We start from the raw sequence: 71576 nt of genomic DNA on the forward strand, positions 1-71576 counted from the left end.
ATATGATCCAGTTATGTTATTATTGTTGAGAGAACTTGCACTAGTGAAAGTATGAACCCTAGGCCTTGTTTCCTAGCATTGCAATACCATTTACGCTCACTTTTATCATTAGTTACCTTGCTATTTTTATATTTTCATATTACAAAATCCTTTATCTACCATCCATATTGCACTTGTATCACCATCTCTTCACTGAACTAGTGCACCTATACGATTTACCATTGCATTGGGTGTGTTGGGGACACAGAGACTCTTTGTTATTTGGTTGCAAGGTTGTTTGAGAGAGACCATCTTCATCCTACGCCTCCCACGGATTGATAAGCCTTAGGTCATCCACTTGAGGGAAATTTGCTACTGTCCTACAAACCTCTGCACTTGGAGGCCCAACAACGTCTACAAGAAGAAGGTTGCGTAGTAGACATCAATGGCCTATATTTCTGGCGTCCTCCTTTGATGCTAGCAAAGCAGGGATCATATTGTTCATATCCTCCTTATGGAGTACTAGGTGACGATTACATGCTCGACATCCTAAACCAAAGTGCTACCAGGTCAAGGGTTACATCCTCGACATCCTTCTCATGCCCCAGAATGTCAAGGCCTCTTTCATTGGCATCCTTCTTGCGCAGGAGATCAAGGCTTGATTTCCCATCGCCCTCCCTATTTTGCACCAGAATATTTCAAGCCATAGTAAATCATGGAAACAACTGCGGTATTTCTCCTTACCAAAAAAATTTGATGTTTAGTGGATGACTTGATACCGACTACATTATTGCAGGTTCACAACACTTGAGGCCACCTAGGAGTTCTACTCCTGGTCGTGAGTTGTGTCCCATATTGCACCAAGGTCCAGGAACAATCGCTATGGTTTTGAAAGATCGGAAGGCTTCTCTGGAAAATGAAACATACACTTCTCCCCCTTTCTAGGAGAAAAGTGGTTCATATATTTATGTATGTCCTGGATAGAAGGACATAATAATTGTTCTATAAAAACATGGGTTTTGGAAAGGAACGTCAACAGTTGATACAAACCAAGACTCAATAATTGGTTTTGTTGTATGGGACAAAAAATCAATGCTGAACAGATGCAAGGGAGAAATAAGTATTGACACAATACAAGATACCGGGGGAACTCATATGAAAGCATGAGGAGTGATATAAGGTATGTTTGTATTACGTGTTAGTAAGTCTTATTCTATTGTCTTCGTCCTCTGGTACTTGCTTATCATGGACATCAAACTTATCTTCTTTAGATCAACGATGGTATGTTGTTCATACTCTTTATGCACGACTACACGATGGCCTATAATTTTTGCGTCCTCCACTAGTACTTGTGGAGAAAGCCTTATTACATATCCTCCTCCTAGACTATTAGGTGACAACTTACATGTTCGTCATCCTCAACTGAACTACCAGGTCAAGGCATACAACCTCGACATCCTCCTCATGCCCAGAATACCAAGGCATATCTCTCATCGGCATCCTCCTTTTGCGGGAGACAAAGGCTTCATTTCCCATCATGCTCCCAGTTTTGCGCTAGAATATATTATGCCCTTAATAGATCATGGAAACAACAACGATATATCTCATGACCAACAACATTGGATGTTTAGCGAATGATTTGAGACCGACTATATTATAGCAGCTTCACAACTTGAGAGCTAGCGCTATGTGACGCCCGGATAATTAAGCTACAGTAATCCCTCGTTAACGATGCCACGTCACCCCGTTACTGTTGATAAACTCTCGATGGTTCGGAACCGAAACAAATTCAAAATTTAAATAAAAGCAAACAACAAAAGTTTTCAGATGTTAAAACTAAAATGTTCGGATCGTGACAGATATTGCGTAGGTAGTTATGGTGAAGAAACAACATTTTTATAAAAAGTTTAAATGCACTTAAATGATTAAAACAGTAGGTAAAACTATTAAATAAATGCCTTTGATATTTTATAAAATCATAGACTATTTTATCTGGGGTTAAAGACTTTTTAGGGTAGTGGGTTGTTTTGGAACACTAATTTGGAGCTATTGTCATATTTTACTAAACTAAGAATAAATTGTAACTAAAATAAAACAGAAAAGGAAAAAGAAAACACAAACAAAAAAAAACAACTGCCCCCCCCTGCTGGGCCAAGTGGCCCAGCTGGCCTCAGCCGCCCGAACGGGCCGGCCCACCCCGGTCCACCTCCCCTACTAACCCCCCGCTACCCCGTAACCCTAACCCCCACCAGTCGCCCCCGATCCCCACTCCCTCGTCTCCCTCCTGGCGCCGCTCCCCTCCCACACGCACGCGACACACACACTACACCGCCGCCACCCTGGGCTCTGGAGCCCCCCGCGCTCGAGCCCCGTACCATCCGGCGACCCGGCGGTCGTGGATGAGCCGCCCGCGGCGACGACCTCCCCCCTCCCCGTTCTGGATCTGGCCGCCCTGGTCGCCCTGACGCCGCCGCCACCGGACTGTGCCCGCCTCCCCGATGCCTGACGCCGGCGCGCGTCCCCGGCGCCACCCCGACGCCCCGCCTCTCCATCGCCGGACCGCCCCGTTCCCCGCCTCTGCTTCACCCGGCGCCGCCGGACGTCCACCTCGACCTCATCCCCGACCGGCCTCCTCGAGCCACGCCGCCCCCGCTTCCCTCCATCGCTGGTGAGGCCCACGGCCTCCCCTTTCCCTCTGCTAGCGCCTCGCACCGCCGTGCTGCTACTGCCAGCGACGCGCCCGCGTAGGCTCGCCTCGTCGCCACGCCCATGGCCCCGCCCGACGGCCCCGCAATCGCCGTCCACGCCACGCCCATTGCGCGCTGGCGCTGTCCGGCTCCTCTCGCCCAGGCGCGGTCCCTTCCCCTGCCCTGACCGGTCGTAGCCCGCCCGGAGCCCCACGCCGCACGAACCCTTCGCCCGGAGATGCCCGCGCCCGTGCGCCGCGCGTGGCCGCGCCCCCTGGCTGCGTCTAGCGCTCCGTGCCCGGCGCCCGTCCGCGCGGCCCCACTCCGGCACCACCTCCTGCTGCCGTCACGACCACCCCCTCGCCGTGCCGCCCCGGCGCCATGCCGTCGCCGTTGCCCCTTTGGCAGTTGAGGCGTGCGCCCGAACGAACGGGTGCTGGGCACCCATTGCGCCCATTCGCCCAGTGCCCGCTGCACCCCCCTGAGCCACTGACACGGGGACCCCACCCCAGAACGTAAAAAAAAAGAAAAGAAAAGAAGATAAAAAAAGTATAAAAAAATAAATAATAATAATAATATATTAAAAACAATTAATTAATTAAAGAATTAATTAACCTAATTAATTTTTGATTAATTAAACTAATCTAATAACTAAACTAATTAAACTATTAGTTAATTAATTAATCAGTCAATGACAGCTGGGTCCCGCACATCAGTTTGACCCAGTCAACGCCCTGTTGACTGCTGACGTCATGCTGACGTCATGATGACGTCAGCAGGCACTATTCTGGATAATGTTGAATTAAATAAATTCTAAAATGATTTAAAACTTTGAAAATTCATATCTTTTAAACCGTAACTCGGATGAAAATGTTTTCTATATGAAAGTTGCTCAGAACGACGAGACGAATCCAAATACGCAGTCCGTTCGTCCACCACACCTCCCTAACCTATCGAACTCGCAACTTTCCCCCTCCGGTCCGTCTGTCCGAAAACGCGAAACATCGGGAAGACTTTCCCGGATGTTTCCCCCCTTCACCGGTATCACCTCATACCGCGTTAGAACACGTCTAGCTCTGCCTGTTGTCTTGTTATGCACTTGCTTGCTATGTATTTACTGTTTCTCCCCCCCTCTTCTCTTTGGTAGACCCCGTGACGATGCTGATGCCCCTGTGGTCGACTACGTCACCGATGACCCCTCCTTCTTGTCTGAGCAACCAGGCAAGCCCCCCCCTTGATCACCAGATATCGCCTACTCTACTCTCTACTACTTGCATTATAGTAGTGTAGCCTGTTACTGCTTTCGATTAATCCTATTCTGCTGCATAGCCTGTCATTGTTGTTACAGTTGTTACCCTTACCTGCTATCCTACTGCTTAGTATAGGATGCTAGTGTTCCATCAGTGGCCCTACACTCTTGTCCGTCTGCCATGCTATACTACTGGGCCGTGATCACTTCGGGAGGTGATCACGGGTATATACTATATACATTATATACATGACACTTGTGGTGACTAAAGTCGGGTCGGCTCGTTGAGTACCCGCAAGTGATTCTGATGAGGGGGCCGAAAGGACAGGTGGCTCCACCCCGGTAGAGGTGGGCCTGGGTTCCTGACGGCCCCCGACTGTTACTTTATGGCGGAGCGACAGGGCAGGTTGAGACCGCCTAGGTGAGAGGTGGGCCTGGCCCTGGTCGGCGTTCGCGGATAAACAACACGCGTAACGAGTTCTGGGTATTTGATCTGAGTCTGGCCATTTGGTCTATACGCACTAACCATCTACGTGGGAGTAGTTATGGGTATCCCGACGTCGTGGTATCAGCCGAAGCTCTTTTAACGTCAGCGACTGAGTGGCGCGCGCCGGATTGGACTGGAACGCCACTAGGCTAGGTCTGCTTCCGGCCGCGTACGCAACGTGCAGGTGTGCATAGGGCGATGGGCCCAGACCCCTGCGCGCATAGGGTTTAGACCGGCGTGCTGACCTCTCTGTTGAGCCTAGGTGGGGCTGCGACGTGTTGATCTTACGAGGCCGGGCATGACCCAGAAAGTGTGTCCGGCCAATTGGGATCGAGCGTGTTGGGTTATGTGGTGCACCCCTGCAGGGAAGTTTATCTATTCGAATAGCCGTGTCCCTCGGTAAAAGGACGACCCGGAGTTGTACCTTGAGCTTTTGACAACTAGAACTGGATACTGAATAAAATACACCCTTCCAAGTGCCAAATACAACCCGGTGATCGCTCTCTAACAGGGTGACGAGGAGGGGATCGCCGGGTAGGATTATGCTATGCGATGCTACTTGGAGGACTTCAATCTACTCTCTTCTACATGCTGCAAGATGGAGTGGTCCAGAAGCGTAGTCTTCGACAGGACTAGCTATCCCCCTCTTATTCTGGCATTCTGCAGTTTAGTCCACTTATATGCCCCCTTACACATATACCCATGCATTTGTAGTGTAGCTCCTTGCTTGCGAGTACTTTGGATGAGTACTCACGGTTGCTTTTCTCCCTCTTTTACCCTTTCTATACCGGATTGTCGCAATCAGATATTGGAGTTCAGGAGCCAGACGCCACCGTCGACGACGACACCTACGACACTGGAGGTGCCTACTACTACGTGCAGGCCGCTGACGACGACCAGGAGTAGTTAGGAGGTCCCAGGCAGGAGGCCTTGCCTTTTCGATCGTTGCTACTTTTGTGCTAGCCTTCTTAAGGCAAACTTGTTTAACTTATGTCTGTACTCAGATATTGTTGCTTCCGCTGACTCGTCTATGATCGAGCACTTGTATTCGAGCCCTCGAGGCCCCTGGCTTGTATTATAATGCTTGTATGACTTATTTATGTTGTAGAGTTGTGTTGTGATATCTTCCCGTGAGTCCCTGATCGTGATCGTACACATTTGCGTGCATGATTAGTGTACGGTCAAATCGGGGGCGTCACACGCTACTACTCCTTGTCGTAAGTTGTGTCCCATATCGCACCCAGGGTCAACAATTGGCATGGTTTGGAAAGATCGGAAAGCTTCTCTAGAAAATCAAACATACGGCTTTCTCCCTTTCTAGGAGAAAAATGGATCATATACTTATGTACGTATGTCCCGCATAGAAGGTCATAATAACAGTCCTCGGAAAATATGGCCTTTGGAAAGACACGCTAACAGTTGATACAAACCAAGACCCAATAATCGGTTTCCTTATACGGAACTGAAAATCAACACTAAAAACAAGCAACTAAGAGATAAGTATTGTGACAATGCAAGAAACCGGGGGAAGTCATGTGGAAGAACGAGAAGTGACATATGGTAAGTTTGTATTATCTGTTAGACCACATAATTGTAAGACTTATTCTATCCTTGTCCTATTTGGTACTTGCTTTCTTTTGGAAAGGAACATCACCAATTGATACAAACCAAGAACCAATAATCCTTTTCGTTGTACTGGACCTAAAATCTCCACTAAACACGTGGAAGTGGGAGATAATTATTGTGACAATACAAGAAACCGAGGGAACTCATGTTGAAGCACAAGAAGTGATATATGGTATGTTTGTACTATCTATTAGACCACATAATTGTATGTCTTATTCTATGATTGTCCTCCTTTGGTACTTGCTTACCAATGACATCTTCCTCCTCTTATTTCAGATGAATGATTATACCCTCTTCATCCTCTTCATGCACAGTAGATGATGGCCTATATTTCTGGCATCCTCCTCTGGTACTAGCAGAGCAAGGATCATATTGTTCATATCCTCCTCATGGACTACTAGGTGACGATTACATGCTCGACATCCACAATCAAACTACCAGGTGAAGGGTTACATCCTCGACATCCTTCTCATGCCCCAGAATGTCAAGGCATCTTTCATTGGCATCCTTCTTGCATAGGAGATCAGAGCTTGATTTCCCAACGCCCTCCCAATTTCACACCAGAATATTTCAAGCCCTAATATATCATGGAAACAACCTCGGTATTTCTCCTGACCAACAACATTTGATATTTAGGGAATGACTTGAGACCGACAATATTATTGTAGGTTCACAACACTTGAGGCCACCTAGCGGTTCTACTCCTGGTCATGAGTTGTGTGCCATATTGCAACCAAGGTCCAGGAACAATCGCTATGGTTTTGAAAGATCGGAAGGCTTCTTTGGAAAATGAAACATACACTTCTCCCCCTTTCTAGGAGAAAAGTGGTTCATATATTTATGTATGTCCCGAATAGAAGGACATAATAATAGTCATATAAAAACATGGGTTTTGGAAAGGAACGTCAACAGTTGATACAAACCAAGACTCAATAATCGGTTTCGTTGTATGGGGCAAAAAACCACTGATAAACACATGCAAGGGAGAGATAAGTATTGTCACAATACAAGATACCGGGGGAACTCATGTGAAAGCACAAGAAGTGATATAAGGTAAGTTTGTATTATGTGTTAGTAAGTCTTATTATGTTGTCTTCCTCCTCTGGTACTTGCTTATCATGGACATCAAACTTGTCGTCTTTCAAATCAATGATCATATGATGGCCTATACTTTGAGCGTCCTCCACTAGTACTTGTGGAGAAAGCCTTAGTACATATCCTACTCCTAGACTATTAGGTGACAACTTACATGTTCATCATCCTCAACTGAACAACCAGGCCAAGGGATACATCCTCCTGATGCCCAGAATGTCAAGGCATCTTTCAAATGCGTCCTCCTTGCGCGCGAGATAAAGGCTTCATTTCCCATCGTCCTCCCAGTTTTGCGCTAGAATATTTTATGCCCTTAATAGATCATGGAAGGAGCAATGGTATTTGTCCTCACTAACAACATTGGATGTTTAGCGAATGATTTGAGACCGCCTATATTATAGCAGCTTCACAACACTTGAGTCCACCTAGCGATTCTACTCCTCGTCGTAAGTTGTGTCCCATGTCGCACCTAGGGTTAACAATTGGTATGGTTTTGAAAGATCGGAGGCTTCTCTAGAAAATGAAACATACACATTTCTCCCTTTCTAGGAGAAAAATGGATCATATACTTATGTATGTCCCGGAGAGAAGGACATAATAACAGTCCTCGAAAAATATGGCCTTTGGAAACGCACGCTAACAGTTGATACAAACCAAGACCCAATAATCGATTTCCTTATACGGAACCGAACATCAACACTAAAAACAAGCAAGTGGGAGGTAAGTATTGTGACAATACGAGAAACCGGGGGAAGTCCTATGGAAGCACAAGAAGTGATATATGGTAAGTTTGTATTAACGGTTAGACCACATAATTGTAAGTCTTATTCTATTGTTGTCCTCCTTTCGTACTTGCTTTCTTATGGAAGGGCACATCAACAGTTGATACAAACCAAGACCCAATAATCCTTTTCATTGTACTAGACCAAAAATCACCACCAAACACATGCAAGTGAGAGATAATTATAGTTAGAATACAAGAAACCGGCGCAACTCGTGTTCAAGCACAAGAAGTCAAATATGGTGTGTTTGTATTATCTATTAGACCATATAATTGTAAGTCTTATTCTATCGTTCTCCTCCTTTGGTACTTTCTTATCAATGACCTCCTCCTCTTATTTCGGATCTATGATTATACCCTCTTCATCTTCCAAATGCACGGTAGATGATGGCCTATATTTCTGACATCCTCCTCTGGTACTAGCAGAGCAAGGATCATATTGTTCATATCCTCCTCATGGAGTACTAGGTGACGATAATATGCTCAGCATCCTCAACCAAACTACCAGGTCAAAGGTTACATCCTCGACATCCTTCTCATGCCCAAGAATGTCAAGTCCTCTTTCATTAGCATCCTTCTTGCGCAGGATATCAAGGCTTGATTTCCCATCGTCCTACCAATTTTGCACCAGAATATTTCAAGCCTTATTAAATCATGGAAACAACCACGGTATTTCTCCTGACCAATGACATTTCAGATTTAGAGAACGACATGAGACCGACTATATTATTGCAGGTTCACAACACTTGAGACCACCTAGCGGTTCTACTCCTGGTCATGAGTTGTGTCCCATATTGAACCCAAGGTCCAGGAACAATCGCTATGGTTTTGAAAGATCCGAAGGCTTCTCTGGAAAATCAAACATACACTTCTCCCACTTTCTAGGAGAAAAGTGGTTCATATATTATGTATGTCTCGGATAGAAGGACATAATAATAATCCTACAAAAATATGGGTTTTGGAAAGGAACGTCAACAATCGATACAAACCAAGACTCAATAATCGGTTTCGTTATATGGGACCAAAAAATCGCTGCTAAACACATGCAAAGGGGACATAAGTATTGTGACAATACAAGATACTGGGGGAACTCATGTGAAAGCACAAGAAGTGATATAAGGTAAGTTTGTATTATGTGTTAGTAAGTCTTATTCTATTGTCTTCCTCCTCTGGTACTTGCTTATCATGGACATCAACCTTGTCTTCTTTCAGATCAACGATAATATGTTGTTCATCCTCTTTATGCACGAGTAGACGATGGCCTATACTTTTAGCATGCTCTACTGGTATTTGTGGAGAAAGCCTTAGTACATATTGTCCTCCTAGACAATTAGGTGACAACTTACATGTTCGTTATCCTCAACTGAACAACTAGGTCAAGGATTACATCCTCGACATCCTTCTCATGCCCCAGAATGTAAAGGCGTCTTTCATTGGCATCCTTCTTGCGCAGGAGACAAATGCTTGATTTCCCATCGGCCTCCCAATTTTGCACCAGAATATTTCAAGCCTTAATAAATCATGGAAACTACCACGGTATTTCTCCTGACCAATGACATTTGATGTTTAGCGAATGATTTGAGACTGACTATATTATAGCAGCTTCACAACACTTGAGTCCACCTAGCAGTTCTACTCCTCGTCGTGAGTTGTGTCCCATGTCGCACCTGTTGGAGATAGGCCCTAGAGGCAATCATGTATGATGATATTTCCTATGTGCTTATGAATAAAGATAGTCCTTGGACTTTGTCAATGATGTGTATCAGCAAGTATGTGACTTGTTTGTGGGACTATGCACTGTATGATGATTATCCTAAAAGGTCCCTAGTCGAAAGGGCTATGTGGACGCACAGCCAACTAGACTAGCATATGACATGGTTGATGGCTTGGTCTCACTAGCCATGAAGCATTGGATGCTAACCGGATAATATGGACTCGGAAGGGTCTGGTCGGATTTGACATAGTCGGATCCTATGTCGAATCCGAGTTGAGATAAGGTCTGAGTTGGATAGACCCAACTATGAGACACAGCGATATGCCATCTGTGAGTCTCTAGTACAACATACGTTCTATGTCCTAAGACCTAAGCTAGAGCATGTACTCGGGATGGTGACAGGCCTGCTTTGGGCCGACCAAACGCTACTCCGTGACTGAGTAGTTACAAAGGTAGGTTTCGGACTTGTCCAGACCCATGCTGCGAGACATGGTCGAGCAAGATGGGATTTGCCCCTCCGATCAGGCGAGATATACTCTGGGCCCCTCATGTGATCCGACCAAGATAAGCATGGCCATGCGACAGTGATTATGAGATAATCTGGTTAGTGGTCGGCATCACTTGAACGAGAAAGTGGTCGGGCTAGCACAAGGATGACAGACTCGCCTTGAGCTCGACAACATATATCATGTCGCAAAGGGAACAGAAGTGTGACATGTTGTACAGGTTCACCTAACTAGCTTCATAGTCTACTTGGTGGTTGGCACGCCATGCTAGAGGCCGCTACCAACCATGCAGGTCGGAGGTGATCCGAACTATGACCAAGCTGACTTGAACCTAAGGGGTCGCGCGCTTAAGAGAAAGAACCTACGAGGTCAGATCCGAGGACACTGATCGGAAGTGATCCGGGCTGGACTTGGATCATGGCCGAGTAGACTTGTGGGCTTTAGGATTCATGTGAGGCCCAAGTGTTGAGCCCGCGACGAATGCCTATATATAGTGGGGGTTCGGCACACTCATGCGGTTGATCACTTCGGCGCTGTCACTAGGGTTTGCATGTGTTGCGAATAGCCATCTCCACTTGCCGCCGACTGTGTGATTGCACCTAGCAGTCCGCCGCACGGAGTTCCTCCTGCACGCGCGGATACCGTTAGAGGTGGTGCACTTGCGCCGCTCCAGCGAACTTGTACACGGGATCCACTCTGGCTGCTCGAGCGAGATCGGATGAGGAGGAGACGACTTTGGACGCACTGCCTCAACTCTACTTCCGCTGCATGGCACTGCGTGTCTAGTGGTAAAGATCTGTGATCCATCTCCCGTAGCATGTTCTTGGTTTTTTGCACGTAGGTAAATTTTAATTTGCAGTCGATGCACCCTACCGTAGAATCCAACAGCACTCAAGATCAACCATTTGTATGGTTTGGAAAGATTGGAGGGCTTCTCTGGAAAGTGAAACATACACTTTTCTCCCTTTCTAGGAGAAAATGGACCATATACTTATGTATGTCCCGGAGAGAAGGACATAATAACAGTCCTCGGAAAATATGGTCTTAGGAAAGGCACGCTAACAGTTTGATACAAACCAAGACCCAATAATCGGTTTCCTTTTACGAAACCGAACATCAACACTAAAAACAAGCAAGTGAGAGATAAGTATTGTGACAACACAAGAAACCGGGGGAAGTCATTTGGAAGCACAAGAAGTGATATATGGTAAGTTTGTATTATCTGTTAGACCACATAGTTGTAACTCTTATTCTATCGTTGTCCTCCTTTCGTACTTCTTGCTTTTGGAAAGGCACATCAAGAGTTGATTCAAACCAAGACCCAATAATCCTTTTCATTGTACTGGACCAAAAATCACCACTAAACACATGCAGGTGAGAGATAATTATTGTGACAATACAAGAAACCATGGCAACTCATGTTGAAGCACAAGAAGTGAAATATGGTGTGTTTGTATTATCTATTAGACCACATAATTGTTAGTCTTTCTATCGTTGTCCTCCTTTGGTACTTGCTTCTCAATGACCTCCTCCTCTTGTTTATGATCAATGATTATACCCTCTTCATCCTCTTCATGCATAATAGATGATGGCCTATATTTCTGGCGTCCTCCTCTGGTACTAGCAGAGAAAGGATCATATTGTTCATATCCTCCTCCTGTAGTACTAGGTTACGAGTACATGCTCGACATCCTCAACCAAACTACCAGGTCAAGGATTACATCCTCGACATCCTTCTCATGCCCCAGAATGTCAAGGCCTCTTTCATTGGCATCCTTCTTGCGCAGGATATCAAGACTTGATTTCCCATCGCCCTCCCAATTTTGCACCAGAATACTTTAAGACTTAATAAATCATGGAAACAACCACAGTATTTCTACTGATCAACGACATTTGAGGTTTAGCGAATGACTTCAGACCGACTATATTATTGCAGTTTCACAACACTTGAGGCCACCTAGCGGTTCTACTCCTGGTCATGAGTTGTGTCCCATATTGCACCCAAGGTCCAGGAACAATCACTATGGTTTTGAAAGATTGGAAGGCTTCTCTAGAAAATGAAACATACACTCCTCCCACTTCTAGGAGAAAAGTGGTTCATATATTTATGTATGTCTCGGATAGAAGGACATAATAATAGTCCTATAAAAACATGGGTTTTGGAAAGGAACGTCAACAGTTGATACAAACAAGGACTCAATAATCGGTTTCGTTGTATGGCACAAAAAATCACTCTTAAACACATGGAAGGGAGATATAGGTATTGTGAAAATACAAGATACTGGGGGAACTCTCATGTGAAAGCACATGAAGTGATATAAGGTAAGTTTGTATTATGTGTTAGTAAGTCTTATTCTATTGTCTTCCTCCTCTGGTACCTACTTATCATGGACATTAACCTTATCTTCTTTTAGATCAACGATAATATGATGTTCATCCTCTTTATGCGCGAGTAGATGATGGCCTATACTTTTAGCATCCTACACTAGTAGTTGTGGAGAAAGCCTTAGTACAATCCTCCTCCTAGACTATTAGGTGACAATTTACATGTTCGTCATCCTCAACTGAACTACAAGGTCAAGGGATACATCCTCGACATCCTCCTCGTGCCCAGAATGTCAAGGCATCTCTCATTGGCATCATCCTTGCGCGGGAGATAAAGGCTTCATTTCCCATCATGCTCCCAGTTTTGTGCTAGAATATTTTATGCCCTTAATAGATCATGGAAACAGCAACGGTATTTGTCCTGACCAACAACATTGGATGTTTAGCGAATGACTTGAGACCGACTATATTATAGCAGCTTCACAACACTTGAGTCCAGCTAGTGGTTCTACTCCTTATCGTGAGTTGTGTTTCATGTCTCACCCAGGGTCAACAATTGATATGGTTTTGAAAGATCGGAAGGCTTCTCTGGAAAATAGAACATACACTTTTCCCCCTTTCTAGGAGGAAAATGGGTCATATACTTATGTATGTCCTGGAGAGAAGGACATAATAACAGTCCTCGAAAAATATTCCCTTTGGAAAGGCATGCCAACATTTGACACAAACCAAGACCTAATAATCCACTACACCACAACACTGATGTAAGGACAGAAAAATTGCCGGGAGAAGGCTCTTTAAAGGGCCGACGAACTGTCGGGATAGTGGTTCTCCCGGCAGATAAAACCGCCACGAGAACGGCTGTCGGGGACCAAAAATCACCATTAAACACAAGCAAGTGAGAGATAAGTATGGTGACAAAACAAGAAACCGGGGGAAGTCATGTGGAAGCACAAGAAGTGCTATATATGTGTGTGTGTGTGTGTGTGTGTGTGTGTGTGTGTGTGTGTGTGTGTGTGTGTGTGTGTGTGTGTAAGTTTGTATTATTTGTTAGAGCACATAATCGTAAGTCTTATTCTATGGTTGTCCTCCTTTGGTACTTGCTTGCTTTTGGAAAGGCACATCAATAGTTGATGCAAACCAAGACCGAATAATCGATTTCGTTGTACGGGACCAAAAATCACGACTAAACACATGCACGTGAGAGATAAGTATTGTCACAATACAAGAAAACAAGGGAACTCATGTGGAAGCACAAGAAGGAACATATGGTAAGTTTGTATTATCTGTTAGACCAAGTCGTATTCTATCGTTGTGCTCCTCTGGTACTTGCTTATCATTGACATCATCCTTCTCTTGTTTCAGATCAATCATTATACCCTCTTCATCCTCTTCATGCACAGTAGAGGATGGCCTATATTTCTGGCGTCCTCCTCTGGTACTAGCAGAGCGAGAATCATATTGTTCATATCGTCCTCATGGAGTATTAGGTGACGATTACATGCTCGACATCCTCAACCAAACTACCAGGTCAAGGCTTACATCCTCGACATCCTTCTCATGCACCAGAATGTCATGGCGTCTTTCATTGGCATCCTTCTTGCGCAGGAGAGCAAGGCTTGATTTCCCATAGCCCTCCTAATTTTGCACCAGGATATTTCAGGCCTTTATAAATCATGGAAACAACCACGGTATTTCTCCTGACCAATGACATTTGATGTTTAGCGAAAGGCTTGAGACCGACTATATTATTGCAGGTTCACAACACTTGAGGCCACCTAGCGGTTCTACTCCTGGTCATCGGTTGTGTCCCATATTGCACCCAAGGACGAGGAACAATCGCTATGGTTTTGAAAGAACGGAAGGCTTTCTCTGGAAAATGAAACATACACTTCTCCCCCTTTCTAGGAGGAAAGTGGTTCATATATTTATGTATTTCTCGGATAGAAGGACATAATAATAGTCCTATAAAACATGGGTTTTGGAAAGGAACGTCAACAATCGATACAAACCAAGACTCAATAATCCAATTTGTTGTATGGGACCAAAAATCACTGCTGAACACATGCAAGGGAGAGATAAGTATTGTGACAATACAATATACCGGGGGAACTCATGTGAAAGCAAAAGAAGTGATATAATGTAAGTTTGTATTATCTGTTAGTAAGTCTTATTCTATTGTCTTCCTCCTCTGGCACTTTCTTATCGTGGACATCAACCTTGTCTTCTTTTAGATCAACGATAATATGAAGTTCATCCTCTTTATGCATGAGTAGACGATGGCCTATACTTTTAGCGTCCCCCACTAGTACTTGTGGAGAAAGCCTTAGTACATAACCTCCTCCTAGACAATTAGGTGACAACCTACATGTTTGTCATCCTCAACTAAACTACAAGGTCAAGGGGTACATCCTCGACATTCGCCATGCCCAGAATGTCAAGGCAAATCTCATTGGCATCCTCCTTGCGCGGGAGATAAAGGCTTCATTTTCCATCGTGCTCCCAGTTTTGCGCTAGAATATTTTATGCCCTTAATAGATCATGGAAACAACAGCGGTATTTGTCCTGACCAACAACATTGGATGTTTAGCGAATGACTTGAGACCAACTATATTATAGCAACTTCACAACACTTGAGTCCAGCTAGTGGTTCTACTCCTCATCGTGAGTTGTGTTTCATGTCGCACCCAGGGTCAACAATTGCTATGTTTTTGAAAGATCGGAAGGCTTCTCTGGAAAATAGAGCATACACTTTTCCCCCTTTCTAGGAGAAAAATGGGTCATATACTTATGTATGTCCCAGAGAGAAGGACATAATAACAGTCCTCGAAAAACATTCCCTTTGGAAAGGCACGCCAACAGTTGTACGGAACCAAAAATCACCATTTAACACATGCAAGTGAGAGATAAGTATGGTGACAAAACAAGAAACCGGGGGAAGTCATGTGGAAGCACAAGAAGTGATATATATATATATATATATATACATGTGTGTGTGTGTGTGTTTGTGTGTGTGTGTGTGTGTGGTAAGTTCGTATTATCTGTTAGACCACATAATTGTAAGTCTTATTCTAACATTGTCCTCCTTTGGTACTTGCTTGATTTTGGAAAGGCACATCAATAGTTGATACAAACCAAGACCCAATAATTGGTTTCGTTGTATGGGACCAAAAATCACGACTGAACAAATGTAAGTGAGAGATAAGTATTGTGACAATCCAAGAAACCAAGGGAACTCATGTGGAAGCACAAGAAGGTACATATGGTAAGTTTGTATTATCTGTTAGACCACATAATTGTATGTCTTATTCTATCATTGTCCGCGTCTGGTACTTGCTTATCATTGACATCATCCTTCTCTTGTTTCAGATCATGCATGAGTAAATGATGGCCCATATTTTTTGCATCCTCTTCTGGTACTTGCAGAGCAAGGATCATATTGTTCATCTCCTCCGCATGGACTACTACACGATGATGACATGCTCGACATCATCAACCAAACTACCAGCTCCAGGGTTACATCCTTGACATCCTCCTCAAGCCCCCGAATGTAAATGCGTCTTTCATTGGCATCGTCCTTGCGCAAGAGATTAAACTTCATTTCCCATCGTCCTCCCAATTTTGCACCGGAATATTTCAACACTTCATAGATCATGGAAATAACAATGGTATTTCTCCCGACCAACAACATTTGATGTTTAGAAAATGACTTGAGACTAACAATATTGTTGCAGGTTCTCAACACTTGAGGCCACCTAGCTGTTTCGCCTGGTCGTGTGTGGTATCCCATGTCGCCCCCAAGGTATGGGAACAATCGCTATGGTTTTGACAGACAGAAGTCTTCTCTAGAAAATGTAACATACACTCTGTCCCCTTTCTAGGATAAATATGGTTCATATATTTATGCATGTCCTGGACAGAAGGACACAATAATAGTAATTGACAAATATTCTTTTTGGAAAGGCACGTCAACAGTTGATACAAACCAAGACCCAATAATCGGTTTCGTTGTACGGGACCAAAACTCACAAGTACAGATGCAAGGGAGAGATAAGTATTGAGAAAATACAAGAAACCGGGGGAAGTGATGTGGAAGCACAGGAAGTGATATCTGGTAAGTGTGTATTATCTGTTAGTCCACATACATGTAAGTCTTATTCTATTGTTGTCCTCATGTGGTACTTGCTTATCATGGACATCATCCTTCTAGTCTTTCAGATCTTTGTTCATCCTCATCATGCACGAGTAGATGATGTCCTATATTTTTGGCTTCCCCTCTTGTACTAGCAAAGCAAGGCTCATATTCACCATATCTTCCTCCTCGACTACTAGGTGACAACTTACATGCTTGACATCCTCAACTGAACTACCAGGTCAAGGCATCTTTCGTTGGCATCCTCTTTGCACAAGAGACCAAGGCTTCATTTCCCATCATCCTTCTAGTTTTGCACCGGATTTTTTTAATATTTCAAGCCCTTAATAGATCATGGAAACAACAATGGTAGTTTTCTTGACAAACAACAATCGATGTTTAGCGAATGACTTGAGATCGACTATATTATTACGGGTCCACAACATTTGAGGCCACCTAGCGGTTCTACTCCTGGTCATGTGTGTTGTCCAACGTAGCACCCAAGTTCCGGTAACAATCGCTATGGTTAAAGTTTGAAAGGCTTCTCTGGAAAATGTAACATGCATTTTTTCTTCTTTGTAGGATAGAAAGGTTCATATATTTATATATGTTCCGGACAGAAGGACATAATAATAGTCCTTCAAAAATATGGTTTATGGAAAGGCACGTCGATAGTTGATACAAACAAAGACTCATTAATCGGTTAGAGTTGTACCAGACCAAAAACCACCGGTAAATATATGCAACGGAGAGATAAGTATTATGAAAATACAGGAAACTAGGAGAACTCATGGGGAAGCACAAGAAGTGATATATGGTAAATTTGTATTATATATTAGCCCACACATACATGTATGTCTTATTCTATCGTTGTCCTTCTCTGGTAATTTCTTATCATGGACATCATCCTTCTCTTCTTTCAGACCAAAGATCGTATACCTGTTTATTCTCTTCATGCACGAGTAGACGATGGACTATATTTTTGGCGTACTCCTCTTGTACTAGTAGAGCAAGGCTCATATTGTCCATTACCTCCTCATGGATTACTAGGTGATGATTTACATGCTCCGCAACCTCAACTGAACTACCATGTCAAGTGTTACATCCACGACATCCTCCTCATGCCCCAAAATATCAAGGTACCTTTCATTGGCATCCTACTTGCACTGGACATCAAGGCTTCATTTCCCATCGTCCTAACAGTTTTGCACCAGAATATTTCAGGTCATTAATAGATCTTGAAAACAACAACGGCATTTCTCCTTACCAACAAAATTGGATGCTTAGCGAATGAGTTGACACTGACCATATTATTGCACATTCACAACACCTGAGGCCACCTGGCGGTTCTGCTCCTGGTCGTGTGTGGAGTCTCATGTCGCACCCATGGTCTGGGAACAATCGCTATGGTTTTAAAATATCAGAAGGCTTCTCTGGAAAATGCAACATACACTTTTATCCCCTTTCTAGGAGAAATATGGTTCAAATATTCATGTATGTCCCGAAAAGAAGCACATAATAAGTGTCCTTGAAAAATATGGTTTCCGGAAAGGCACATCAATAGTTGATACAAACAAAGAGTCATTAATCAGTTTGTTGTACCGAACCAAAAATCGCTGGTAAATACATGCAAGGGAGAGATAAGTATTGAGAAAACATATGTGGAAGCCTTATTCCCTCGTTGTCCTCCTTTGGTACTTGCTTATCATGGACATCATCCTCCACTTCTTTCAGATCAATGACATATCATGTTCATCTCATCATGCACCAGTAGATGATGGCCTATATTTTCATCGGCCCCACTGGTATTAGCAGAGCAAGGCTCATATTGTCCATATCGTCCTCGTAGACTACTAGGCCACGACTTACATTCTTGGAAACCTCCGCCTCGACTACCAGGTCAAAGGTTATTTCCTCGACATCTTTCTCACGCCTGAGAATATCAAGGCTTCTTACATTGGCATCCTCCTTGCGCAAGAGATCAAGTCTTCATTTCCCATCGTCCTCCAAATTTTGCACTAGAATATTTCAGGCACTTACAAATTGTGAAACAATAATGGTATTTCTCCATACTAGCAACATTGGATGTTTAGCGAATGGCTTGAGACCTTCTATGTTATTGCAGATTCACAACACTTGAGGCCACCTAGCAATTATACTCCTGGTCATGTGTGTCATCCTATGTTGCACCCAAGGCCTAGGAAAATCTAATCGTTATGGTTTTGAAAGATCAGAAGGCTTCTCTAGCTCTATCTTCACATATTACTCTCGATAAAAAAAATGGCCCCGTAGCATGCCTGCCAATTAAAGAAATTGTAGCCTTGTCCCAAGAAACATTCTGATTGATTTCTCTTAGATTGGTATATTCAGAATTATACAAGGCAAATACCAGGACATGGATATTTGTTTCTATTTCTATTTGGACCAATTACTCCCAATATCCACAGAACGGAATTCCTGATGTCTACAATGATGCATCCGATAGCATGTTTTTCAACACTACTACTCCCTCCGTCCCATAGTAGTAATCGCTCAAACGGATGTATCTAACACTAAAATACATCTACGCATATCCATTTTAGTGACAACTAATATGGGATGAACAGAGTATGTTCCAAGCCGCATTGCTTCATGTATCTTTAAAATTGGTGATTACTATTATGTATCTAGTAAACTATACTACGTAGGTTAGATATGGGATGGAACAAGTCCCTCATCTTCGACTCCAGAGAGCTTTCGTAGGATGCCAGCCGGTTGCCCGGTAAGCTTTCTGTAGCTCATAGCTTTCTGAATGAATTTTTATAGTTTTTATGCTACTGAATTTTTTATAATGCTATAAGCTATCTTTTCAAAGCTATCTTTTAGTGCATCATCATCTGGGTTTGTGAAAAAAATGTTAATATTGCAGCTCTTCTTCACCATTGTCAAGGATGGACATTGGGCAGTTGTTGTTGCGAACTTGATGCGAAAACAATTCAATGTTTTTTGACTCCAGGAGCGACGACCCTGACTACGTCAGCAACCTTGAGCACCCATGTTGCAATCTGGTATGAAAACTACACCCCTTTTTTCATCTTTGTTTGGTCATTTTCATTCTTTTTCTCGTATCAAATTGATGTTGTGCCAATCAAAGAAGATGTCACCGTGCCATATTTTTATATCTTCATTTTTTCTGATATTAAATGTGCAGATAACAAACTTCAAAACTCTGGTCCGAGAACGAAACCCATGGAAGCTTGATCTTGACAAGTTCGATTGTTTCAGCCCAAAGGGGTACCCACAACAATCAACAACGTATTATTCTCTTTTTCATTTTTCTTTTCTTTCATGTGCGCGTCCACAACTTTCTACATTTGTTTCAGGGAGCATTTTTAGGTGTACCTTTTTTTGGCAGGTTTGATTGTGGATTCTTTGTTATTCTATACATGGAGAATCTAATAGCAAGGGTGATGAAGCCATTCAACACGGTATAACCATTTTTGCTATGCAACACTAGTACTCCATTTATATAGGGCCTAATGCGTTTTTCAAGACCGCCTTTGACTATTGACAAGATTAATAGTACATGAGATGTATAATGTGAAAATTATATCATTGAAAGCTCCTTTCACATACGAATTTTGCGGTATGCTTTGTGTAAGTTGCATGTCATATATTATTGCTCTAACATTTGGTCAAAGTTAGCCTCTAAAAACGTATTAGGCCCTATATCGATGGAAGGAGGGAGTAGCTAAATAACATTTTTTGTTTTTCGAAACACTAGTTTTGTGAATATGACTCCTATCAACATCCCCCCCCCCTCCTGTCTTTCTAATGATGTTTTCGTATTTTTGCTTTTTGTATGCTCGGGACACGAGGTCGTTGCTCAATGTCCGAACATTCGTTGTGGCGAAGCTATTCAAACATCCTCAAAACACAGTCAACTCAGCCGAAGAGTTCCAGAAACTGTTGAGAAGCTCGTAGAAGATGCCGTTTCCGAAACAAGATCTTGCTAGTTTAGTTTTTAGGCTTTTGTGGGTCCTTGTGTGCTCTACATTCTTTTATGTAACTGAAACAACAAGTTTCTGTTAACTAGCTAGTTGTCTTTTTGCAGAACTCAAGATGGAGCATGTATCATGCTGGGGCATGTCCCCTTTTCCTCTCTTTTCTTGAAAATGCTGGAGCATCAGCCATGCTTAGCTATCAATGTGAAGTAGAGATGGATGCGGAGTTGGCAATGAAAATGACTGGCTTTTTTGCAGTTTGTTTCCTTGCTTATTGGTATATTTTTTTGCTAAAACAATGAATCATACTGGTATTATTATGTGCTCTGGGAAAACATGTTGTAGCAAGAACGCACAATGAAACCATCATGTATCATCAGTCATCTATAGAATAGCTTTTTTGAGCACTAAAAACATGATGTCACAACATGAAGCAAACGGTACATTCATGTATATGCCAGGTTCATGTATATGCCAAGGAGGACAAAATGTACAGCATGAATCATATAACAAACAGCACATTCCGTGCTGGAGTAGTACTGGAAATATGGCACATACCTCAAAAAATTTCAAAAGACAAAATGTGAGCTATCGTGAATGTCTCAAGTCCAAATGTGAGATATTTTTTCTGTTTTAGTGTAACATACGTTTTCCAAATTGAAATAGAACCTAAATACATCATCAAGGTTGCAACAATGAAAGGAAATTATGAATGTTTTTTGCTCAAGCACAGGGAATGCAAAACATCTTTGACTAGGACCAAGAACTTCCCCTGGCTACTTGTTTCCGGTTTATCGGGCTTTCTAGCGTGCACACACCCAAAGACCCTCTTGATCATTATCGCATCCTCTTGTTTCTGGCCTCTCTTCTGGATGTACTTTGTAGAAGATATATGTGTGCCGAACCCCAACTTGAAGGCATAGTCATTGTAGAATTTCTTGGCATCCTCAATTGTGTCAAACACCATGCCAACATAGGGTGGTAGTGGCTGCGATGAAACATCCCCGTCATCTGAATCATCTTGCATCACGTCATCAACATGAAACAAACCATCTGAATATTCATGATTATCGACAGAAAAGTTCCCTTGGACATAGCTCTCTTCCCCTTCAGTCCCAGCTTCCTGAAACAAGACTCATGCTTTTTTATGTAAATAGAGAGGTGTTGTTTCAGAAATTCAGGTACACAGATACATCAATCAACAGTTTTTCAGCTTCATTTGCACACAAAAATCTTCACTCAATGTGGCCTTTTCTCACATAAGCATACACATTCAAAATTGTATCACAGTGATATATTACTTTCTTCATTAAATAGGTTGATAAATATCAAGTAACAGAGGGGATCATGTTGCAGAGATAGAAGAAGCGGACATGTGTGTGGGGATGTGCTTTGATTCCATTCACGCACATGAAACAAAATTGATTTTCTAGCTACCACACACATGAAACAAATAGGAATTCTATCTATGTTTCTGATACACAGGTTTTTCATGAATTTCAGAGACAGGCAAGTGTTTATGTTTTTCAGAGTCAGGAACTCACCCAGCTACCCTAATGTGATCTGGTGGAAGTTGTTTCAGGAAACACAACCGGAGGGGGTTGTGAACCAGGATGATACTCCAGCTCGCGCAGGAACCCCCTCGGCGGCGGTCGGATCTGAGAACGTTGGCCGCGGCTGTCCTCGAAGCAGCGGCCCCCGGCAAGCTTGATCCGCGTCAGATCCCAGCATCTGCCTCGTGATGTGATGCGCCATGTTGTTGCAGGTTTTTGCGCTGCAGGACTAGCTGGCCCACGCCGGCGGCAGCGATTTTGCGGCTGCTGCCACACTGCGCGCAGCTATGCCTGGACGGCGGACAGGGGATTCTGTTTCTGAAACAGAACGGCTGTTGCAGGAAGTAATGATTTGGTCAGTTGCGCGTGATGGTTGCATCCGACGGCTGTCAGGTGTCTAATCCAACGGCTCTCCGGGCGGCGGATGTTTCTAACACATCCGCCCGGCGGACGCGTAGGGGCGCCCTCTTGTTCAAAATAGCGTTACTATTTTTCACTAGTTTGGTGGTCGTAGACTGGGAAATTGGTGCTGGATATTGAGCGGTTGAGAGGAAAGGCCCAGTGCATCAAGATTCTCGCAGTCGTTCGGACAGCACACGCTGACGTCAGATTTTTATGATTTGAAAAAGAAATGGAGGGGCGGTCCCTACCGACAGGCGGGCCCACGGTAATCCGGAGAATCTTCGCTCCCGTGGCTCGCGGGCCGCGGCGCCGCTGAGCCAACCGAAGCATTTCGCCTCGCGGCCACATTCTGCCCGCCGGACTCCACCACCAGCCGCTGGCACCCCCGCCGATCCAGGCAGCAGCCACCGCCGCCGCCGCCGCCATGTCCGGCTGCCCCTGCTCCACCTCTGCCTCCGCCTCCTCTCCACTCTCCCTCCTGCCCGCTCCCAGTTCCGTCCCCGCCGCCTCCAGGCGCAGCACCGTCGCCTTCCCCTCCTCGCGCGACCCACGGAGCGGCTGGACGCGACGGAGAGGCGTGCGCGCGATAGTCGCGGCGAGCAGCGGCAGCAAGGACGAGAAGGCGGAAGCGGGGGAGGAGGAAGGAGATCCGGCGTTCAACCCGTTCGGGTTCGTGACGGACAACCCGTCCAGCCGCAGCGCCATCCAGCTGCCAGCGTCGCCCGCCCAGGACGGCAATGTCGGCCAGATGCTCTACGTAATGCCGACCTGCCCATTCCTCTTGGTTGAACCTTCTGGCTGTGCGTTTTAGCTGCTGATGACTGATCCTACATACATTGTTGCGTGCAGAGGACGGAGGACAAAGGGAGGGAGTACGGCAAGAGCGTGAGATCTGGGGAGTTTCGATGGTTCGTGAGGCAAACAGGTAATTTGCTTCTTCATCTTCGGGCTGCTGAGATGACTTTCATGCGGTAACATTGTGTTTGACGGGGGTACGTAGTGTGCAACTGTGAATGCCAATTGGTTTGCAAGAATAAAACCACATTTTTTATTTATGAAAAAGTGTGGCAGACCTTTGGGGAACTGAAACTCTCTCGAAACAAGTGTTGACTTTTTTGTTGCAATTTATATATGATGTATCCTCACTTTTGATAATAAACACGAAAACAAAGCTTGTTGCTGCTGCTATAAAATTGATGTTTCAGGTTTTGTGTGTGCTGCGTTCTGTTCTTCAGTATATAAGGATCATCAGAATATTTGTTCCATGTTCTGTAAACACAATCCTCGTGTAATGGTTAGTTTTCATACAATTCGCAATGCGATTGTAGGTTCTCCTGATTCACGGCGTGGGACTATTATGTTTCTTCACGGTGCTCCAACTCAGTCATTTAGTTATCGCACGGTTATGGCTCAGGTTAGCTTCATTGACCACGTATTCCATACCTTAGTATGAAACAACTAGCCCTTCTTATTTTGCCTTGCTTAAAAACAACATTAATAATATTTGAACTGGTCACTTATAAAGATAGCTGCATGTTTTTGGTGCAACCAACCATTCCAGCCTCTAAGCAGCTATTGATCTTACTAGATGGCAGATGCTGGCTACCATTGCTTTGCGCCTGACTGGATAGGATTTGGGTTCAGTGAGATGCCACAGCCTGGATATGGATTCGATTTCAAAGGTGATGAAATGTCTGTGGAATTCCTGGTACAAATATGTCTATAAAACTAACCAAAGACGCATGTATGTTCTACCATTTGTAGAAGAGGAGTTCCACAAGGCATTTGATGAACTTCTTGTTACTCTAAATATCACTGAACCATTCTTCTTAGTTGTCCAGGTACATATTTGGAAGATTTCGGAAAATCCTTGCCATGGAAGTTCTCATATGGACTGTCTGAATCATTTCATTCATTTCTTTGTAGGGATTTCTTGTAGGTTCTTATGGTCTGACATGGGCATTGAAGAACTCGAACAAACTTCTTAAGGTAGCAATCCTTAACAGCCCACTTACTGTTTCTTCCCCAGTGCCTGGAGTCTTTAAGCAGCTCAGGTCAGCTACTTATGCTTCTCTTTGTTCCTTAATTCTAGTTGTTCTATGTTGTAAATTCAACCAGCGTGCTTCGGTAGATTTCAAAACTATGAGTCCAAACATTTAAACAGCTCAAATCGACAACTAAATTGACTTGGAACACACACATATGCTCTATTGCTGCCATATCTTTTTTGTTTTTTAACAGAACTTTTTCATCTATTGGGTCTTATTTTGCGTACAGTGTGATGATATTTATTGCGCCCAGTGGTTTCGCTTTTCAATCCAAAATATATTTTTGGCAAGCTGGTGGTGTTATAGATGTTTATTTCACCTAAATTTTTCTTATTTTTCACTAATATTTTAGTTAATATTCTTTTCTTGCCGGTAAGTTTATACTTATGTATGTGAACTGAGGGAATCTTTTTTAATGCAGGTTTCCACTTGTGGGCGAATTTACCTGCCAAAATGCTATCCTGGCTGAGAGATTCATTGAAGCAGGTAGCCCGTATGTATCCTTGTCGCAGAAACTCTGTTTATTATACCATGCCAGTTTTGTTAGCACTAGCACTCTTTGTTTCCTGCGGAAGTGCATGCTGCCTGAAACAAGAGAACAACTTCCGTTTATTCTCCAAATGATGCTATTTTGTGTTCATACCATCAGTACCTCTGTAGCAGTGTACCATCAGTACCTCCAGGTGAGAAATTTGCATTTGAACCCCATTTTGTTTGACAGGTACGTGCTGAAGTCAGAGAAGGCCGACGTATACAGATTGCCATATCTATCAAGTGGTGCACCTGGATTTGGTTTGTCCTTACTCGCAGTCTGCTGGTTTTATTACGTTCATTTTCTATTGTCTCTAGGCATGAAAAGAAATTTAAATTACCAAACCAGAGAATCTAGTTTTGCTAACAAAAGGAATACAAGTTTTACATGGGATACCACCCATTATTTAACATGCTTTGGTAACTTTAAATGACCTGAACCCATGCATCGTCATAAGTCATAATTATATATACTCATGCCTTCCCCTCGTGAAATTGTCTTCACGATATATCTATGCATATTGACTAACTATCCTGCTATCTGGAAAGCTATCTTATCCAAGGAAAGGTAGTAGTCATACTTTCGCTCTTCGGGACTATCTTATCCAAGTACTTTCCTCTTTGCCTATGCATTTTTGTTTCGCGCAATTGCATATGTGCTTTCATTCATTGGAAAAAAATCAAATAGAACCCCACTCGATGGAAAATGCTACACTGATTATATTATAATGTTTCGGTTGGCTTGCCATTTTTCTTGAATAAAATTGGTTAGACTTCCAAATTACTAGTTCTGACTTGTTTGGCAACCTTAACATCTCACTCTTGTATTTCTTTTGTTTTTGTAGCATTGCTTGAAGCTGCGAGGAAGGCCAATTTTCAAGATGTATTAAGCAGAATTTCGGCTGGATTTTCATCCAACAGGTAGACTTATCCTCAAAACAATTAATTAAAACAGACAGGCTGTGTCTCTACGCAAGGCTTGGTGTAGTAAGCTCTAGTGTCACTCACTAGTCATTCTGAAGTCTTAACACATGCACCCAATATTACTATCAGACAGGCAAATTACTTATCGAACGTTTCTCCTGTGCTGAAACCATCTTCTGGGCAATTTGCTGCAGCTGGGACAAACCAATATTGCTGGCATGGGGGGAGTCGGACAAGTACCTACCGCTCTCAATAGCCGAGGAGTTCAAGAAAAACAATCCATCAGTGGTGAAACTGAAGCCCATCGAAGGAGCTGGTCACATGCCGCAAGAGGACTGGTAATTGCTTCTGTGTGGCAGAGTAAATTCTGTCGATTTGTGTCCTGCTCCTCCACCTGCACCTTATTACAGTATTCATGTACTTCTTTTTCGGAACGGAAACAACAAAACCATCCCGGTGCAAAAGGATGCACCCGCGCCACGAGTATTATTCATGTAGATTATTACCCAGTTTCTGAAAATCACAATACATGGGTACCATACACTGTGTGCTAACATTCAGTCTAGTCTAATCTAGACGCGTTATACTAGATTGTATGGTTGTGCTGATCACTGACGCGGTTCGTGCTATGCAGGCCAGAGAAGGTGGTGGCGGCCCTGAATTCCTTCCTGTATTAGTCTATTCATTGACGGAGGTCATCATACAAGGTTAAAGATGTGGTTGATCAGTTGGTATATACGTACGTCATATATAAAATTGTACAGTTCAGATGCACAATATGTGTGCGAGTAAATGTATGTATACGACGGCATGATCTTCAGTTACCCAGTAGTGCGGTTATTCACTTGAACCGACATTGCCCTCATCTGTGTCAGAAACTGCATTTTGGCATTGGTTGGTTAGCTCGAGCCTCCTGGCGAGGAGTTTTTTTTCTTCTTTTTTTGGACCGGGTATAACCTCTTTCCATTGACTGAATAACGTAAATACAGCAAACTAAGTGTAGCTTGATGGTTAGGTTACTTGTTGTGGAACCAGTCCATCAGAGTTCAAGTCCTAGACTTAGCACCGGTGGTCGCAATCTATGGCATTTTGTGGGGTGCTCATAGAGATAGGGTGTGCCGTGTGTTCATAAGATTGAGTGTATGTGCGTGAAAGAATAACGGAAATACGAATATCCGGATCTCCTGGGCGAGGAGATAGTAGATGTGCTTGTGAGGCCGGCGGCCGGTTGCCCGTGTAGCCACTAGCCAGCGCCGTGAACAGACCCCGGCCGAGGGTCGCTCGTTGAACTTGGCAGGCTAGGTGTCTGGAAGGTGGACCAGGGGGCTGGTGTGAGCAGCTGCCCTCTGCTGCTGTTGCTTACTGTCATGGACATGGACTGACCTTGGTCGTAGCGCCTGCCGCTGGAGCTATCACCAGCTGCTGGCCTAGCACATGGGCGGGCATGGCACGCAAGGAGCCATGGACGAACAGATCGTATCCCTATCGATCGGAACTCTTCTGCCCTTGCCTGCTCCACACAAAAACTACAGATCTGCGCTGCTGTGTGGAGGAGATCCTGACCAAAGGCGACCCTGGCGCCATTGGCGGCATGCATGCATGCATGCGGCCCCGCCGTCTCCCTGTGTCTGCCTTGTTCCCTTCGACGAAGCCATCCCATCGTCACATGAGCTCCCAACGTACGTACGCAGCGCATTCATGGAGAAAATGCCCATACCCCATACGGCAGCATTCGCTGGTTGGCTCACGTACGTACCATCGCCCGGGACGCGGCCATGCATGGACCACCGGCCGGCCAGCCGGAGCTGCCATCGTGCCGTGTCATCCTTGCCAGTCACACATCATGCAATGTCCAAATCTAACACAGCCTCGAACGCAGCATCGTGCAATTTCGAACACACGCATGCACACCGTAAAAGTAAATCAATCGGGAATTGCGGAATCGTGTGTGCATCTCGCTTTACTTTTTCACGGCACACCCGCGATCTGCTGCAATATGGTGGCAATGCTGCCAGTATAAAAATGCACGTAACACACGCGTGGCAACGGCTCCAAATCAAGCTACAGCTAGCTAGCGCGCAAGAATGGCCCGCCTCGGCACCACCCCGTCGGTCCTCGCGCTCCTCCTCGCCGCGGCGACGCTCTCCTCCGCCGCGTTACCCACGGCCGGCGGCGCACCACGTAGGGTGCTGTGGACCAAGGGCGTCCCGGCCGACCCGTTCTGCCCGTGGGAGGCCGTCAAGTTCGACGCGTGCGCGGCGGTGCTCGGCCTCGCTGACGCGCAGGCCGGCGCGCAGCTCGGGAGCGAGTGCTGCCAGCTCGTGGGCGGGCTCGCCGCGGCGGAGGCGGCCGCGTGCCTCTGCGTCGCCGCCAAGGAGGGCGTGCTCGGCCTCGTCTCCGCCGAGTGGTCCGTCGGCGTCGAGCTCCTCGCCAGCGCCTGCAAGACGGACATCCCCGACGGCTTCAAGTGCGTGTGACATTGTTTCGTTTGGTGTAAGCGAGCGCCCATGCATTCATGCAGCGCTGTCTGTGTGTCGAAGCGAAAAGATAGCTCAGTTTCATTGACTTCTACTGTAAACATTTTTTTTTAATTTTTACTGTAAACATTTTGCTTCCTAGTTCCCAGTGTATGCAAATGCAATGACATGTTTTGCATGGACTATACATGAATCAATGCCAAGTTAATTTCTTTGCTTGATACGAAGGAGATACTACAATTTCTTTACTTGACTTTGTTTGAGTAATACTCCCTCCATTCTCAAAAGGAAGACATATAACTTTTGGCTCAAGTCAAACTGTGCAAAATTTGACCAAGTTTGTAGAAAAAACTGCCAACAACTACAATACTAGAGTAGGCTTGCTCTCATTTGAAGACAGTAAAGCTTGCCGGTCGTTTGTGTTGGTACGACCATCTTTTCTTTACCCACCCACCATTGTCACCACAAAATGGGCAGGGGTGTAGTGTCAAAAAACGTATTGCATTATGGGACATACTGAGTATGTTTTTGTCCCTCAAATTCCCTAGAAGTATAGATTTAGTCCTTCAAAAGAATTTCGTAAACACTTGGTCCCTCGAGTCTCAAAACCGGCTAAGCTTCGTCCAAAACCAGACCATCTTTGACCGGGTTTGACCGCCACATAGTTTGTGCTTCATGAACAGTAAATTTAAAATAATCAAAGCACATTTGAAATTTTTTTAGCTTCCAATATGCTCAAGTACGGAAAGGTGCGTACAAATTTTTGTGGCGTTCGGACAATTGAGAAGCTCGTGCCAAAAGTAAAATATAAATCTACTCTAGTTGAACAGTAAATTCAAAAAAAGAAATAGCAAAACATTTTTAAAATTTGGAAATTTTGTGGCAACCAAGATGCTTGGTTGCGCTAGGTGCGTACAAAGTTTTGCAAATTATCTGAGGATCTCTATCAGTATAAAAAACAATTTTTTGCTATTTTTTTGTGAGCCAAATTTGTTTTTTTTTCACGAGCTCCTCGAATGTCCAAACATGAAGAAAATTTGCGTGCACCTTGCGAACCCAATCATCTTGAACGTAAAAGAAGAAACATATTCTTTTAAAAATAATTATCTATTTTTTAATTCATTGTTCACCTAGAGCATATTTACAGTTGTTTTTTATCTTGCCACGAGCTCCTTGAGTGTCCAAACACCACGAAAGTGTGTACGCTCCTTGCGCACCCGGGCATATTGGATGCCAAAAAAGTTTAGATTTTATTTTTGAATTTGTTCACTATTTGTTTTGAATTTACTGTTCATCTGGCACAGGTGACGAGGCGGTCAAACCCGGTCAACATGGTCAAAATCTGGTTTGGACAAAATTTACCTGATTTTGAGATTTGAAAGACCAAATTTTTTCGCCACCATATTCATATACGTAAGTCTCACCCCACCAAATTTTATACAAGAATGATGATGTATATTCCCCCCGTCCCGAAATATATGGCACATTTGATTTTTCACTGTCCCCCTAGTTCATTACTTTGACTACAATTTTTTTACTACAAATCTCACATGTAGAATGCTTACAAAATTGGGATGATACATACGATGAAAAAGTATTTACAAGCTAGGTAGAACCATACCATTTAATTAACTGCCACTTAATTAATGAATTCCCCTTTTTTCCCCGCAAAAAAAAAGAACCATACCATTTGTACATGCTAAACTCGTACACTTTCACAAAGATTAGTGGTCAAATTTGTAAACAATGACGTGCGGTACATTGCGGGACGGATGGAGTACAAAGCTTGCGATCCGTGGTCGTTGCAAGGCATCCGATGAGGGGGAGAAACAGGATGCCCATCACATGCATCAGGTCGTTCGTACCTTGATCCCCATGATCCTGGACCCCGTCGGTCCATCTTTCACCGGTTCGTTTTGATGTGACGGAGCACCGAACTTGCGTACTACTCGAGGCAAATTGGAAGTGTGGGTGTGGCAGGAAACGCCCATGACCGCTGGCCCCGGCGCCTGTGTACATGGTACAGGAGAGCTGTGGCGCCGATTAATCGGAAAGTTTACACGTTATATATGGAACCTGCGAGATACTCCCTCCGTTTCAAAATATAGTGCTTCATTTATTCTCGTGCTTCAACTTTGACCATAAATTTAACTAACGAGACCGACTATGGCGGGAGCAAAAGTTATACCAGTGAATTCGTATTCAAAAGAAGTTTTTATTATATAATTTTTCTCCCGCCGCAGTCGGTCTCGTTGGTTAAATTTATGGTCAAAGTTGAACCTCGGGAAGCGCGGGCGAACTATATTCTGAAATAGAGGGAGTACACGCTAATTAGTGTGGATCGGAGTAACAGTATCAAATTTGGTTGGGGTCTTCTTTCTTTTTCGAGTGCCGGATTCTTCACGTAGACCACACCTCGTGTTATCTCGTTATTCATGCTGCTCTGTACAGTTCCAGTGGGGGCATCGGGCCGGTGGACATGCGTTCAGGCCGAAAGATAATCTTCGTTGGCTTGTAAACGTTGCATTGTGACACTGTTTGGTTACGTGCATGGCCTGGTCAAAGGCTTGTACTTGGTGAGAGTTTTTTTGAGAGAGGGAGTGGGTGGGGGGCACTACCGCAATTTTTATATTTCCCAAGTGCCTGAAAAACTCAGTGAAAGTCGATTCCCACTCGGCAGAGAGTTTGCCGAGTTCAGCTCTCAGCAAACATAAAGAAACACGGCAACGGCCATTTTTTCAGCAGTGGGAACTCATTTCTAGTGGAGCCGCTATGTAGTGGAGTCTCCTCATTGCCAATGCACGTACCTAACATACTTATGAAACAATTAAATATTTAGTACGTGTATAATGAAATTGACGGAAATATGACTTCAACAATTGAGATTTGTGTGCATATTTACAAGTTTTTGAATTATATTGATAATTTCTTAAACAAAAGAAATATTTAGTACGTGCATGAGATGTTTCTGAATTTGATTGAAGTATGATTGACACAATTGAAAATTTTGTGATATCCGTGAAATGATTCTAAAATTGGTTGAAATACAACTAAAATTATTGAAGTTTGTGTTGTTATTTATGAAATACATTTCAAAAAAATGAAACGATTAAATGTCACTGAAACAATTCATAAAAATGAACAAATTGTTTTTCAGTGTCACAAAGATAAATGAAGTTAGCTAAACATGATAGGAACATTATCTTGTAAACATTTCATTTGAAGCAATCAAAATGTTTTGGCACACATATGAAATGTTACCAACATTGATTTAAAATACCGTGATTAAAATGTTACGTGCATGGCCTGGTGAAACTTTCTTAGAGAGATATATATTATTGGGTTTCTAATGGAACCTCTATGCAGTGGAGTCTCCTCATTGCCAACACACGTAACCTAACATATACTTATGAAATAATCAAAATATTTAGTAATGTTTAGTACATGTACAATGAAATTGGCTGAAATACGACTTCAACAATTGAGATTTGTGTGCATATTTATATGCTTCTGAAATATATTGATACTTTTTTTAAACAAAGAAATATTTACCGGGTGCATGAGATGTTTATGAATTTGATTGAAGTGTGACTGACACAATTGAAATTTGTATGATAACTATGAAATGTTTCTTAATTGATTGAAATATGACTAAAATTATTGAAGTTTGTGTGGTTATTTATGAAATACATTTCATACTTTTTTTGAAACAATGAAATGTCACTGAAACAATTCACAAAAATGAACAAATAGTTTTTCGGTGTCACAAAGATAAATGAAATTAGATAAAAATGACAGGAACATTATTTTTGTAAATATTTCATTTGAAACAATTAAATGTTTGGCACACGTACGAAATGTTACCAAGATTGATTTCAAATACGATGATTAAAATTATACTTACAATTTAAACGTGTTAAAAAAATGTATCGGGGTTGGTCTGTTTCTGAATCTCTTGTCGTAAGAATTTCATATGCATAAATATATCAAAATTTTGGCTTCAGTCAGGTCTGGCAAACACATGACCATGGGCGTACGAGGCAGGATGAGTACTTCGGACTAGTTTATGTGTTCCTCATGCAAATGATCATATTTTTCCGTCTGCAATACAGGTAAAAGATATTGTGTTGTTCAGTTGTTTACAGGAAATCCACGGAGTACAAGCAGGTTTCTCTAGGGCTAGGCTGAGACGATGCAGCGTTACGTGCTTCTAGCCTTCGACTCGCCTTCGGTTATCATCTTCCTCCATTTGACGCCCATGTTGCCACCAGCGGCAGGGAAGTCCACGGCTCATCCTTGAGTACGCAGCGCACAGCACATGTTCGATGAAATGCTGTAGCAGCTCAAGCTCACTCCGGCCATGTCCGAACAGCGTGGCCACACCGCCAACGGCGCATTTCCGTCCGGGACGCTCCACGACCTCCTCGCCGTTCCTCCATCCTCTCCTCAACCCGTAGGCCGGTACCTCTGCGGCGCCGTGGCTAGCTGCGACTTGTGTGTGTACGCACGCCGACGCGCAAAACCTGTTCGATGAAATGTCAAGCATGCAGAAATAACCATGGGGTAATTAATCTCTCACACATGTCATATGATTACTCAATCCCATGAAGACAGCTACACGAGATCTCTGCCCGGCCCGTCTCTCTCCGGATACACATGCGACCAAATACCCGCCCATGCCACTCGCCACAAACTTCGCTTGCTGGCTAGCTAGCTAGGGCCGGCCTGGTTGCCGAAACGATGCGTGCGGCCAAACACGGCGGCGGTGTCAGCCAGGCACGTCGATCCTGGCGCCGGTCGATCGGGTGGAAGAGGATGAATCACGAGGCGACCCGCGTACGTCCCATCGCGCTGAACTGGCCTCGCTCGATCCTGTCTGGTGAGCGCGGCCACGTACGTCCCCGTCACATGAGCATGCACGACCTCGATGTCATGTGCTGGCTGGCCTCTGCGCGCCGGTCGGTATGCGTGTGTGGATGTAGGTTAGTAGCATGAGATGAGATGTGTGTGACTAGACTAGACTGCCCGATGGAACATTTTAGCCGGGCTTGGCGAGCAAGATCGATGCAAAAGGTAGGTGTTGTTTGATTGATTGCTCGCTTGCTTCAGGAAGTGTCGACGCTCACATGCATGCAAAATGCAATTGCAATGCTGAACCGATCGATCGAGATCGAGGCATTGGGATCGAGCTCTCTTCCCTTCCCGGCAGATGCTGAGGGGGTCTTCGCTCAGTCAGTATCCGCTAGCTAAGAGGTCGAGATGATTGGAGTACTGGCCGGACACCTCCAAACATGACACTGAAGGGACACAGCTCTCTTACTGTGAAGCAGACATGGACACCCAACTGGCCAGCTCGGCCACTCTGCATGCATGTAAGCAAGGCATCTCAGAATACGTACCTGAAGTCCTGAACTGCCCATAGCTGAAAGTGCAGCTTGTGAAGTTGAAATGAACGAACATATGCTGTGCATGAACTGCTCATAGCTCCTGAATTCCACTGCCACAAAACCAGAAACTTCAATTCCACCCATCGTTTCTGCACTCTTCTTGCTGAGCTCCTGAAAGTGCAGGTTCAAGTGTTCAACTGAACGAAGGTCTGAAACTGAACCCAGCGCGCGAGGAAGACGAACACAGACAGAACACACGACACGGGTACCTATCGATTACACGTACACAACACATATCCAGCCCTAGTTCTAGGCCCAACCATGGAAGCAACTAGGTACGTTACGTAGCTCAGAAGGCGCATCACGCTAGCTCAGCTAGGCCGCAACGCAATCATGCAGCGCGAGGGCGGGCGCGGACAAGCGCGAATCACACGCCGGCCGCGCCTCTTTTGGCCGCTTCGGCAACCCGCCAAGCCGGCCAGCTGCACTGGCGATCACCCACCCCCCACCGCCGCTGCGCCTCCACGTGACCGGTCCGGCAGTCGGCCGGTTGGGTTGGCTCCGCCAGCCATCCGCACTGCATGCCATTGCCACCGCACACCAATGGCATCGCGCGCGCTGCAATAATTCCCGTGCGTGCCCCACGCCCGGCACCCGTCACGCGCGGGCGCCTATAAAAGCATGCTCTAGACCGGAGACACAGGCACAGCAGCACCCCACGTAACACGGACTCGGTCGATCGGAGGTAGCTGCCTGCAATGGAGTCCACGAAGATCTCCGCGCTGCTGGTGCTCGCCATGCTCGCGCTCTCCTCGCCCACCGTCGTGCTCGCGTGCTCCCCCGCCTCCGGGTGCGGCAGCGGCACCCCGTCGAGCGGCACGCCCTCGGCCGGCGGCGTCAGCATACCCCCGGCCATCGGCGGTGTCGTTGGCACCGTCACTCCGATCATCGGCGGCGCCGCCCCGGTCGTCGGCGGTGTCGTCGGCAAAGTCACCCCAGTCGCCGGCGGCGCCGTCCCTACCGTCGGCGGTGTTGTCGGCAAGGTCACCCCGGTCGTCGGCGGCATGGTCCCTACCGTTGGCGGTGTCGTCGGCAAAGTCACGCCGGTCGTAGGCGGCGCCGTCCCTGCCGTCGGTGGCATGGTCTCTCCTATCGTCGGCACCGTAGGCGGCGTGGTTGGCGGCGTCCCCGCCGTCGGGGGAGTTGTCACTCCCGTCATCGGCGTCGTGGCTCCCATCATCGGCGGCTCCCCGTCCCCCAAGAGCCGCCACGGCGGACGCAAGGCGTGCCCTCCCTCGCCCCCGACCCCCACCCCGTCTCCCCCAACCCCGGCGCCGACTCCCCCGACGCCCACGCCGAGCCCCACGCCCTCCTCCGACACGTGCCCGATCGACACGCTGAAGCTGGGCGTGTGCCTGGACCTGCTCGGCAACGAGCTGCACATCGGCGACGCCAGCGTCAAGTGCTGCCCGCTCGTGGAGGGCATCGCCGGGCTCACCGCCGCGGCGTGCCTCTGCACCGCCATCAAGGCCAAGGTGCTCAACCTCGCCCTCTACGTGCCGCTCGCCCTCCAGCTGCTCGTCAACGACTGCGGCTGCGCCGTGCCCCCGGGCTACACCTGCGCCTGATCCGTCCGTCCATTCCACATCCGACGCGTATAATTTAAGCCGCAAGTTTGAAATCAAGGTTGTTGTTCGGTCGATGAAGCCACTCGCTTCTTGTTTGTTCATTTAGTACTACTACATTTATTTTATTATTATTACTATTATTATCATCTTTCCGTTTGATATTCATCTTGTAAGATTTGTATATCCGGTTCCTATGGAAGGTGTAATTGTATTGTGTACCAACCTCGAACTATTTATCCTGGTGATGTAATTCCATTCTCGTCTGCAATGCTCCCTTGAACAAGAACTTCATTTTTCTACTGATTTCAAATTCAAAAAGTGGCGATTTCTACCCATGGTTGCACTATGATTTCAAAAGGTGATTCATTTTGGAGCTTGGGCTCCAAGCCTCCAAACTCCATGGGCTCTAGCCTCCAACCTCCATGGAGCCTGATATTTGAAAAAATCGGAAAGAAATAATCTACATGTACATATGGATGTGCTCCATGTATGTAAATTTTCACTATCATATACTCCCTTCGTTCCTAAATATAAGTCTTTTTTAAAGATTTTATTAATAAAGAACTACATACGAAGCAAAATGAGTGAAAATACACTCTAAAATATGTCTATATACATCCATATATAGTCCCTTATTGGAATCTCTAAAAAGAGATATATTTAAGAATGGAGGGAGTAGGAGTAATTTAAGATGTGAGCTACACAGAAAGAAAAAAAAAAACAAATTCATGGATTTTTAGCACATGCGCTGTTTGCTATTAATATCCACGGATTTGCTATTAACAGAAGACGTGCTACAAAAACGGTTACAACAGAGGACGTGGTGCAGTAAACCTATTGAGCAGCTAGCAGTATTTTAAATGAAAAATATGCGGTGGTATTTATCCCTATAAAACCATCTACGAAGACTTTTCAATATGTAACCAAGATTTACAGAAGAAAAGGAACTCGTAATATAGTGAGACGCGGTCCATAAATTAATTGCTTCGGCACGACGGTAAAAGGTTTCAACGTGTCACGTAGCTCACAAAAGGTAGCACCATATTCATATCATATGTACAGATCGAACCCTACCAAGTAAACCAACTCCCGGGCTGAGGCTATTCTCCTTCCACCTGAAGCTTTTAAGATACCTATATCTCTGCACATCAAGAGCTAGAAGCAGCAGCAGCAGCAGACTCCAGAAGGCTCAGGTACTCCGCGATGGCCTGCCCTTCATTGGCGACGTCGATGTCATAGTCATCCAGGGCATCGCCCGTCAGCTCGTTGGCGAGCTCGTTCTCCATCGCCACGTCCCTGACCGGACCTTGCGCGTGACTCGCGCCCGCTTCTTCCTCGATCAAATCCTCCTCCTCCGCTTCATCGCCCATGTCTTGGTCTTGGTTCACAGCTTCTTCATTGGCCCCAGCTTCTGCATCGTTGGGCAAAGCTTCTGCCTCGTTGTTCGCAGCTTCTTCTTCGTTGTTCGCAAGCTGCTCCTGATTGTCGCCCTCGGCAGCGTTTAGATCTGGGATCTGTGGTGGGGCGTTACCCGCCGCTGCGGCAGCCAAAGGAGCAGCAGCCCCGGCTCCCAATGGTCCTGCACCCAAGACTGGCAAGACGTAGAAGGGGGTGTAAGTCTATTTCATCTGCGACGAGACGATTTATAGAAGAGTAATGACGAATGTGTTAAACCCATACATACCATGAAGTGGTCGTTTCCTCCTTGACTGAATTTTACTCTAGAGTGGAAATGACAGAACAAAAGGAAGTGTTAACAACTGCAGAGCATCTTGATAGGATAGGAGTAAGAAAAAGGAGGCAAATAACACCTACTTGTAGGGCACAGTTCAGTTCAGGATTTGTCAAAAGATCTAATGCTTTCTCAGCATCATTTTCATTTATGCGGAGTGCTTCTGCAGCAAGGTACTTCTCAAACCTGCAAAATTAAAACTGATCGGTTACAAACAGAAACAGGTCAAGTATCAGCATGAAGTTTCCTATAATACACTTTCTCCACAAGACAACTAAAGACACGTCTAAATCATTGTATGGCTGCTAGGAATAGATGTGTGAAATCTAAATAACCTTTAGATCCATCTAAGATTTCGATTCCCAGTTAAAAAAAGATATAAAAAATGGGACCCAAAAAATAAATCCTATATTGCTTCATAAAACATAATCTTCCAATATTGCTTTATATAAACGAAAATGCATCAGTGCATTTGAGCATGCAGCACACACTGGTGAGAATGCCCACTTCCATGTTTTGAGAAGTTCTGACAAAACTTATATACATGTACATTGTTGGATGTAGTTCGAATCTGCAAGTGTTGGTGCAAAAATAAAACTATCTATTTATGTGCTAGACAAAAAAGACAAACTGTTTACATTTATAGTTGTTGTTTACTTCTGTTCTTGTTTCTCATAAAAAGGTTAACCAGCTGAAAATGCTATCTTTTGCTACCTCTATGTGTCTGACTCTCTGTCACGCTATGTGTCTGACTCTCTGTCACGCGCACTCTGTGACACAACTGCCAATATTCGCATTGGCTCTCCTCGTAATAAGGAGGTCCATGCTTTTCCTCTCCACCGTAAAGAATAACCCCTAAAAATGCACACGACGCAGGCACTTTCTGTTAACCTGTCTTTATTTAGGCAAACGCATTACCATATAAGGAGGACCTTGCATGGCGTCCCGTCTAACTTGAGCAACATCGCAAGCGCGCAAACCAAACCTCCCAATGGCATCCTTCTACGCAGCCATAGGTTTCATCCTCCCCTTCCTCCTCGCCATCGCATTGCCCCAATCTACTGGTTCCCCTGCCGTGGCGCCGTCGACCACCGGGTCGTTATCCATCGAGGACGCCTGCAAGCAGACCGCCAAGCTCTACGACCTCTGCATGGCGACGCTCTCCCCGGACCGGTCCTCCTTGACGGCTGATGCTGTGGGCCTGACCAGGGCGGCCATCCTGGCTGTCCAGAAGAACGCGTCCGAGACAGCCACATACCTCACGAACATCGATGAAGATGACAACTTCAATAAAACAGCGCAGCTGCAACAATGCCTCGAGGACTGTGGGGAGCGGTAAGCAGCTAGCTCTGACGTACATGTGCAATCACCAAAGGCAACTTTAACGATGAATCATGGATTGCATGCTCTATCGATCATATATATGCATGCAGGTATGAGGCAGCCGTGGAGCAGCTGGCAGACGCGACAATCGCGCTGGACATGGGGGCATACGACGAGTCGCAGGTGCTGGTATCTGCAGGCCAGGCAGAGGTGAAGCTGTGCCAGAAGGGGTGCCAGGACTCACCAGAACACCAGAGCATCCTCATGGCGCGCAACACCGAGGTCGACCAGCTCTGCAATATCACTCTCGCTATCGCCAAGCTTATCCCCCGGTGACCGGACTCTGCTCGCTCATGGTGGTATATGACTGCCATATTGTCTTTTGAATACATGGTGGCTAGTGAATTAATTTATCTAGCAGATGGGAGCCAGACCTTCTGTGTAAACTAGCTGAATAGCCATATTTTACTATGGCTAGATAACCATGCTGCGCAACATATTATGCTATCGTCGTCATACTCAGTCGGGTCCACACCAAAAGATTAAGTTAGTTCATTTCATTTTCTTCAGTATACAAATTGACAATATGTGTTGCCCAAAATTGGCAGGTTTCACCTGTTCCAACATCGTGCACCAACAATGAAATTCATTTTTTTTCACAACTAAAGTGTCCCTTTTGATTCAACTCAAATCATCAGGTGCATACTCGGTGCATCCAGGTGCAGAAAATCCGCTCTCCATAGAACATTTCACATTGGATACAATGGAACATGAACGACATGGCAAAACTTACGATAACTAAGAAAATCATTCCGCACGAACGAAATGAACGAATTTCATTGCCTTTCATCACTAACATTGTTCCCTAATAAATATTTATTTCAACTGAACAACACGTAGATTTTCAACTACACTTTCTTGACAATCTGGTAAAAAAGTTTTGAGTTTTTAGGGCCTGCTTGGTGCTTGCGATTTTGGTGGCCTACTTAAAACAATCTATTTTGTTATTTTACATAGTACTAACTGACTGAGAGCCTCTTGTTTGGACTTTCAACCCATAACAAGCATAGTTCGCTAGAAGTGGCAAAGAGCCCAGTGACAAGCATTGATGCAAAAGCATGGTGCAATAAAGCCAGATTGGTCGTTAGGCATCTGATCCTCAAACGTAGGACTATGGGGATTTCATGATAAAATCAACATCTATTTCTCAAATACATGTGATTCGTATAATATAAGACCAAAACACTCTTACCCGATAGTAGTCAAGCCTTTCAACTTCTGCATATCAACTGCCTTGTTCATGGGAGTTTTACCATATCTCCTTTGTTCCCTAGGATAACGCCAAACAAAATGTGCATAAGTCAGCAAAAAAGGAAAAGGAGAATGATACATAGAAGGGAAAGTAAGCATCTCAATGTGAAGGTTACATTATCTCTCTCTGTGTCTCGATGTCCTGCTCCCTTCTACGAATTTTCTTTTCACGCTCCTCACATAAGAGATCAACAGAAGATTGAATATCATAGCCAGTCATCTTTAGGGCTCTTTTTGATGCTCGTGCGTCATAGCCCATATCCGTTAACATTGCTATAGCTTCATCTGGTACTTGCAGCTAAGTCAACATGCATTTACTCACTTAGTAGCAGCACTGATATGGTACTAAGGTCAGGGAAGTACAAAATAAGATACTAAAACTGACAACAAACAGAATTTACCTGCATATATTTAGATTGTGCAGAACTGAGAGAGCCACGTGCCTTTTCAGTATTACCATTATAATATGCTACCACTCCTTCCAAGAGCTCCAGCCTTACATAGCTGTTACATAGGCAGCAGTTTTGATACATCAGGAAACAATGTTAGTTAAAGCTAGAATGCTTAACAGGTCTCACTCTTGGGAGAGCCACCACTAATATCCTTCAACTTTTTCTTAACAAAAATCCAACAAAGATCAAATTAGAGGTGTGCATGCAACATCCATAGTGCCACATTGTGGGTACCACTAGTTGATTACACTATGAACGGGTGATCCTCTACTTTTCAGCTCTTCTTTCTTTCTAAATGCATCAATTAGTTATCTACACAATGAAAATACCCACTCTCTCCAAACAACTGTATAGTAAAAAAGAGATAGAAAAATGATAGTAGAAAAAGGATGGTAAGAGTCTTACAGAGCCAGATCTGCATGACGGGCTGCCTGGAGTAATCTGAAGCGCGTGGAATCTTTACCGTGTGAGAGTTCAAATCCTACCCTAGCCTTGTTTAGGCGAGCCCCTGCAACTTCTAAGCGTGATACATCACGAAGCATGAAATAGCACCAGACTATATCCAGTTGAAGCATTGGCACATTATCAACTCTCTGCAGAATATGAATGGAGTGTAAGTAAAATACTTCAGCACTCTATTTGACAGAGGTAACAGATAATTCTTCTCACGATTCAAGTTACCTCAATGAGTTTATTGTCACAAAGAGCGAAGGCTTCCTGGCAACACAACAGATGGGTCAGTCATTATACAGCTATTTAACCGACATGCTCAGTAGGGCAAAAACAATCACGTAAGGCAGTATACCTCGGACATCATCAAAACATCCAGTGCCTCCTTATACATGTTCTTCTTGATAAGAACTTTTGCCTTTTGATGAAGCATTAGAGCCATCTTCAAAGCCCTAGAGATAGCACACACGATGAGCTGAATAGTGCAAACTATATGAGAAAACAACTGAACAGAAGGTTCAATGTATATTACTTCATATCATCTGCAGATCCAAACATCACTTTTTGTCCGCTCTGGTCCTCGAGAGCTATGTTGAAGTTTTCATCAAGGAGAGAGCCATCTGAATGCCTTTGAGATAATGCTTGTGCAGCATCCCTACAAAACATTATGGTAATCTATTACTGAGGAACAAACATTTGCTTCCCACCTATTTTGCGCTACTAACATTTTCTACAATACAAAACATGCAACTAATCATCACCATCACACTTTCAATCAAGGCATGCAATCTATCTGTAATCATGCAGCAGTAGGAGGTCTATCCCACAACTCATTATCTTCAGTTACTGAATTTGTGAGTTTCTGAATCATACAGACTGTCCATTGTGTTCTTCCTACCACTGAGAAAGAAACACTTGATTCCACACTACTTTGTGTTACTAGCATGTTCTACATTACATAACATGACACAGAACTAATTATGGATGTAAATTATGATCGAATTGACAATAATGTGTGCCTCCGCCATGTGGAGACACATCCTGTTGACTAGGGTCCTTGACTTGCCACAAAGAGTCAATGTCCTAATGGCGGAGAGTGCGATCTTATCTTTTGTCCCGGCAGTTAATATAATATACGTACAATAAAACAATGGCATCGGCGCTCATAATTTTAGACTGCCAAGCGAAGATCCCTGCTCGCGGCGACTGCGATTTTTTTCCTCCGAAAACAGAGGGGGGGGGGGGGGGGGCAAAATCCCCCTCGGGATTCGATCAGAGAGGAGCGGAGCGACCCTCACCAGAGCCTGACGAGCTTGTTGGAGTGCTCCTCCTCGGCCGCGGCGGCGGCGGCCTCGGCGGCGAGGGCCTTGCCACGATCGGGGGAGGCGAGGGTGGAGAGCACCTTGGCGTTGCCCTTGAGGCCGGCCTGCTGCAGCGAGACGCCGGCGGGGTCGTCCTTGAGCACGCGGCCGCCGAAGATGAGGCCGACGCGGTCGGGCTCCACGTCCCCGGCCCGCCGCGCCACCTCCGCCCGCAGCATCGGCACCGTCCAGGCGCCCAGCTCCACCTCCAGGGGGCCGGCCCACGCGCCGACCACGCGGATTCGATCCGCCGGCGGGGGCGCCGACGCCGAGGCCTCGCCGGACGCCATCGATCGGGTGGTCGATCGAGGGCTGGGGTTTTGGGCTCGGCGAGTTGTGGGGGATTTTGGTGCGGGTTTGGGGTTTGTTGATGGGGATTGGAACAGAAAACGAGCGAGAGTCGGTTTTTATGTAGGACTCGTTAGACTCCGGGTCTTCGGCGTGAGGATTCAGGGCCGGCCCATAAGAGCAACTCTAGCAGACCCTGCATTCCACCGGCCTGCAAAACGCGTTTACAATTCGTGCAAAATCGCTGAAAGCAACCATGTCTTGAGAATTTCTGAAATTTCTTCACGAGCAGTGCTAGCTCCTGGCTCAGTTCTTCAGGATCACCAAGTCTACTACCAGAATCTTCATCTTCATATTCAGAGACAGCCTTGACCTTCAGGGCACGTGATCTGCCATAGCTCGAACCATAGAGATCTCTCTTCTTAGCAAGCTGGAACTCATGAGTGTTTAGCCTCTCGAGGATATCAGCAGGATCAAGTGACTTGTAATCTCCACGTTCTTATATTATCAGTGCCAGAGTATCAAATGAGGAATCAAGCGATCTCAGCAATTTCTTCACCACCTCATGGTCGGTGATGTCAGTGGCACCAAGTGCTTGAAGCTCATTTGAGATGTCAGTGAGGCGATCGAAGGTTTGCTGAACATTTTCATTGTCGAGTCTTTTGAAGGGGTTGAAGAGATTGCGAAGAACGTCAACTCGAGAGTCACGTTGTGTTGACACTCCTTCGTTGACCTTGGACAGCCTATCCCAGATAAGCTTAGTGGTTTCCAAAGCACTCACTTTTTCATACTACCATTTACTCAGATGGCCACATATGATGTTCTTCGCTTGGGAATCGAGTTGCTTGAATCTCTTCACATCAGCAGCGTTCACAGAAGGTATGACAGAGGGAACACCATTTTCCACAACATACCAGAGATCGTTATCAATTGCCTCAAGATGCATTCGCATCTTATTCTTCCAGTAGGAGTAGTCCATCTCATCGAAGGTAGGACACCCAACAGAGGCCTTGATCATACCTGCGGTCGACATAACTAAAACTCCAGGCGGTTAAACCAAAATCACACAGAACAAGGGAGTACCTTGCTCTGATACCAATTGAAAGTGCGTTATATCGACTAAAGGGGGGTGAATAGGCGGTTTTTATGAATTCTTCACTAAGGAATTTCAGGGTGAGGAAATTCCTAAGCTAAGAACTACTTGCAGTGGAATAAGTACTCAGATGCATACATGACATAGCATAAACATGGACATCATGATGAAATGAAAACAAAAACAGAGTACGGGAAGCGTAAGCACGGGATAACACAGGATGAAGACAAACAGACTGAAGAAATTGAACTGAGGAAATTGAGAAAGTCTCCAGTCAAAGTCTTCAAACAGATATGAACAAGCACACGACACAGATATGAGGAAATGAAAGAGTTGAGGAAATAGAACCAGTAGGCTTGGTGAAGACAATGATTTGGTAGACCAGTTCCAACTGCTGTGACAGTTGTACGTCTGGTTGGAGCGGCTAGGTATTTAAACCTGAGGACACACAGTCCCGGACACACAGTCATCACCGTATTCTCCTTGAGCTGTCACACAGACCTCGCCCAATCACTCGTGGTAAGTCTTCAGGTGACTTCCAAACCTTCACAAACTCGGTCACTCGGCGATCCACAATTTTCTCTTGGATGCTCTAGACCATGACGCCTAATCGTCTGGAAGATGCACAGTCTTCAAAGGTAACAAGCGTCGGATCCACGCAGGATCAATCTCTTCAGTGATGCTCAATCACTTTGGGTTTGTAGGTGTTTGGGTTTGGGTTTTCCTCACTTGATGATTTTCGCTCAAAGTCCTCGGAGGATGGGATGCTCTCAAATGACAAGTGTCAGTTTCTCTCGGAGCAGCCAACCAGCTAGTGGTTGTAGGGGCGGCTATTTATAGCCTAGGGAGCAGCCCGACATGATAAGATATAAATGCCCTTCAATGATATGACCGTTAGGTGGGTAGATATTTTGGGACAGCTGGCGCGTAGCACAGCAACGGTCGGAAAATTGACTATCAAATTCCTCAGGGCTATCATGTTCCTGACTTGTAGGCAATCCGCATTGGCGAATTCCTAACTCCTTAGTCAGAACAAATTCCTCAGAGACCAGAAGAACTTCGTCTCTATCACTGAAGAAATTGACTGAACTGTATGAGATTTTCAATGGCTTCACTCGAAGGGATTGGTAGGTGTAGGATTTTGAGTTGAGCATCACATGGAAATTTTTCCTTAGTATTTCCTCGACCCCTTTTAACAGTACGGTGTTTCCTATGACTCAAGAAAGAGAAAATGAAACTACAAAAACAAAAGTCTTCACGCTTCATGTTCCTCGAATGAATACCAAGTCTTCAAGGCCACACCAATTTCTTCACTTTCAAAGTCTTCAGAAAGTCTTCAGAAATCCAAAGTCTTCAGTCGAAGAACTTCATTTTTAGGGGTCGACTTTCTCTATAAATATCAAACTCCTCATAGACTTATAGACATGTGTACACTCACAAACGCATCAGTCCCTTAACCTATAAGTCTTCAATACACCAAAATCACTAAGGGGCACTAGATGCACTTACAATCTCCCCCTTTTTGGTGATTGATGACAATATAGGTTAAGTTTTCAACGGGGATAAACATATGAAGTGTAAATACTGATATTGAGGAATTTGATTGCAAGATATAGAAGTACTCCCCCTGAAGATGTGCATAGTGAGGAATTTGCTTTTGAAGCAATGCACACCTAAAGAGTAGAATCATGGAGATCTCCCCCTATATCTTGTAATTCATACACGCATTTGACATATAAGATGAAGAATTTGAAATGCATGATGAAATATGGTGACTGATGTAATTCAGCATGCGTGCATTAACATATATGAGAGCATGAAGAAGAACACATCAAAAGTATCAGACCACCATCGGGTTTAAGTTTACAACTCGATCCAACAAAGTCATCAGAAGAACGAGAGTTGTAGCTTAGCAAAAAAACGCCCATATATGTAGACCCGTTTGAAGACTAACTCTCAGATTTCTCCCCCTTTGTCATCGAATGACCAAAAGGATCGAAAATGAGGACTAACGTCCCTGAAGAATATCACGATGATGGAGGAGCGCCAGCGTTGTTGGGGTCGTTTGTTGCTGTAGGGCCTGCCGCAGTGTCGTCCAAGTCTTCATGCTCATCGGTTTCGCGCGATGAAGAATAGGAGCTGGCCACCAAGGAAGGAACCTTGACCTTCTTGAATTTCTTCGGTGGAGGTGCAGACCAGTCAAAATCCTCCTTGAGACCCATTTGCTTCAGATCTTCTTCACCATACAGATGTGATAAAATAGCCCAGGTGCGACCGAAGACTTCATGGAGGTAGAAATGGTTTTTCTTCACTGCATTGTGTGTAGCAGTCATGTTATGAAGAATAGAGCTAAACTGACGCTTAACCCAATTGTGGTTTCGATCCACCTTCTGGTGAAGACTGAGGAGAAGCTCACGGTCAGTCATCACCCTTGGAGCTGTGGCTTGAGGATTTGGCTTTGAAGCTTGTGCGGCAGAGTCATGAGTGGCAGAGTCATCATTGTGGAGTAAGATGTAGCTTTGCGAAACTGGCCATCCAATGGACGAATGCCTTCATCAATAACTGCAGCGGCCTTGCCCTTTTCATCAGCTGAGGAAAATGTCTGCTTGATGACTTCAATGGGGGGCAAGTAGCTGAGGTGATTCTGAAAATCAGCCTTGTAGTTGAGTGAAGACCTTGTTCTGAGGAATCTCATAATCCAAGGAGCATAAGGCTTCAACTCAAACGGAGAGAGTGCAACATTTGTCAGAGTCCTCATGAAGAAATCATGGTAGTTGATAGGAATGCCATGCATGATATTGAAAAGCAGATTCTTCATGATGCCAACGACTTCCTCATCAGTCGAGTCGTGGCCTTTGATAGGACTCAAAGTCTTCGTCAGAATGCGATAGACAGTTCTTGGCACGTACAGCAATTCCTTCACGAGGAATTTGGTCCTTGGGGCTTGACCAGGCTTCAGCGGCTTCATCAGTACTTGCATGTAATGAGCAGTGAGTTCAGGTTCATGGTACAACAACGAGCTCCTTCAAGGGGAGGACTGACAGGCAGGGCATGAAGCAATTTAGAGGCCGGTGCTTTGTAGTGAGTATTTTCGGTCATCCAGTCCAAAACCCAAGAGTTCACATCGTCGGCATCTCCTGTGATGTGCAGCGTTTTATAGAACTGAAGAATTAGCTCTTCATTCCAATCAACAATGTCAGTGCAAAAGTTAAGCAATCCTGCATCATGAAGCACACTAAGGACTGGGGTGAAGCAAGGCAGTGATTCCATGTCAACATGAGGAATATGCTTGTGGTCGAAGACTTTGTCTTTGTTGAAAAGCAGTGAAGAATAGAAATTGGCATGGCTGGCAGTCCAGAAACGCTTCCTTCTAAGACGAGCAGAGTCATATGGGTTGTAGTCGGTGAAGAACACATGCTCGCCGAAGAAGTCATCAGCCTTGAATTTTTGCTTCTTTGAGAAGGGATCCTTTGGCTTGGGTTGAGGAGTATCAGTCAATTGCATCACCACCTCAGGAATCGCAATCTCAGGTTCCACGGGTTAAGGAATTTCGGTTTCTTCTTCAGTGGTAGCCTGGGTCTTCAATTCTTCATTAAAAATTTCTTCAGCACTAGTGGCTGGAATTTCTTCATGGACAGATGGGGTGGCACGAGGTTCGTCAGATCCCATTTGAACTGTAGTCACTGGGGATTGAGGAATTTGTTGCAGAGGTGTGAACAGAGGAGAATTGGGGTGCTGACTTTCCCAAAAGTCATCATTCATCACTGGTGTAGTGTTACCAATGTCCACATCTTCTTCTTCACTCATTTCCTCAACGCCGGCCTCTTCAGCAGTGAACTGAGGCATGGGCGATGAGACTATTGGGGTTGAAGGGATTGCATCCGCTTCAATTTCTTTATCCAACTGCTTTGAAGAAGCAGCAGAAGGAATATCTTCATCTAATCCACTTGGGATCACATATTCTTCATCAAAAGGAACAAGGTCCTTTGATGGCATGGATGAGACAGGAATAGCATCAATCGGATTTTCAAAAGAGCTAGTCAGTGGCTTCATCTTCTTCGGAGCTGAAGAATCTGATGAAGTTGATGCTTTCCTTTTCTTCACAGCTGCACGCTCTGCAGCCTTGGTCTTCTTCACATCTGATGCAGAAGGAAGAATTGGATTTGGGGTAGGTGCAGGAGGAGCAGAGGGAATCTGTTCATTTTCTTCAGGCGCAACTGATGCAGTTGCCCTGGCATTTTCAGTTTCTTCAGGCACAGCCGTTGAAGCTTCAGCTGTCCTGACAGTTTCTTCAGGCGCAACACTAGTGGTTGCCTGGCAGTTTCTTCAGCGGCTGGAATGCAGTCATCAGCCCTGGGACTCTGAGTTTCATCAGCAGCCTGATTTTCATCAGCGGTGCTGGCATGATCTTCAGTAGGCTGAGCAGATGCCTCAGCCTGAGGAATTACTTGTTGCGTTGGGGTTGCAACATTTGTAGTGAACCCTTCAGCCAAGTTCACAAAACGGACCTTGGCTCCCAGCCAATCAGCGCGGTATGCGTCAAATTCATCACTGAGTTTCTTGATCTCAGATTAAATAGTGACAAGTTCTTCAGTTGTCATAGAGACATTTCTTCAGGAGGCGCTCCTTCTTGTACTGCGCTTTCTTCAACTGCCTGGCCTTTTCAAATTTCCATTTTTCTTCCTGAATGAAGGCAGTCAACATATGACTTTGGCCATGAGTCAACTTGAAGTCAGGCATAGGAGTGTTGGGGTCCTTGTGCCGGAGATCAATGTAATCAAGGATCAATTTTGGATCCAAAAGCAGAGGCATATTTGTGCCTTTGGCTCTAGCGGCCCTGAGCTGCCTGTCCCTGATGATTTCAGCAAGTTCTTCATCATCAGCTTCATCTTCATCAGACGACACTTGAAAGGCGACCTGCTTCTTGTGAGGACTTGGTCGAGAGCCGCGTCCAGCAGTGGCCTTTGACTTCAGCAGAGTGGGGCCAGTTGAGGAATTTGGTGGAGCTGAAGAACTTCCAGACGCTCCAGAGGCAATAGAGATGCCAGTTGTCCTTTGGCACGAGGCGAGATGCGCAAGTGCTGAGGATTTGGTCGGAGGAGCTGAGGACATAGGAGGAGCTGGTGCAGCTTGAGGAATTGGCCGTGAGGGTTTTGAAGAAATTGGCCGTGAGGGCATTGCTGAGGAGCTTTGCCGTGAGGGCATTGAGGTTGAAGCACTGGGATTGTGAGCAGGCTTCTTTGGCATGGCCTTCTTCGACTTGCTTGTTGATAACCCACAAGTATAGGGGATCGCAACAGTTTTCGAGGGTAGAGTATTCAACCCAAATTTATTGATTCGACACAAGGGGGGCCAAAGAATATTCTCAAGTATTAGCAGTTGAGTTGTCAATTCAACCACACCTAGATAACTTAATATCTGTAGCAAAGTGTTTAGTAGCAAAGTAGTATGGAAGTAACGGTAACGATAGCAAAAGTAATATTTTTGGGTTTTGTAGTGATTGTAACAGTAGCAACGGAAAAGTAAATAAGCAAAGAACAATATGTGAAAAGCTCGTAGGCATTGGATCGGTGATGGAGAATTATGCCGGATGCGGTTCATCATGTAACAGTCATAACATAGGGTGACACAGAACTAGCTCCAATTCATCAATGTAATGTAGGCATGGGGTCCTAATGGAAACTAAGGGATATTAAGGCCTCCTTTTAATAGAGTACCGGAACAAAGCATTAACACATAGTTAATACATGAACTGCTCAAACTACGGTCATCACCGGGAGTGGTCCCGATTATTGTCACTTCGGGGTTGCCGGATCATAACACATAGTAGGTGACTATAGACTTGCAAGATAGGATCAAGAACTCACATATATTCATGAAAACATAATAGGTTCAGATCTGCAATCATGGCACTCGGGCCCTAGTGACAAGCATTAAGCATAGCAAAGTCATAGCAACATCAATCTCAGAACATAGTGGATACTAGGGTTCAAACCCTAACAAAACTAACTCGATTACATGATAAATCTCATCCAAACCATCACCGTCCAGCAAGCCTACGGTGGAATTACACGCACGGTGGTGAGCATCATGAAATTGGTGATGGAGGATGGTTGATGATGACGACGGCGACGGATTCCCCTCTTCGGAGCCCCGAACGGACTCCAGATCAGCCCTTCCGAGAGGTTTTAGGGCTTGGCGGCGGCTCCGTATCGTAAAACGCGATGAATCCTTCTCTTTGATTTTTTTCTCCCCAAAAGTGAATATATGGAGTTGGAGTTGAGGTCGGTGGAGCGTCAGGGGGCCCACGAGGCAAGGGGCGCGCCTAGGGGGGCAAGCGCGCCCCCCACCCTCGTGGACAGGGTGTGGGCCCCCTGACGTGGATTTTTCTTCAAGTATTTTTAATATTTTCCAAAAATTTGTTCCGTGGAGTTTCAGGTCATTCCGAGAACTTTTGTTTCTGCACATAAATAACACCATGGAAAGTCTGCTGAAAACAGCGTCAGTCTGGGTTAGTTCCATTCAAATCATACAAGTTAGAGTCCAAAACAAGGGCAAAAGCGTTTGGAAAATTAGATACGACGGAGACGTATCAACTCCCCCAAGCATAAACCTTTGCTTGTCCTCAAGCAATTCAGTTGATAAACTGAAAGTGATAAAGAAAAATTTTACAAACTCTGTTTGCTCTTGTTGTAAATATGTAAAGCCAGCATTCAAGTTTTCAGCAAATATTATGACTAACCACATTCACAATAACTCTTAGGTCTCATGTTTACTCATATCAATAGCATAACCAACTAGCGAGCAATAATAATAAATCTCGGATGACAACACTTTCTCAAAACAATCATAATATGATATAACAGGATGGTATCTCGCTAGCCCTTTCTGAGACCGCAAAACATAAATGCAGAGCACCTTTAAAGATCAAGGACTGACTAGACATTGTAATTCATGGTAAAAGAGATCCAGTCATAGTCATACCCAATATAAATTAATAGTAATGGATGCAAATGACAGCAGCGCTCTCCAGCTAGTGCTTTTTAATAAGAGGGTGATGACTCAATAAGAAAGTAAATAGATAGGCCCTTCGCAGAGGGAAGTAGGGATTTGTAGAGATGCCAGAGCTCGGTTTTAAAGCAGAGATAAATAATATTTTGAGCGGCATACTTTCATTGTCAACATAACAACCAAGAGATGGCGATATCTTCCATGCTATACACATTATAGGCGGTTCCCAAACAGAATGGTAAAGTTTATACTCCCCCTCCACCAACAAGCATCAATCCATGGCTTGCTCGAAACAACGAGTGCCTCCAACTAGCAACAGTCCCAGGGGGAGTTTTGTTTGCAATTATTTTGATTTAGTTTGCATAAAGCATGGGACTGGGCATCCCGGTGACCAGCCATTTTCTCGTGAGTGAGGAGCGGAGTCCACTCCTCTTGAGAATAACCCGCCTAGCATGGAAGATACGGACAGCCCTAGTTGATACATGAGCTATTCGAGCATACAAAACAGAATTTCATTTGAAGGTTTAGAGTTTGGCACATACAAATTTACTTGGAACGGTAGGTAGATACCGCATATAGGAAGGTATAGTGGACTCATATGGAATAACTTTGGGGTTTAAGGGATTGGATGCACAAGCAGTATTCCCGCTTAGTACAAGTGAAGGCTAGCAAAAGACTGGGAAGCGACCAACTAGAGAGCGACAACAGTCATGAACATGCATTAAAATTAATAAACATTGAGTACAAGCATGAGTAGGATATAATCCACCATGAACATAAATATCGTGAAGGCTATGTTGATTTGTTTCAACTACATGTGTGAACATGTGCCAAGTCGAGTCACTTAAATCATTCAAAGGAGGATACCACCCCACTATACCACATCACAACCATTTTAATAGCATGTTGACACGCAAGGTAAACCATTATAACTCATAGCTAATCAAGCATGGCATAAGCAACTATAATCTCTAATTGTCATTGCAAACATGTTTATTCATAATAGGCTGAATTAGGAACAATGAACTAATCATATTTACAAAAACAAGAGAGGTCGAGTTTATACCAGCTTCTCTCATCTCAATTAGTCCATCATATATTCTCATGATTGCCTTTCACTTGCACGACCGAACGATGTGAATAATAATAATAAGAGTGCACGTGCATTGGACTAAGCTGGAATCTGCGAGCATTCAATAAACAGAAGAAGACAAGGCAATATGGGCTCTTGGTTAAATCAACAATAATGCATATAAGAGCCACTTCAACAATTTTAATCATGGTCTTCTCCTATCGACCCCCAAAGAAAAGAAAAGAAATAAAACTATTTACACGGGAAAGCTCCCAACAAGCAAAAGAAGAACGGGAAATATTTTTGGGTTTTCTTTTCAATTACTACTACTACTAGCAAGAAAAGTAAACTAACTAAAAGCTACGCTAATTTTTTTTGTTTTTCTTAAGGTTTATTAAACACACAAGAAGAAAACAAGAAAAAGGAAAATAAACTAGCATGGATATTACAATGAAAAAGTATGAGCACCGACATCTAGCAATGAGTGTGTGAACATAAATGTAATGTCGGTGAGAAATACGTACTCCCCCAAGCTTAGGCTTTTGGCCTAAGTTGGTTTATTGCCACGGATGGCCTGGCCGATATCCATAGTTGTAGCCTGGGTCGTACTGTGATGCGGCAGTTATTGCCTCCTGGGCTGCAGCGTGGCGGCGAGCTGCCTCCGCCCTCCTCTCGTACTCATCTGCCTCCTCTCTAGTAATAAAATGTCTTCCTTTCGCCTGATAATCAAAGAAGGCGGGAGCAGGGAGAGTAATACGGACAGCACGACGTCTGTCAAAGATTAAGCAATACCGGAGAGGTGATTCATTCCTCTCGACAAACTGGTGGTGAACCATAGCATTAAAGTCTAAATAAGTAGGAGGCAATTCAATATCATCATTACGTATGGTTACACCAAGAAAATCAGCTAAGCGGGTTGCATAAATTCCGCCAAAGAAATCTCCATTAAATCTATTATGATGCAACCTACGTGCAACAATGGCTCCCAAGTTATAAGATTTATCTCCTAACACAGCACTCCTAAGAATACTGAGGTCAGGGACACACATGTGACATGCCTCATCTTTACCATTTATGCACCTACCTATGAAGAGAGCAAAATAATGTATAGCAGGAAAATGAATGCTCCCTATGGTAGCGTGTGCTATATCTCTAGATTCCCCCACAGTTATACTAGCAAGAAAATCTCTAAATTCAGATTTGCGAGGTTCACTAGCACTACCCCATTGTGGAAGTTTGCAAGCAGTGGTAAAATCCTCTAAGTCCATAGTGTAAGGTTTTTCATAGAGATCAAACAGGACAGTTGGAGAATTGCGTGAAGATGAAAATTCAAACCTCCTCACAAATGAACTAGTGAGATAGTGGTACTGGCTGCACTTTTCTCCCTCGAAGTTCACAAGATCAGCGTTACGCAAATACGCGTTAAATTCTTCCTTGATTCCCGCTCGATCCATAAAGTTTTCTGAAGGCCATTCACAAGGCTGCACTGGAGTGTCCCTTGGTGGCTCATCGTCAGCATCACGCATTGCAAGTCTGGGTCCTTGCTTCCTTGAAGAACCACCTTGGTACATTTTCCTAAGCATATTTCTTCCTCTGAATTTTTTTTGAAATTTTTAGTAACTTCAAATAAAAGTGAACCAAGCTCAACAAAAATGATAGCAACTACTCCTACAAGTGCCTGGAGACTATATCATGCATTAGAACTACTTGGAACCATATAAATTTGACATACAAGCTCAAGAACATGGTCACCTAGGCAGCACAAATTTGCAATGAATAAAGCACTAGAACAAAAACTAATTGGACCAATGGAGGAGTCACATACCAAGGAACAATCCCCCCAAGCAGTTTTGTGAGAGGTGCTTTGAGCAAGGAGATCAAAAATCGCAGCAAAATGAGCTAGAACTCGTGCTTGAGCTGGATGGTGATTTTTTGGGAGGAAGAAGAAGTGTGTGGGTGCAGGAATAAGTGGAGGGGAGCCACCATGGGCCCACGAGGCAGGGGCGCGCCCTGGACCCTCGTGGCCAGGTGCTTGCTCCCCCTGCTGTGTTCTTAGTGCCATATATTCTCAAATATTCCAGAAAAAATCATATTCCATTTTCAGGGCATTTGGAGAACTTTTACTTTCGGGGTATTTTTATATTGCACGGATAAATCAGAAAACAGACAGAAAAATACTATTTTTACTTTATTTCAACTAAATAATAGAAAGTAGAGAGAGGGTACAGAGGGTTGTGCTTTCTAACTTCATCCATCTCATGCTCATCAAAAGGAATCCACGAACAAGGTTGATCAGGTCTTGTTAACAAACTCATTCCGACTAACATGGAACCGGAGAAATTTCGAATAACACTATGTTACCTCAACGGGGATATGCACATCCGCAATAATAAGAATATCATATTTCTTCTTGATAGTAGGAAGAGGAAATTCAAAACCTCCAAAAATAATCGATGGAATTTTTCGAATAGAATTGATACTGTGGACTTGAGGTTGTTTCCTCGGAAAGTGTACCGTATGCTCATTACCATTAACATGAAAGGTGACATTGCCTTTGTTGCAATCAATAACAACCCCTGCAGTATTCAAAAAAGGTCTTCCAAGAATAATAGACATACTATCGTCCTCGGGAATATCAAGAATAACAAAGTCCGTTAAAATAGTAACGTTTGCAACCACAACAGACACATCCTCACAAATACCAATAGGTATAGCAGTTGATTTATCGTCCATTTGCAAAGATATTTCAGTAGGTGTCAACTTATTCAAATCAAGTCTACGATATAAAGATAGAGGCATAACACTAACACCGGCTCCAAGATCACATAAAGCAGTTTTAACATAGTTTCTTTTAGTGGAGCATGGTATAGTGGGTACTCCTGGATCTCCAAGTTTCTTAGGTATTCCACCCTTAAAAGTATAATTAGCAAGCATGGTGGAAATTTCAGCTTCCGGTATCTTTCTTTTATTAGTAACAATTTCCTTCATATACTTAGCATAAGGATTCATTTTGAGCATATCAGTTAATCGCATACGCAAAAAGATAGGTCTAATCATTTCAGCAAAGCGCTCAAAATCCTCATCATCCTTTTTCTTGGATGGTTTGGGAGGAAAAGGCATGGGTTTCTGAACCCATGGTTCTCTTTCTTTACCGTGCTTCCTAGCAACAAAGTCTCTCTTATCATAACGTTGATTCTTTGATTGTGGGTTATCAAGATCAACAGCAGGATCAATTTCTACATCATTATCATTGCTAGGTTGAGCATCATAATGAACATCTTCATTAATACTTTCACTTGGTTCATGTTCATTACCAGATTGTGTTTCAGCATCAGAAATAGAAATATCATTTGGATTCTCAGGTGGTCCAGCAATAGGTTCACTAGAAGCACGCAAAGTCCTATCATTTTTATTTTTCTTCTTTTTAGAAGGACCAGGTGCATCTAAATTATTTCTCTGAGAATCTTGCTCAATTCTCTTAGGGTGGCCTTCAGGATACAAAGGTTCCTGAGTCATTTTACCAGTTCTAGTAGCCACTCTAACATCATAACCATTATTCTTACTATTCAATTCATTGAGCAAATCATTTTGAGCTTTAAGTACTTGTTCTACTTGAGTGGTAACCATAGAAGCATGTTTACTAATGAGTTTAAGTTCACCTTTAACTCTAGACATATAATCACCCAAGTGTTCAATCATATAAGCATTTTGTTTTAATTGTCTACCAAAATAAGCATTAAAATCTTCTTGCGTAACCATAAAGTTATCAAACTCATCCAAACATTGGCTAGCAAACTTAGTAGGAGGGATTTCAGCTTTATCATATCTATAGAGAGAATTTACCTTTACTACCTGTGTCGGGTTATCAAGACCATGAGTTTCTTCAATAGGTGGAGGATTAAGATCATATGTTTCTTCAACAGGCGGTAAATTAAGACCATGTATTTCTTCAATAGGAGGTAAATTCTTGACATCTTCAGCTTTAATACCCTTTTCTTTCATAGATTTCTTTGCCTCTTGCATATCTTCAGGACTGAGAAATAGAACACCCCTCTTCTTCGGAGTTGGTTTAGGAATAGGCTCAGGAATTGGCTCAGGAAGTGTCCAATTATTTTCATTTGTCAACATATTATTCAATAGAATTTCAGCTTCATCCGGTGTTCTTTCTCTGAAAACAGAACCAGCACAACTATCCAGGTAATCTCTGGAAGCATCGGTTAGTCCATTATAAAAGATATCAAGTATTCATTTTTCTTAAGATGATGATCAGGCAAAGCATTAAGTAATTGGAGAAGCCTCCCCCAAGCTTGTGGGAGACTCTCTTCTTCAATTTGCACAAAATTATATATATCCCTTAAAGCAGCTAGTTTCTTATGAGCAGGGAAATATTAAGCAGAGAAGTAATAAATCATATCCTGGGGACTACGCACACAACCAGGATCAAGAGAATTAAACCATATCTTAGCATCACCCTTTAATGAGAACGGAAATATTTTAAGGATATAAAGGTAGCGGGTTCTCTCATCATTAGTGAACAGGGTGGCTATATCATTTAATTTAGTAAGATGTGCCACAACAGTTTCAGATTCATAGCCATAAAAAGGATCAGATTCAACCAAAGTAATTATATCAGGATGAATAGAGAATTCATAATCCTTATCAGTAACACAGATAGGTGAAGTAGCAAAAGCAGGGACAGGTTTCATTCTAGCATTAAGAGATCGCTGCTTCCATTTAGCTAATAATTTCTTAAGATCACTTCTATCATTGCAAGCAAGAATTGCTCTAGCAGATTCTTCCTCCAAAACATAACCCTCAGGCACAACAGGCAATTCATATTTATTAGGGGGAGAGTCTTCATCATCACTATCTTCAATATTATCAGTTTCAATAATTTCATTCTCTCTAGCCCTAGCAAGCTGTTCATCAAGAAATTCACCAAGTGGCACAGTAGTATCAAGCATAGAAGTAGTTTCATCATAAGTATCATGCATAGCAGAAGTGGCATCATCAATAACATGCGACATATCAGAATGAATAGCAGAAGCAGGTTTAGGTGTCGCAAGCTTACTCAAAACAGAAGGTGAATCAAGTGCAGAACTAGATGGCAGTTCCTTACCTCCCCTCATAGTTGAGGGATAAATTTTTGTCTTAGCGTCTTTCAAGTTCTTCATAGTGACCAGCAGATATAAATCCCAAGTGACTCAAAGAATAGAGCTATGCTCCCCGGCAACGGTGCCAGAAAATAGTCTTGATAACCCACAAGTATAGGGGATTGCAACAATTTTCGAGGGTAGAGTATTCAACCCAAATTTATTGATTCGACACAAGGGGAGCCAAAGAATATTCTCAAGTATTAGCAGTTGAGTTGTCAATTCAACCACACCTGGATAACTTAGTATCTGCAGCAAAGTGTTTAGTAGCAAAGTAGTATGGAAGTAACGGTAACGGTAGCAAAAGTAATATTTTGGGTTTTGTAGTGATTCTAACAGTAGCAACGGAAAAGTAAATAAGCAAAGAACAATATGTGAAAAGCTCGTAGGCATTGGATCGGTGATGGAGAATTATGCCGGATGCGGTTCATCATGTAACAGTCATAACATAGGGTGACACAGAACTAGCTCCAATTAATCAATGTAATGTAGGCATGTATTCCGAACATAGTCATACGTGCTTATGGAAAAGAACTTGCATGACATCTTTTGTCCTACCCTCCCGTGGCAGCGGGGTCCTAATGGAAACTAAGGGATATTAAGGCCTCCTTTCAATAGAGTACCGGAACAAAGCATTAACACATAGTGAATACATGAACTCCTCAAACTAGGGTCATCACCGGGAGTGGTCCCGATTATTGTCACTTCGGGGTTGCCTGATCATAACACATAGTAGGTGACTATAGACTTGCAAGATAGGATCAAGAACTCACATATATTCATGAAAACATAATAGGTTCAGATCTGAAATCATGGCACTCGGGCCCTAGTGACAAGCATTAAGCATAGCAAAGTCATAGCAACATCAATCTCAGAACATAGTGGATACTAGGGATCAAACCCTAACAAAACTAACTCGATTACATGATAAATCTCATCCAACCCATCACCGTCCAGCAAGCCTACGATGGAATTACTCACGCACGGCGGTGAGCATCATGAAATTGGTGATGGAGGATGGTTGATGATGACGACGGCGACGGATTCCCCTCTCCGGAGCCCCGAACGGACTCCAGATCAGCCCTCCCGAGAGGTTTTAGGGCTTGGCGGCGGCTCCGTATCGTAAAATGCGATGAATCCTTCTCTCTGATTTTTTTCTCCCCGAAAGTGAATATATGGAGTTGGAGTTGAGGTCGGTGGAGGGTCAGGAGGCCCACGAGGCAGGGGCGCGCCGAGGGGGCAGGTGCACCCCCACCCTCGTGGACAGGGTGTGGGCCCCCTGACGTGGATTCTTCTTCCAGTATTTTTAATATTTTCCAAAAATATGTTCCGTGGAGTTTCAGGTCATTCCGAGAACTTTTGTTTCTGCACATAAATAACACCATGGAAAGTCTGCTGAAAACAGCGTCAGTCCGGGTTAGTTCCATTCAAATCATGCAAGTTAGAGTCCAAAACAAGGGCAAAAGTGTTTGGAAAAGTAGATACGACGGAGACGTATCACTTGCAGAGGCCTCAGCAGTGGCAGCAGCAGCAGCAACAGAGTCTTCATTAAATTTCCTCACTGCATCCTTAGCCGTTTTGGCTAGCTTGGCCTAGCGCTTGGCCCATTCATCAGGATAATCCTCACCACGCTTGAGGCTGGTAGGATCAACTTCTTGGCCAGGTGCCAATGGAGGTCTTGGGCATGGAGTGTTAAGAGCGAATTTCTTCATGTACTTAGGAGTGACATATTTGTATTCCTTCCATTCCCGTGCCCATCTCCTTTCTATCCTTTGTATGCGCACCTTGCGTTGATTTTTGTCCTCCTTGCCATGTTTGGCCTCATCAGGAGTGCAATAATACTTGTAAATGTCATCAGGGATTTTGAAAGCAGTGTTGACCTCAGGCCTCTTTCCACCCTTTTGTGGCTTCTTGCCGTCAGCCATTTTCTTCAGCTGGGGAATATGAACAACAGAATTCTCTGAAGAGGTGTGCAACTTTTCTTCGAGGAACGCTGCAAATGAGTTAAGTTGATGAGAACCTAGAGATTCAGCAGCGGACATGTGTACCTGTGAACAGAATATAGTTGCGAGGAATTTGGAGAGGTCATATGCGTTCTCAGAAGTTCTGCAAAAAGAACAAGTTTGAGGAATTTGACCAGATGAGTCTTGAGGAATTTCACTAAGCGTTCTTTGACTTAGGTTCCAGAGTTGTATAGATTGAAAATCCACACAATTTAGGAATTATGAAGAAAAATGTTGCTTAGGGAAACAGATCAAGAACAGATGCTATGTGAGGTGTTTAGTGTGTGAGGATTTGAAGAATAAACATCTTTTGAAGATTTTGTGGAAAACATCAGAATCAACAAGCAGTAAAAGTAACTTTTAATTACCCTTGAGGAAGAACACGATGAACTGTGAAGTGTAGATTTGAAGCTCGTCGGTTCAGATCTTCCACGCCCTAACTTGGTAGAGGAAGACAACTACGGCGGCGGCGGAGTGAGGATTTCCGCGGCCGGCGCGAGTACGACAGCGACGAGGTCGAGGCAGTGAAGCTCTTCCTCACCGGAGACGATGGAAGTAGTAGTGGCGCTAGGGTTTGAGAGCTCAAGCGAGGGTGAGGTCGAGCGGAGTAAAAACGAAGTGAGGAAGGGGAGGGGTATTTATAGCCGAGGTGAAAAACCACTCGTCCGAAGAAATTGGACGAACGTGCCCCTGACCCTTCTCATTCGCTTGACATGTGTCACCCACGTACTGAGAGGTGGCGATCGTGTGAGATCGTGGGTGAATAGATAAGTATTTATCGTGGGATGTGGAACGGTTTGAGCGGCAAAGGCCGAAAATTCAGACAAGATAAGTTTTAAAGTTTCGTTCGCAAATTCTTCAGCTGACAAGGATACAGTGAAGACTTTGAACGAGTTTCAAATAGAACGCACATGAAGAATTTGTGAATAGATTGGATTGAATTTAGCATAGATGGGGAAGGGTCCGATCACATTCACTTTGCAGAAAAGGCAACTTGAAGAAATAACAATAAGTGAATGCTGTAGAGGACATAAACTCATATATATATATATATATATATATACATATATATATATATAGCCAATGAAGAAAAATGACGAAAACGGTGAAGACATTGCAAAGTTGAAGAAAATGAACAACTGAGAAATTTCAAGAAAAACTCAAATTGAAGATTTTCAATTTTTGGTGGTGGCATGACCCACCGTATAAGAATGATGATTTCAGACACCGCGTACAATTGTCGTAGGGTTCTGAGAATCAAATTCTTCGTTAATTTCTTCACACTTAGAGTGTTAATCTTCATTAATTGAAAAAAACGTTTCTTCATGTGTTGCACATCTAAGTCATCAATTTTGCATAAGTGTTAGGATGAGTGTCCTTTTCAAAGAACATTCGAAGATTCTAGGGTATCAGCTCACACCTCAACTTGCTAAATCTCTTCTCATCCAAGGGCTTTGTGAAGATATCGGCTAGTTGTTCTTCAGTCTTCACATGCTCAATAGAAATGTCGCCCTTCAACACATGATGACGAATCTGAATGTGCTTTGTCTTCGAGTGCCGAACTGGGTTATGAGCAATCTTGATTGCACTCTCATTGTCATGGTAAAGAGGCACATTCTTCATGTTGACGCCGTAGTCCTTGAGAGTTTGTTTCATCCATAGCAATTGAGCACAACAAGAACCAGCAGCAATGTACTCGGCTTCAGCAGTAGACAGTGATACGCAGTTCTGTTTCTTCGAGGACCAACAGACCAAAAATCGTCCGAGGAAATGGCATGTGCCTGATGTTGACTTGCGGTCCACACGATCACGAGCATAGTCAGAGTCTGAATATCCAATGAGATCAAAAGTTGAGCCCTTGGGATACCATAATCCAAGTGTTGGTGTGTGAGCTAGATATCGAAGAATATGCTTCACAGCCTTATGGTGTGATTCCTTCGGTGTAGCTTGAAATCGGGCACACATGCAAACACTAAGCATAATGTCTGGCCTAGATGCACATAAATACAATAAAGAACCAATCATGGAGCGGTATACCTTTTGATCGAAGTCAATACCATTTTCATCAGTGCATAGATGACCATTTGTGGGCATAGGAATTTTGACCCCTTTGTAGTCTTGCATGCCGAATTTCCTCAATACATCCTTGAGGTATTTCTCCTGAGATATGAATATGACATTGCACTGTTGACTAATTTGAAGACCTAAGAAGAATTTCAGTTCTCCCATCATAGACATTTCATATTCCTCCCTCATCATATAACCAAATTCGTCAGTGTAACATTGGTCAGTACAGCCAAAGATAATATCATCAACATATATTTGGCACACAAACAATTCACCATCATAAGATTTAGTGAAAAAAGTAGGGTCAAGTGAACCAGGTTTGAAGCCTTTCTTCATGAGGAATTCCTTCAAAGTATCATACCACGCTCGAGGGGCCTGCTTGAGGCCATAGAGGGCCTTATTGAGTCTGAAGACTTTGTCGGGATGCTTTGGATCTTCAAAACCTGGGGGTTGAGCAACATATACTTCTTCCTCAAGCTTACCATCGAGGAATGCACTTTTCACATTCATTTGATATAAGGTGATATCATGATGGTTAGCATAAGCAAGTAATATGTGAATAGCCTCAAGTCTAGCAACAGGTGCAAAAGTTTCATCGAAATGAATTCCTTCAACCTGTGTGTAGCCTTGAGCTACAAGCCGTGCCTTATTCCTCACCACAAGGCCATTATGATCTTGCTTGTTGCGGTAGATCCACTTTGTGCCAATGATATTGTGCTTGCGAGGATCTGGACGTTTGACCAGTTCCCAGACGTTGTTGAGCTCGAATTGATGCAATTCCTCTTGCATAGCTTGAATCCACTCAGGCTCCAGAAATGCTTCATCTACCTTAGTGGGCTCTGAGATAGAGACAAAAGCAAAATGCCCACAAAAGTTAGACAAATGTGAAGCTTTTGAGCGTGTGAGAGGACCTGGAATGTTGATGTCGCTGATGATTTTCTCAATTTGCACTTCGTTTGCAACACGAGGATGAGCGGGTTGTCGTCGAGGATTTGGATCAGCATTTTCTTCAGCACCATTTTCTTCAGGTGCATCAGCATGACGTTCTTCACGTTCTGGAATGATTTCTTCAACAGATTCTTCGGTAGGAATGACATCCTCAATAGCCTTGAACTTGATAGATTCCTCAGGTGACTGTTCATCTAACACAGAAGGTAGGTGCTCTCTTTGCGAGCCATTAGTTTCATCGAACCGCACATCTACAGTTTCAACAACTTTGTGGTGAACATTGTTGAAGACTCTGTAGGTGTGCGAGTCCTTTCCATAACCTAGCATAAAATCTGCATGTGCTTTTGGTGCAAATTTAGAATTGTGATGAGGATCTCTAATCCAACATTTAGCACCGAAGACTTTAAAATAACTCACATTGGGTTTCTTGTCAGTGAGGAGTTCGTATGCAGTCTTCTTGAAGAATTTGTGAAGATATACCCTGTTGATGATGTGGCACGCAGTATCAATTGCCTCAATCCAGAAACGACGAGGCGTCTTGTATTCATCAAGCATAGTGCGAGCCATCTCAACAAGAGTCCTATTCTTGCACTCCATGACGCCATTCTGCTGAGGAGTATAAGGAGCAGATAACTCATGAGTAATACCAAGTTCATCAAGATAGTCATCAAGACCAGAATTCTTGAACTCAGTTCCATTGTCACTTCTGATGTGCTTGATCTTCACACCGAAGTTAGTTGAAGCCCTCGAGGAAAATCGTTTGAAGAATTCCTGCACCTCATGTTTGTAAGTGACAATATGCACCCATGTGTAACGAGAGTAATCATCAACAATAACAAAGCCATATAGAGATGCATCATTTGTAACTGCTGAATAATGATTAGGACCAAAGAGATCCATGTGAAGCAATTCAAATGGTCGAGTAGTAGTCATGATAGTCTTTGCTGGATGCTTGGCCTTTGTCATCTTTCCATCTTCACATGCTCCGCACAAGTGATCCTTGAGGAATTTGACATTCTCAATGCCAATGACACGCTTCTTCTTCGCGAGCATGTGCAAATTCCTCATGCCAGCATGACCAAGTCGTCGATGCCATAGCCAGCCTTCTGAAGCTTTTGCAAGTAGACATATAGCTGGTTGTGGTCCTGTAGAGAAATCAACGATATACAGATCCCCTCTCCTAAAGCCTTCAAAGACTTTGGAATTGTCAGCTTTCATGATCACAACACAACGATACTTGCCAAAGAGAACAACCATATCAAGATCACAAAAAGCATTGAGACAGACATGAGGTTGTATCCTAAGGACTCGACAAGCATGACTTTGTCCATGTGTCGGTCCTTTGAGATTGCAACCTTACCTAGACCCAATACCTGACTTTTGCCTTTGTCAGCGAAGATGATATGCTTCAGATGTGATGGAGATAAGGTGACATCCATCAATAGATTCTTGTCTCCAGTCATGTGATTTGTACATCCACTATCGAGGACCCACTCATTGGCTTTGGGTTGATCATCCTGTAGATGAATTAGTGCAGCTTACGAACTCATATACTTCATCAGTGAAGAATATGACATCAAATTCATCAGATCAATTTCATCAAGCAGTGGAACAGATAAAACAGTATGAGGACATGAGAAATGAAAGTTCATTTCTTCATGATTAGCCTGCGTCCTTTCAGGCAATTTTCAGGTCTCCAGCAAATTCTTTAGACGTTTAAGCACGTCTGGAGACCTGACCCTGCATAAGAGATTAGTTCTTTTTCTTCACCACCCACATCTGAAGGGGTGGTAAAGAGTTCATCACTTTGCGAGCTCCATATGAGAAAGGTGGCATAGAAGCCAGTCCACTTCGTTTCACATAAGAGGAGTTAGGGTAAGCATATGAATAAGCAGAGAAATTCTTCGAGGACTTATGAACATAATGATTAGAAGAATAATGCTCATATTCATATCCCTTAGCTCTTCCCTGCGAAACAGAAGGATTGGCATGACGATGTTCATATGAGGACTTTGATCCTTTTGAGGAATTTGATCCACGTGAGGAGTTTGGTCCGTATGAGGACTTGGATCCATATGAAGAATTTGATCTGGGATTCCTATTCTTCACAGGTGGTGTCATGATGACATTCACCTGAAGACTTTCAAGGCACCTTTTGGGAACCCAGATTTTCTTCATAGGGGAACCGTTCCTGCAGTCAGTGCCAACATATCTAGCAAATACTTCACCATTCTGATTTTTAAACAGTTTATAGTTGGAGTCAAATGACTCATCAGAAGAATGAGGAGATTCACATGTAAAGCCAGATAGAGTAGATAGATCTACTGGAGGTCCCTTTGCAGCAACCCATGAGGTTTTGGGGTACTGCTCGGGCTTCCAGTATGTCCCATCAGCGTTGAGTTTCCTCTCAAATGCAATACCCTCTTTCCTAGGGTTCCTGTTGAGGATCTGCTTTTTAAGCACATCACAGAGAGTCTGATGCCCTTTGAGGATTTTGTACATGCCTATCATATACAATTCCTTCAGCCCTGCATCATCAGTGATACTAGCAATGTCCTCAGATGAGGAATTAGTGACAGCAGAGACATGTGAAGAATTTATAGCAGAAGAAACATTTGAACATTCAGGTGAAGAATTAGCAGATTCACGTTCAATGCACTTCAAACATGGAGGAATAAATTCTTCCTGAGCAACGCTGATTTGTTGAGCAAGTAATGAATCGCGCTCCTTCTGAAGATCTTCATAACTCACCCTTAGCTTTTCAAGATCTTGCTTTCTTTGAAGAAATTCATAAGAAAGCTTCTCATGATCAGATAAGAGAGTGTTATGATGACCTTGAAGGTTGTCAAACCTGCACTGAAGTCTCTAAAGACTTTCAATCAAGGTTTTAGTGCGATCCATTTCTTCACCCAACATATCATCACTTTTATCTAGCATGTTTTGAACCTTTTCAAAAGCCTTTTGTTGTTTTACAGCAATCTTAGCAAATTTAGAGTATCTAGGCTTGAGGTTTTCATCAGATTCATCCTCACTTGATTCAGAGGAGGGGTATTTGAGTACCTTGGCACCTTTTGCCATGAAGCAATAGGTGGGAGCGTAGTCATCATTCCCTTCATCAGCCTTGTTGGTGAAGCCATTTTCTTCAGTGTTGAAGATGGACTTGCTGATGAACGTAGTAGCGAGAGCTAGACTCGCCACACCAGATTCTGACTCCTCAGATGCCTCCTCTTCCTCACGTTCCTCAGATTCCGCTTCAGAGTCCATTTCCTTGCCAATGAATGCCCGAGCCTTCTTGGAGCTGCTCTTCTTGTGAGATGAAGACTTCGAGGATTTTGATGATGAAGACTTTGAAGGTTTCTTCTTCTTCTTTGAGTCATCAGAACTGTAATCCTTGTATTTCTTCTTCTTTGATTCCTTTTCCCACTGAGGACAGTCTTGAATGTAGTGACCGGGTTTCTTGCATTTGTGGCAAAGTCTCTTCTTATGCACCCATCAGAAACAGAGTACGGGAAGCGTAAGCACAGGATAACACAGGATGAAGACAAACAGACTGAAGAAATTGAACTGAGGAAATTGAGAAAGTCTTTAGTCAAAGTCTTCAAACAGATATGAACAAGCACACGACACAGATATGATGAAATGAAAGAGTTGAGGAAATAGAACCAGTAGGCTTGGTGAAGACAATGATTTGGTAGACCAGTTCCAACTGCTGTGACAGTCGTACGTCTGGTTGGAGCGGCTAGGTATTTAAACCTGAGGACACACAGTCCCGGACACACAGTCCTCACCGTATTCTCCTTGAGCTAAGGTCACACAGACCTCGCCCAATCACTTGTGGTAAGTCTTCAGGTGACTTCCAAACCTTCACAAACTCGGTCACTCGGCGATCCACAATTTTCTCTTGGATGCTCTAGACCATGACGCCTAACCGTCTGGAAGATGCACAGCCTTCAAAGGTAACAAGCGTCGGATCCACGTAGGATCAATCTCTTCAGTGATGCTCAATCACTTTGGGTTTGTAGGTGTTTGGGTTTTGGTTTTCCTCACTTGATGATTTTCGCTCAAAGTCCTCGGAGGATGGGATGCTCTCAAATGACAAGTGTCAGTTTCTCTCGGAGCAGCCAACCAGCTAGTGGTTGTAGGGGCGGCTATTTATAGCCTAGGGAGCAGCCCGACATGATAAGACATAAATGCCCTTCAATGATATGACCGTTAGGTGGGTAGATATTTTGGGACGGCTGGCGCGTAGCACAGCAACGGTCGGAAAATTGACTATCAAATTCCTCAGGGCTATCATGTTCCTGACTTGTAGGCAATCCGCATTGGCGAATTCCTAACTCCTTAGTCAGAACAAATTCCTCAGAGACCAGAAGAACTTCGTCTCTGTCACTGAAGAAACTGACTGAACTGTATGAGATTTCCAATGGCTTCACTCGAAGGGATTGGTAGGTGTAGGATTTTGAGTTGAGCATCACATGGAAATTTTTCCTTAGTATTTCCTCGACCCCTTTTAACAGTACGGTGTTTCCTATGACTCAAGAAAGAGAAAATGAAACTACGAAAACAAAAGTCTTCACGCTTCATGTTCCTCGAATGAATACCAAGTCTTTAAGGTCATACCAATTTCTTCACTTTCAAAGTCTTCAGAAAGTCTTCAGAAATCCAAAGTCTTCAGTCGAAGAACTTCATTTTTAGGGGTCGACTTTCTCTGTAAATATCAAACTCCTCATAGACTTATAGACATGTGTACACTCACAAACACATCAGTCCCTTAACCTATAAGTCTTCAATACACCAAAATCACTAAGGGGCACTAGATGCACTTACACGGTTCGAAAGGGGCTTGATCAATGTCAACCGTGTTCGTGTCCAACAAGTTCACGAACTCGGCTGTTGCATTGTTCGAACCACCGCTATAGCAAATGATAACATGTCACGAACTATCGAGAATAATGGCGGAAATGAAAGGAAATCGCCAAGACCGAAGACGCATACCTTTCGGCCATTTCGTCGAACACGTCGCTCGCGGGGGGAGCAGCACCATTTAACGGCATCACCAGAGCACCTCCTTGCGGGGGGATGGAGTGAGAGGATGAAGAAGGTGGCTTCTTTGAAGCCGGAACCTTCCTCCGCTTTACGCCCTCGGCCTTGGCGACCTTCTCCGCCGCCGGCCGGGATCGCGCTGCCGCGTTGGTGCCTGAAGCGCGGGCCATCGCGGCGGGGGCAGCCTGATTCCCGCCCTGCACGACCACGTTGCCCTGCCGCTTGCGGGCAGGCGCGGCTTGTGCTTGGGCGACGGCGGCGGGGCCAACATGGCCACCGACGAGATCCGCCCGTGGGGAAGGAGCGTGCGCGACCTCGACGGTGACGGGGGACAGCATGGGGTCGTCCATGGCGGCGAGGGACGTCCGGGGAGGAGGAACCGGAGCTTGCAGAGGGGGGCAATGGTGGCGGAGGGTGCGGGGAGCGGGAAAGGGCGCGTGGAAATGTCCCTCTCGCCAAATCTCGCGGCGGATAGGGGTTGAGCTCGAGTCGGCCTCCCAGCCCGTGAAGATAGAGGTTGGGGGAGAAGATTTGTCACGCCCCGCAAAAATATTTGCGGGCCAGGGCGGGATGCGGGGTCTGATCGTGCAGATTTTCCGGCCCCGACCCGCAATTTGGCGGTTATTTTGCGGGCCGGGGCGGGATGCGGGGTCTGCTAGAGTTGCTCTATGCCGGGCAAAAGGGGCGACCGCCCCGGGCCCCAATAGGGGAGGGCCCCAACTAAAACTTGTACTAATAAGCATTATACGCAAAAACGTAAGTTCACGGCACATACTAATAAGTTGTACCATGCATAGGCAAACCAATCCGACTGGCGGAGTTGAGTTTAAATACACTAGTCTCTCTTTATGATGGATGTCTTAATATCACAATGAAATTATGATAACTAGATTTCAATGTTTAGATCAATGCACAATTTTTTATTCGATAAACGTGTAGGACATCTCATTTGCATCAAATCAAACCATATGAGTCTGGACGAACATGTTAGTTAATCAAGCCATATGTAAAAGTATAATCAAGAACATTTTTAGTTTTTCGATGATTCTATTATCGAACCCAACTTGCAAGTCACAATTTCTATGCCCTAGAAGTTTCCAGGAATACTGCCTAATATATACTAGAAACCACTATTAATATATTTGTTAGCGTGTATATGATTTATAAATCTCTACCATAATATTAAATAATATTAAAATATATATGAACACACGCATAGATATGCAAATATGTATACACTACATTGTTTATGCAATATTAGAAAAATAAATAAGAAAATTATTTTAACAATAAAGAAAACTTTTGGTACATGATAAAATTTTCATTTTTTAGAATTAAACTTTTCAATGTATAATACATTACAACTGAATACCAATGAATAATATAACTATTATTTGAAAACATTCTTATGTGGCTAAGTAATAGAAAAAAATTAATTAATTACAACTATAATGTGGTACACATAATTTAAAATAAGTATAAAAGTTTACTATAAAAAACAATTATTTTACATCGCCCTACCCGGCTCTGTGAGGATTGAAGCGTAATTTTGGAATTTATGCATATCAATACAAATAATAGCTATTGTAAACAGTTAGGACTCTTTGATTTGTAGGGATTTTATAGGAATTCAACAACAACAAAATGCGGGGTATAGGAATTCAACAATAGAATATGATTTCTATAAAAAGAAATTCGAGTGTATTTTTCAGTACTACGTATGATTGGTTTCTATCCTTCACATTTCATTAAAAAAACATTAACTTGGATCGGTTGGAAAAAACACATTATATGAATCAAATGATATCTCTTCTTGTATAAAAACCGAGATACATAAAGTTATTTTCTATAATTTTTCTATTTATATGGCATTCCTATCCTATGTATCAAAGGAGGACTTAGTGTTTTACAGTATTACCTTTTGGATGGGTGCCTTTGGCGGAATATGCTTTAAAAAGGTGTTAAGCATTGTTTGTTTGACGAATTGTTTAATAGGTGATGAGCATTATCTTCACACTATTTTTCTCATCACTTCATGGCATTAATTTGCACTTTCCTAAAAAAATCTTATTGTTATGATAATTAATATGTCCAAATGCAAAGATTCATATTCTTTGAAATATATTTGTAGAACAGTGCGTCAATAAGGCGCAAATTATTGTAAGAGGATCAAGGAGATGAAGTGCTTCTGTTGCATCAATATGTTAATGGACTTGAGCATGAAGAAAAGAAGTCCTCTTTGATTCGTAGGATTTTCAAAACGCGGGAATAGGAAAAACATAGGATTAGAGTGGCATGTCGTTTTGAATCCTACATCATTGTACGAGTGTTTGATTGTGCATAGGAAAAACGAAGGATTCTTTCAAAGAGGTTTGAGTGGATGAAAAAAATTCTATGAAATCTAGTGCAAATGAATCCTATGGAAAAATTATATGGTTTACAATCCTACAAATCAAACAACCCACATAGAAAAAAATTCCTAAGGATTAGAATCCTTCAAAATTCCTTTGAGATCCTCTGAATCAAAAAAGCCCGGGGGTATAGACTAAAGAAATGAGGATCTACTTGTGAAGAAAGAAGAGAAGAAGAAGGGCTAATGCGCAAAGGGGCAGTTTAATACACACTACCATATTTCATGAATTGTTTTACTAGGCTATGGATGACGTGAAGTAGATGGACGGAAGAGCCAACACTCATTCTGCCTTTTGGATGCCATTACAAATGAGCAATGCTATACGTACGGAGAGTTTACAGGGGGTTTACGGGGCTGGGGGTGTGATTGGCGGAGATTTAATTAGGAGGGCGGGCCCACTAGTGAAAATCAGGGGGGGAATTAGATGAGGCCATGTTGTCTCTTTGTAAAGCTTTGTATGAATCATCCTGTGTGTGTAGTATTATCGATTACAAATACGGACACGAGTCGGTACTATAGATCATATATACTTTTGTGGCATTACCGTTTTAGAATTAATTAATCAAGTAATTAAACATTAATCTTTGCTTTATCTCTAACCACATGTGGTTACCAATTCGGCAACCGATACGGCGGTTGCTCACGTGCATGTGCTTTTTTGAGAAAAAAATAAGTGCATGTACTTTTTTCTGAGAAAAACATCTCCCTCATTAGACATTTAGAGCTTGACTATAAATGTTGTATTTCACACATACAAAAAACCAATGGTGTTTAAAAGGTTTTTAAGCATGTAAACATTGATTACATGATTGATCAAAAAGGATCAAGGAGATGAAGTGCTTTTGTTGCTTCAATATGTTACTGGACTTGAGCGTGAAGAACAGAAGTAACCTGGGGGGCGAGGGGGGAGGGGGGGGGGGTACAGGCTACACAAATGATTAGACCAAGTAAATTATATAATAATCCTTGTTTTATCTCTAACCACATGCGGTTACCAATTCGACAATTGCGGTTGGCTGGCCCTTAGGTGCATGTGCACGAAGACTTCCTAGCTGTCATCGACAAGGTCAAGCCGGCTCCGATAGGGGAGTGGCGACATCGGCGCGTCGGCGGCTCGTTCTGGCGGCAGTAGTGGTTGTTTGGGGTCTTGGAATCTCAATGTAATTTTTATTATGTTCAAAATACTTTGTAATTTTGCTGAAGTTTGATAATAGATCTTGATCATTTTTGTAAACACAAGGTTGCTCACGTCTGGCGCAAAAAGGTGCATTTTTTCTTTTTGACAAAAAAATAGGTGCATGTACTTTTTGTTGTTGAAAAAACTCATCTCTTAGCTTAGTGAAGAAAAACATCTCTCACCTTCCCCTGTCATCCTACATTTAGAGTTAACTATAAAGGGTGTTGTCGGTGTACAAAAGTAGGGGCTCTCCTTTTGACCCCTTTACTTGTGCACGGGCAGTCAGAGCTGCGCCCGCGGCCACACTTAGCAGGGCAGAGGAGGGAAGCCGGAGAGAAACCGAAGCACAAGACAAACAAGGCAACGCCAAGACCAGAAGCACTAAAGAGAAGAGGGGCGAGGTGGACTCCCTCGGCAAGACCCTTGTCGGGGTGGCCTCCGCAGCCCCGGCAAGAACCTTGCCGGGGCAGCTTGCCCAACACCAGTAGAGCGAGCCACCCTTGAGCCCAAGGGTTCCAAACACCGCCAACAACTATATTGGAACCAAGGCTCGGGAGGCACCTCCGTGGTGACATGCAGATCTTTGTCAAGATCATGAACACACAAGATCAGATGAGGACAAGAAGACGGTGGCCCTCGGCGGGATCCCAGCCGAGGGAATCCACGAGACCCCCGGCAAGATCCTTGCCGGGGACGACCACGACGCCACGTCAAGACCCCGGCAAGACCCTTGCCGAGGACACCAGCGGGGCCACAGCCAGGCCCACGTCTGCCAAGACGCCACCGCCGTCCCCATGCAGCTGCTAGCTCAACCAGTTGGGCAGGCACCTGCGTGGCGGCGAGCGGCCTCTACACCGACCCTGCAAGCACCTGCGTGGTGGCATGCAGATCTTCATGAAGGCTCCACCACCGCGCCAGCCCAGCAGCCAGCCAATGTGGCGCAGCAACGCCTCGTCAGCTCAGACGCGTGTCGGAACCAGGCGAGGCGGCGACAGTTGGGACGTGCTTCTTTGCCGTCCCCGATAAAGCGAGAGGGGCACGTCGGCAGCGCATTAAATGCGTTTGTCCGACGGTGCCAAAGGATAGACTCATCCACTGTACACCTTTCCACCTCCTGTGTGCCACTGTGGCAACCCCTTTTGTCTATAAAAGGAGGCCCGAGGCGACC

The 71576-nt window shown here is 44.0% G+C and overlaps 5 protein-coding genes and 2 pseudogenes across 5 annotated transcripts; 6 read left to right on the forward strand and 1 right to left on the reverse strand.

Moving 5' to 3' along the window:
- The first annotated feature begins 7443 nt into the window (after positions 1-7443).
- Positions 7444-9369, forward strand: LOC123056050 (uncharacterized; annotated as a pseudogene).
- A 4321-nt stretch (positions 9370-13690) lies between these two features.
- On the forward strand, positions 13691-22347 carry LOC123056051 (uncharacterized; annotated as a pseudogene).
- A 447-nt stretch (positions 22348-22794) lies between these two features.
- On the forward strand, positions 22795-26869 carry LOC123054954 (haloalkane dehalogenase). The gene is made up of 11 exons (XM_044478841.1): positions 22795-23273; positions 23366-23441; positions 23845-23930; positions 24105-24198; positions 24281-24357; positions 24443-24570; positions 24986-25057; positions 25286-25356; positions 25941-26016; positions 26214-26357; positions 26654-26869. The coding sequence occupies exons 1-11, from the start codon at positions 22941-22943 to the stop codon at positions 26694-26696; spliced, it is 1200 nt and encodes a 399-aa protein (XP_044334776.1). The 5' UTR covers positions 22795-22940; the 3' UTR covers positions 26697-26869.
- Positions 26870-28029: 1160 nt separating this feature from the next.
- On the forward strand, positions 28030-28717 carry LOC123054955 (putative lipid-binding protein AIR1B). Its single transcript, XM_044478842.1, has one exon. It carries the CDS (start codon positions 28104-28106, stop codon positions 28494-28496), a length of 393 nt encoding a protein of 130 aa, XP_044334777.1. The 5' UTR covers positions 28030-28103; the 3' UTR covers positions 28497-28717.
- Positions 28718-34577: 5860 nt separating this feature from the next.
- On the forward strand, positions 34578-35779 carry LOC123054956 (36.4 kDa proline-rich protein). The gene has a single exon (XM_044478843.1). The coding sequence runs from the start codon at positions 34642-34644 to the stop codon at positions 35509-35511; it is 870 nt and encodes a 289-aa protein (XP_044334778.1). The 5' UTR covers positions 34578-34641; the 3' UTR covers positions 35512-35779.
- Positions 35780-36476: 697 nt separating this feature from the next.
- Positions 36477-42528, reverse strand: LOC123054957 (NEDD8 ultimate buster 1). Its single transcript, XM_044478844.1, has 11 exons — positions 42078-42528; positions 41312-41434; positions 41135-41231; positions 41011-41046; positions 40735-40922; positions 40279-40381; positions 39994-40175; positions 39819-39896; positions 37327-37429; positions 37196-37232; positions 36477-37102 (listed from the first exon to the last, which is right to left on the reverse strand). Exons 1-11 carry the CDS (start codon positions 42428-42430, stop codon positions 36660-36662), a joined length of 1743 nt encoding a protein of 580 aa, XP_044334779.1. The 5' UTR covers positions 42431-42528; the 3' UTR covers positions 36477-36659.
- LOC123054959 (uncharacterized) lies at positions 38195-38920 on the forward strand. The gene is made up of 2 exons (XM_044478845.1): positions 38195-38578; positions 38677-38920. The coding sequence occupies exons 1-2, from the start codon at positions 38235-38237 to the stop codon at positions 38900-38902; spliced, it is 570 nt and encodes a 189-aa protein (XP_044334780.1). The 5' UTR covers positions 38195-38234; the 3' UTR covers positions 38903-38920.
- Positions 42529-71576: the final 29048 nt, after the last annotated feature.

The sequence above is a fragment of the Triticum aestivum genome, chromosome 2D, assembly GCF_018294505.1.
Source record: "Triticum aestivum cultivar Chinese Spring chromosome 2D, IWGSC CS RefSeq v2.1, whole genome shotgun sequence".
NCBI classification, from domain to species: domain Eukaryota; kingdom Viridiplantae; phylum Streptophyta; class Magnoliopsida; order Poales; family Poaceae; genus Triticum; species Triticum aestivum.

Bases quoted from the DNA above. Each gene is read 5' to 3' on its own strand.
- LOC123054954 (XM_044478841.1), top strand. From the start codon at position 22,941: ATGTCCGGCTGCCCCTGCTCCACCTCTGCCTCCGCCTCCTCTCCACTC. The intron at 23,274-23,365 runs GTAATGCCGACC...TGTTGCGTGCAG, and splicing joins ATGTCGGCCAGATGCTCTAC to AGGACGGAGGACAAAGGGAG. The intron at 23,931-24,104 runs GTTAGCTTCATT...TGATCTTACTAG, and splicing joins ATCGCACGGTTATGGCTCAG to ATGGCAGATGCTGGCTACCA.
- LOC123054955 (XM_044478842.1), top strand. From the start codon at position 28,104: ATGGCCCGCCTCGGCACCACCCCGTCGGTCCTCGCGCTCCTCCTCGCC.
- LOC123054956 (XM_044478843.1), top strand. From the start codon at position 34,642: ATGGAGTCCACGAAGATCTCCGCGCTGCTGGTGCTCGCCATGCTCGCG.
- LOC123054959 (XM_044478845.1), top strand. From the start codon at position 38,235: ATGGCATCCTTCTACGCAGCCATAGGTTTCATCCTCCCCTTCCTCCTC. The intron at 38,579-38,676 runs GTAAGCAGCTAG...ATATGCATGCAG, and splicing joins CTCGAGGACTGTGGGGAGCG to GTATGAGGCAGCCGTGGAGC.
- LOC123054957 (XM_044478844.1), bottom strand. From the start codon at position 42,430: ATGGCGTCCGGCGAGGCCTCGGCGTCGGCGCCCCCGCCGGCGGATCGA. The intron at 41,435-42,077 runs GTGAGGGTCGCT...AATGTTTTGTAG, and splicing joins AACAAGCTCGTCAGGCTCTG to GGATGCTGCACAAGCATTAT. The intron at 40,176-40,278 runs GTAAATTCTGTT...ATGTTGACTTAG, and splicing joins CACAATCTAAATATATGCAG to CTGCAAGTACCAGATGAAGC.